Raw genomic sequence first — 72089 nt, 5'->3', positions numbered from 1 at the left:
GCATTGGCTACTAGTCAAGATTTAGAAATTGAACAACTGGATGTGAAGACTGCATTTCTCCATGGTGACTTGGAGGAAGAGATCTATATGGAACAACCTGAGGGTTTCAAAGTTAAAGGTAAAGAAGATCTTGTCTGCAGGTTGAGGAAAAGCTTGTATGGGCTCAAGCAAGCGCCTAGACAATGGTACAGGAAATTTGACTCCTTCATGGAAGCAAATGGGTACAGTAAGACTACTTCTGATCATTGTGTTTTCATCAAGAGATACGGTGTTGATGATTATGTTATTCTTCTGCTCTATGTTGATGATATGTTGATTGTTGGGCAAAATATTGCAAAAATTAAGAAGCTCAAAAGGGATTTGAACAAGTCTTTTGCGATGAAGGATTTGGGTTCAGTGAAGCAGATCTTAGGCATGGAAATCACAAGAGACAGAAAGAACAGAACACTTTGGCTATCACAGAAGAAGTACATTGAGAAGGTACTTGAGAGGTTTGCAATGAAAAATGCAAAACCGGTTTCAGTTCCACTTGCAGGTCATTTCAAGTTGAGTTCTAAACAATGTCCTACAAGTGAGAAAGAGAAAGATGAAATGAAGAATGTACCTTATGCCTCTGTAGTTGGTAGTCTTATGTATGCCATGGTATGTACAAGACCGGACATATCACACGCAGTTGGTGTTGTTAGTCGGTATTTCTTCAACCCGGGAGAAGAACATTGGTTGGTTGTTAAGTGGATTCTCAAATATCTTCGAGGCTCTTCGAAAGCACGTTTATGCTTCGGAAGTGATACTCCTATTTTGGAAGGCTTTACAGATTCTGATATGGCGGGTGATGTTGATTCAAGAAAATCTATATCAGGTTTTTTGGTTACCTTTGCAGGCGGTGTTGTTTCGTGGCAGTCAAGGTTACAAAAGTGTGTTGCTTTGTCTACTACAGAAGCTGAGTATATTGCAGTTACTGAGGCATGTAAAGAGGTGTTATGGATGAAGAAGTTCCTACAAAAGTTGGGCCAAAAGCAAGAGAAGTTCACTTTGTTTTGCGACAGTCAAAGTGTCATTCATCTCTCAAAGAATTCAGCTTTTCATTCGAGATCCAAACACATCGACGTGAGATATCATTGGATACGTGATGTGCTTGAGGCAAAAGAGCTGAACTTGGAGAAGATTCATACAAGTGAGAATGGTGCCGATATGTTTACAAAATCTTTGCCTAAGGACAAGTTTGAAGATTGTCGGGAGAGAGCGGGTTTATTGGAGTCCGCGAAGTTGCGCTGACGGGGGAGATTTGTTGGGTCAGCTCATTTGACAGTTGGGCCTAACAAATTAATAAAGCCCATTAGGGCATATTTAATTAAAGGGAAAAAAAACACATCAGTTTTAGAGTTGTTTTTCTTTCTCTCTCTTCCAACAGTTCTTCCTCCATTGAAACAGTTCTTCCTCCATTGAAGCAGCAGGTTCTTCTTCTGATTTCTTTTATCCCTTCTCCATTTGGTTAGCCATCTTTAGTGATGATGATAATGTATGTGAATGACAAGTTAGGATGAGGTCAATTGATAACTTTTGTTAGATTACCTCTAGGCTTGTATTGAACTACATTGTATACCCATTTGATATAGTGGATGATTTAAGTGGCCGAAGTGTCCCGTGGTTTTACCTAATTTGGGTTTTCCACGTAAAATCTTGGTGTCATGTTCTCTGTTTTTGATTGTTTGATGCTCAATTGTTTTGGCTGCCTATTTAATTACACAAAGGGGAAAAAGAATTGTTAGGCCTTGTTGTAGCTTGTTTATTTCTGAATTGCTAAACAGGTGCTATTATTCGATTTCTCCAACAGTTTATGGTTTCTTTCTTTTTAATTTATATATGTATATTCCATATGGACTTACAGGTCATAAATTATTCTTCTCCAACATGAGATATTGAAATCACTCATAATGGTTGAGATATTCTTCTCCAACATGCTGCATAGTGAATGATCATTGGAAGATAAATGGTGAAAAAGACACTTATAATGGTTGAGATATTGAAATCACCACTTGTTGTTCACTTAGACTTTTGTCAAATTTTCTAAAGGCAAGAACAAGAGTGTATTGATTCTATCAGATCTCGAGTATGTCTAAGTAAATACACTCACATAACTTCCTAAAGAGAAACGAGATCTAACATCATGGTACGTGGTTAAAAGATTAAGCTTAACGTGAATTTCATATATTGATGTTCAATCTTATAGGATCCTTCAAAGAAAATCGACGATATCGTTCGTACTAGAGTTTGAATTCATAATTGATAAACTCTGTGTCCAAGAAATGCACTTACGATTGGTTTCCTTTTGAATAGTCAAAGAGACAATGTACTGAAACGGTTCTTGGAAATGTTTTGATCCAACGTCAAAAAAAATGTGAGAACGTAGTGGCGCTAAAATACCTAAAAGATTAAGAAGGTGTACATTTCGTTTCTCAAAGTGTGGTTAGCTAATCCATTGATAAAAAATTAAGGAACCCTCTATAATAGGGGCATTTTTATTAAAATAAAAATGAAAAAGTATTTAGTTATTTAGCTTAAGTGGACAAGTTAAGTAATTTAAAGTTTCTTAGTTTAAATGAACAAGCTAGATATAGAATAATTTAGCTTAAGTGGACAAGCTAAAAGACATTTCTTAGTTTAAGTGGGCAAACCAAGTAATAGTCGAGTTAAAAGTATAAACACTTTAGGGTTATTAGTTTAAGTGGACAAACTAAGTCAAACACAATAGTTTCGTTTCTTAGCTTAAGTGGACAAGCTAAACAGAGAATAACTTAGCTTAAGTGGACAAGCTACAAAGATATTTCTTGGTTTAAGTGGACAAATTAAGTTATAACACATAGTTCATAGTTTAAGTGGACAAACTAAGTCAAAACGTAAGATTTTCGTTTTTTACTTAAAGTTGACAAGTTAAGTCAAACACCATAACATTTTTAATCCTTAGTTTAAGTGGACAAATTAAGCCCTGGTCGGGTCAAAACCAATCATTGTCAAGATGAACTAAATGGATAACCATTGCATTTCGAATTCTCCAACAAACATCACTGGTAAAAAAATGGTCAAAACCGAGAGTTAAAACTCTCGGTTTTGAGCCCATAACTTTCGGTATAGACTAAAATCCGAGAGTTAAGGTAACTGTCGCCATCCCTCGGTATTGACTCCGTCGTTAAAAATATATGTGTATTTACCGAAAGATGTCCTCTAGTTCTCGGGTTTTCTTCAATGAGAAAAACCGAGAGTTATTAGCTTAACCTTCGGTCTTTCCCTCGAAAGAAAAACCGAGAGTTATTAGCATAACCTTCGGGTTTTCCTCAGAAGAAAAACCGAGAGTTATTAGCATAACCTTCGGTTTTTCCTTTGAAAAAAAATCGAGAGTTATTAATATAACCTTCGGTTTTTCCTTTGAAGAAAAACCGAGAGTTATTAATATAACCTTCGGTTTTTCCTTTGAAAAAAAACCGAGAGTTATTAATATAACCTTCGGTTTTTCCTTTGAAGAAAAACCGAGAGTTATTAGCTTAACCTTCGGTTTTTCCTTTGAAGAAAAACCGAGAGTTATTAGCTTAACCTTCGGTTTTTCCCTTTAAAGAAAAACCGAGAGTTATTAGCTTAACCTTCGGTTTTTCCCTTTAAAGAAAAACCGAGAGTTATTAGTTTACCTTCGGTTTTTCCCTTCAAAGAAAAACCGAAAGCTTCCATTTAACTTTCGGGTTTTCTCTTAAAAATTTACAAAATAGCCGTACTGATTTGTGTTCAACCGAAACCGCATACCAAAACCTAAACATGTTCAGCCAGCCAAACCAATCAATTCATAAAACAAAATCATCATTCCAAAATTCTCCAATCAATCATCCCAACAACAAGTTTTACATTAAACCATTAAACATCAAGTCATATAGTCGAAACGTCTTAGAACTAGCTGGTGGGGGGAGGGGGTGGTTGATATTGCCGCATAAACATTTCAAAATTCTCTAATCTTGCATTCAATTCTAACCTTTCCTTCTCCTGTTTTGCACTTTCCCTATCCATTCTTGAAATCAATTCTACCTTTTCCGCTTGGATTTGATTAATCTTTTGTGTTTTTTCTTCATCCCTTTTCTTAAATTCCTCAAGTTCCATCGCCATTCTTTGATTCTCCTCAAACAATCGATCTGTGGCTCGTTGAGAATTGTTAGAACTCCGTCGATCTTGACGAAAGTGTGTGGGTCAAACGCCTGATCCCATACCGAATATTCCCCCATGTTTTTGGGGTCCGAATACTCTCTCCGTCAACTCAAAGTCTGATATTTCCGGTTCGTTACTTAGAACTTCCTCCATCTCAACCTGCAAATTTGAAATAATTTGTCAATTATATAATAATTTATAAACTAGTTATAAGTAATTTAATTAAATTCAATTCACTTACAATTTTCTCTTGAACGCGGTCGTCCGGGACGGGAGTTGAGTTTTCTTTTGTCGGTTTTGGGGTACGGGTCCTCTTGAACACTTCAACGACAGATGGAGCCCGTCCCATTTCAATCGCCTGTTGAAAAAAAAATTATATAACTCGTAACAATCTTTATATTGAGTTATTATATAACTCATAACAATCTTACCAACTCTTCTTCAATTTGAGCAAACGGTCTACTTCCCGTATGATGCGGGAATTTCAGCTGCTTTCTGTTAGCTATATTTGTGTTACTATTTTTCTGAAATTCAAATAAAAAAATTGAAGTTAGAATAACTAATATCATATTTTATTTGAATTATGAAACCGTACCTTAAATTTCTCCGTAAAGAAATGGTTGCGACACACAAACTCTCAATCATCTCGATCGTAGTCTGGTGGAGGATTGGCAAGTACCGCGGCCTCGTCTCCTTTATGGATGCGGATATATTCCTTGTGCAAATCTGAGCGCCATCTATCCCATATTTGTCTGACGTGTCCCATTGCGGTCTTTCGAAAAGAATCAATAGGACCATTAGTAGCCTCGAACGGATCCTGAAAATAAAAACATTCAAATGTTTTAAAATAATTATTGAATGATCAATGTATAATTAATTAATCTTTACCTTCGCAGCATTCCAAATGTAATCCAATTGGTCAGCACTTAATGCCTTCCACTTCAAAAGATGGTGCGAGACGGCTGAAGGATCCCGCACAACCGACCCCACATGTCTAGACCACCTTGTTCTTCCAACGTCAACACCTCCCGGCCTCCCATCTACCTCTCTAAAAGTGAGAGGAATCCTTGTCCCCACTGGTCTCTTAGATAACGCAATATTCTTGTTTTTCCCTCGTCTCTTGCGGGCACAAGATTCTTCAAAATAGATTAAATTCATAATCAGATATGTGAATCAATTCAAACTATAACTAATAGTAAACAAGTTACCTGTCGATGATGGGTCGGGAGTCGATCCATGCTCCTCCTCCTCTTCATCCACGTCCTGAGGGTCCTCGTGACCCTCGTCGTCAGCCTCATCGTCCTCATCCCCCACATTAGCAAACGTACTCTCTACAAACTCTTCTGCTTCAGCAGCCTCAACATCCTCGTCTGCTGGGGGAGCAGTAGCTATCGGGACTACAGCAATAGGTGGTGCATCTCTAGTAGACGATTCTCGGAGCCTCAAGTTTTCTGATTGTGCAATGAGGTTCTGGTACGGCTTTAAGAGTTTGCTGGGTGTTTTCCTCATACTCCACCAAGGTTCATTACTACCTTTAGACATTCTTAATGCATACACCATTAATAAATGAGCGACTAATTGAAATAAAGTAGTAATAAGAAATAATATATAGTAAAAAACAGATAATCTACCTAATTAATCTGATCTATATATTTGTAAACCGCGGTTTTATTTTTGTCACAATCTTCCAACCGGGTCGGGCTGACATATCAAGGGCGTAGAAGACTTGTTTTGCTTGACTCGCCAATATATACGGGTCTTGACTTTGAGTTTTTAAAAATCGGTTTACATTTATACTTACGAAGCCATATTTATCCACTTTCACTCCTAGTTCCCCCGAGTGTGTATCAAACCACTTACACTTGAATAAAACAACTCGTTTGTGAGAAAAGTATTGCACTTCGATTATATCTGTTAAAACTCCGTAGTATGACATAGTTTCAGAACCATTGAACCCTTCAACAACCACCCCACTATTTTGAGTTGTCAAACCTTCGTCGTGTTTTTCTGTACAGAATTTGTATCCGTTTACTTTACACCAAACATACATAGACGAGTACATACTTGGACCTTCTCCTAAGATCTTGAGGTCTCTTGATATGTCGTTAAATTCGGTTAATTGAGCAACTTATACATACATTTACCCGACTTGTAGTTGTTAAAATAAATATAAAGAGTTAGAATATATGGTTTATAATGAACTCACTCTATGTTTGAAATATGCGGCAAACGTTTCTCCACGAGACTCGTTGTTATTGCAATACTGCATGTAATCTCTGCAAATAGATCAAATATTAAATAGCATACTTTTTAATGCTAATTAATAACAGCAACATAGAATCTTACATGTAAAAAGGTTCAGCTTCGGGGCAATTTTTCAAAATGTATGAATGAGCTGTCACTCGATCGATATAATCCAAGTTGTATATTTTTCCGTTAGAAAGGTCTTCCAACGATGAAAATATAGAAATGCCCGAGATTTCAGTTTGTGCATTTTCTTGCTCTTCTTCCTCCATATACCTTGCACATAAACTAATACTCTCATTTACAAGATAGCTCTCGCTTATAGAGGCTTCTGGGTGGTTATTATTCCGCAAATATCTTTTCATTGTACCCATGTAATGTTCAAACGGATACATCCATCGATACTGAACAGGTCCCCCAAGCAAAGCCTCAAATGACAAGTGAACCGGGAGATGCATCATGATGTCGAAAATTGACGGCGGAAAAATCATTTCAAATTTGCAGAGTGTCAATGTAATATCCATGTACAATTGTTCGAGGTCCGCTTGAATCAACTCTTTGAAACACAACAACCGAAAGAACCGAGACAAATTTACTAACGCATCATACACATTATCTGGAAGTAATCCACGGGTTGCTAAATGAATAAGATATTCCAACAAAATGTGACAATCATGACTCTTTAATCCCGAAATCTTTTTCTCTTCTAAATTTACACAACCACTGATATTTGAGCAAAAACCATCAGGCAACTTGAGATCTTTCAAGAAATTCCAAAAACGTTTTTTATTATCGGATGTCAAAGTGAAAGGCGCTTCTGGATAATGAACCACTCCTTCATCATTTATAGGATGTAACCATGACTTTATGCCTAATAGTTGTAAGTCTTTACGCGCTTTAGGACCATCCTTCGTCTTCTTTTTCACATTCATTATTGTTCCCAACACGCTATCACAAATATTTTTCTCAATATGCATCACATCCAAATTATGTCTCAATAATAATGATTTCCAATAAGGCAAGCGGAAGAAAATGCTCAATTTGTTCCAATTGTCTCCCCGCGTTTCATGATATATCTTGGTTTTCTTGCTTAGATCCGTACTAAGAATTATGTCTTCTAGGTCTCGTGCTTGCTCGTAACTTTCTTGACCCGTTAACAATCTAGGGAGCTCTCCATAATCAGTTCGACCATCAAACGACTCTTTATCCCTTCTGTATTTGTGCTTCGGTGGAAGGAAGCGTCTATGACCCATGACCCATGTAACATTGTTTGGAACCATGAACCAATCGAATAGATACTGTGTCGTTGTTACAACAAGGACAAGCAAATTTACCTTTCGTACTTCAGCCCGATAAATTCGCGTATGCGGGAAAGTCGTTAATGGTCCACAACAATGCCGCTCGCATGTTAAAGTATTGCGAGGTGTGTGCATCAAACGTTCTCACACCAGTTTGCCACAGTTCAGTCAACTCGTCGATCAATGGCTGGAGAAATATGTCAATCGCATCTCCCGGACTCTTTGGACCCGGAATTAACATAGATAAAATAAAATTGCTAGAATCCATGCAAGTAGAGGGTGACACATTATAAGGAACGAGAATAACCGGCCAAACACTATATGACTTTTTTCCATTTGCAAATGGTTGAAACCCATCGCTTGATAAACCTAGTCTTACGTTTCGAGATTCAGACGCAAAATCTTTATAATTTTCATCGAACGTTTTCCAGGTTAAGGAATCAGCGGGATGTCTCAACGTATCACTATCAACTCTTCCTTCTTTATGCCATCTCATCATTGGAGCCGTTTTTGAGGACATGTATAGTCTTTGCAGTCTTGGTATTAGAGGGAAATATCTCAACACCTTCTTTGGAATGAATTTTCCATTTTGCTTCTCTCGAACTGTCCCACTTGTTTGGTCGACTTTCCATCTTGAAAGACCACAAACTCTACAAGAATCTTCATTTATGTCGTCTTTCCAAAATAGCATACAGTTGTTCCTACATGCGTCTATCTTGTCATACTTAAGCCCGATATCAGTAATGAATTTTTTACTTTCGTAGTAGGAGTTTGGCAATTGAGCGTCAATCGGTAATATGTAGTCTTTAAGTAGACGCAACAACATATCGAACGAAGAATTTGTCCATTGACTGACATTCTTTATGTGAAGTAGTTTCAACAGTGCCGATGATTTTGTTATTCGAGCACCTTCATACAATGGTCGTTTGGAATCATCAAGCAATTTATAAAATCTCTGCGCATCTTCGACTGGTTCATGGTTGTTCGGGACATCATTAACGTTGGAGAACATATCGTTTACGAAATAGTGCATATAACGTTCTTCATTGACCTCTTCGTTAACTGTATTATTCGTCTCCGTTCTCGGATCGTTGAATTCTGGTACGGCATCCTCTGACTGATCATCATCATCATCATCGTATTCATCGCCATCTTCATCGACATCTTCATTAACCACTTGAGTAGTACGTCTTTTTTCTCCATGACAATACCAGTACTCATAATGCACATTTATTCCATAAATGATGAGGTGAGTCTTCACTTCGTCTATTTCCATAAACGGCGTGTTCAAACATTTCACGCAAGGACATTTCACTTTTTGTCGGGATGTACTCCTAACAGCAAACTCGAGGAATTTGTCAACACCTTCCTCGTAATCTGGATGATCTCGACGTAAGGTCATCCAGCTTTTATCGGGTACTTCCATATTTCTAATAAAATGGAAAAAAACCCGCATTATTAATTACTTAAATTTGTCTAAATTAATTAGGCTCGCATAATGTTAACATAATTTCTAACTAATCTATCATTATCCAACCAAAATTCAATTTAATCTAATATTATAACCAAAATTCCACATAAACAAACAATAATAAAACCTAACATAAATCTAACTTAAATCTAACATACATATATTCTAACATTATTTCATTCATACACATTTCAAAACAATAAATTATAATTCAACAATATTTCATTCATACACATTTCAAACCTAATCTAACATAAATCAAACATAATACCTAATCTAACATACTTGAAATCAAACATAATACATAATCTAACATACTTCAAATCAAACATAAATCTCGACTTAAATCTAACATGAAAATCTAACATAAATCGAACATGAAACTAACCTAACCATATAATAAACCAACAAGAACTAACCTTGCACAAACAGAGCGACGAAGAAGAGCATCGGATGTAGATCGACGGGCGGGTTTCTAATCCAAACCTAATAACAATGACCAACATTAATATAACCAAATATTCAAACCAATAAATCTAACCAAATCATACTCCAATCAAACTTCAATCTAACCAAAATCAAAATTTTAACGTAAAATTCTAACCTAAACTTCAATCATAATTAACCTAAATCAAACATCAATTAAACAACTATCAAAACCAACAAACATTGAAGCAAACATATATCAAATCAATCCAAACCCTAAACTAACCAAAATCAAACATATTTTCAACCTAATCTAACATTATCTAACTAATTAATCCAAAAACAAAATCCAACAATTCATTCCAAAAACTAAATCCCAATCATACATATATCAAATTAAAAAACCTAAACTAACTCAAACCAACCATATTTTCAACCTAATCAAACAAATAACCTAATATCAAACAAAAGACCTAAAATCAAACTACAAAATCATGAATCAAACTAAAATCAAACTAATATCACCTAAACTAACCAAAATCAACCAAATTTTCAACCCAATCAAACAAATATAACCTAAAATCAAACAAATAACCTAAAATCAAACAAATAACCTAATATCAAACAAAAAACCTAAAATCAAACTACAAAATCATGAATCAAACTAAAATCAAACTAATATCACCTAAACTAACCAAAATCAACCAAATTTTCAACCCAATCAAACAAATATAACCTAAAATCAAACAAATAACCTAAAATCAAACAAATAACCTAAAATCAAACTACAAAATCATGAATCAAACTAAAATCAAACTAATATAACCTAAACTAACCAAAATCAAACTAATATAACCTAAATCTAACATGAAACTAACCTAAAATTAAACAAATATAACTTAAACCTAAAAAATAAACTAACCTTTGTTGTAGGGCGGCAGTAGGCAGCGGCAGCAGGCGGCGGCAGGACGCGGTAGGTGACAGCAGGAGGCGGCGGCAGTAGGCGGAAGCAGGAGGCGCCTGAACTTCAAAACCGAGACGGCGCGGCGGGACTTCAATCGGACCAAATCCAAGCGTCGGCGGCGGAACTTCAATCGGGCGTGGTTGGAAGACTATCCTGGCGGCGTCGGAGGAACTTCAATCGGAGGCGGCGTGGCTGGGAGTTCTCCTTCGTCTGGGCAGCGACGTCTTCGGAAAGTGAAGGAGGTAGAGAGAAATCGATCGAGAGGCGGAAGGAGAAACGGGGAAAGAAAGAGGAAAGGGAGAAAAGAAAGCGTTTTTTAATTTTAATAAAGGGTCATTACCGAAAGTTATATGATTAACTTTCGGTTTTGATCATTTAATCAATTCCGAGAGTTAATCATATAACTCTCGGATTTTATTATTCATATTTCCGAGAGATTTTGACATATCCCTCGGTTTTGATAAATTAAATTCCGAGAGATGTGTCTAAATCTCTCGGTTTTGAAATATTTACAATTTTATTTAATTAGCTAAACCGAAAGTTTTATATATAACTTTCGGTTTTAATAACTATTTCCGAAGGTTATAACAATAACCTTCGGAATTACCATTTCATAAATTGTTAAACTAATTAGTTTTTATTCATCTAATGACCGTCAATAACATTAATTTAACAAATTTGACATCCTTAAAATATTACACAAAAGTTATATGATCAAACATTACACACATTGATAGGATAATCAAACATTATAAACATTCATATACACTTTCTATATAATTAAACACAATCATAAACATTGTAACATTAAACACCATCTAAATTTTTTAAAACACAACACACTTGATCATATTAGTTATGAGTCTAGATTGTAAAGTAAAAGCACATGAATATTACAAATTATGAAATGGCAATTCCGAAGGTTAATGGTATAACCTTCGGTTTTGATAGCTATTTCCGAAAGTTATAGCATTAACCTTCGGAATTACAATTTCACAAAATTGTTGAATTAATGTGTTTTTAATCTTCTAATGACATTGAACAACATTAATTTAACACATTTGGTAATTTTAAAACATTACACAATTCATATTATCAAACTTTATACACATTCATGTGATCATCAAACACAAACATCTATACACATTTCTTTATATAATCAAACACAATCATAAACATTTTAACATTAAACATAATCTTAATTTTTTAAAAACAACACACACTTGATAATATTAGTTAAGAGTCTAGATTGGAAGGTAGAAAATCAATTAATTTTACAAATTATGATGTGGTAACACCGAAAGTTAATAGTATAACTTTCGGTTTTGAAAGGTATCACCGAAAGTTAATAGTATAACCTTCGGTTTTACCTTCCCTATACTAATTAGAAAAAATCAGATTTTTTAATGAGGGGTAAAAACCGAAGGTTTTCAAATAAACCCTCGGTTTTTACCCTTCCCATACTTAGAAAAAAATCAGATTTTTTTAATGAGGGGTCAAAACCGAAGGTTTTCAAATAAACCCTCGGTTTTTACCCTTCCCCATACTTAGAAAAAAAACAGATTTTTTTAATGAGGGGTAAAAACCGAAGGTTTTCAAATAAACCCTCGGTTTTTACCCTTCCCTATACTTAGAAAAAAATCAGATTTTTTTAATGAGGGGTAAAAACCGAAGGTTTTCAAATAAACCCTCGGTTTTTACCCTTCCCCAGAAAAAAATCAGATTTTTTTAAACAGGGGTCAAAACCGAAGGTTTTCAAATAAACCCTCGGTTTTTACCGTAAAAACCGAAGGTTTTCAAATAAACCCTCGGTTTTTACCCTTCCCCATACTTAGAAAAAAATCAGATTTTTTTAATGAGGGGTCAAAACCGAAGGTTTTCAAATAAACCCTCGGTTTTTACCCTTCCCCATACTTAGAAAAAAATCAGATTTTTTTAGTGAGGGGTAAAAACCGAAGGTTTTCAAATAAACTCTCGGTTTTTACCCTTCCCCATACTTAGAAAAAAATAAATTTTTTGTAATGAGGGGTCAAAACCGAAGGTTTTCAAATAAACCCTCGGTTTTTACCCTTCCCCATACTTAGAAAAAAATCAGATTTTTTTAGTGAGGGGTCAAAACCGAAGGTTTATTTGAAAACCTTCGGTTTTTACCTCAAGATTTTAAAAAAAAATGGGTCAAAACCGAAGGTTTTCAAATAAACCTTCGGTTTTGGCGATGCGGTTTTTTTTAAAAAAAAGGTGAAAAGTCAACAAAAACATAATTATTTAAAACATATTAAACCAAACAAACATAATAACAATAATTCATAAATATTAAAACATAACTGTCATAAACCCATAATAAATCCATAATAAATCTAGAAATTAATTATTAGATGGGGTGGAAGGAGGGGGTGGTTGATTCAGTCGACTCCTCAACAAGACAAGTTCCTGTTCGAGATTCTCTAATCTCTGAGACATTTCGGCCCGGTCCGCTTTGATTTCACTGAGCAAACGACCTCTTTCGGCATCCCTTAATCGGATTTGTTCCATTTCCAGCGTCATCTTTCTGACCTCTTCCTCACGTGCCGCAATTTCTGATTGTGTTATCAGATTCTGGTAACACGGATGCAGTTTCTCCGGTGTACGCCGAAGTCTTTTCCATGTCGAATCACCCATATCCTAAATGCATTTCAGATATATGTATATATATATATATTAATCAAACAAAATAACGTAAACTAACATAAATCTAGATCTATAATATATATATAAACTTAAGAAATCTAAATCTTACAATAAACAAAACAAAAAAAAAACAAATCAAACAAATTACCTGAAGAGGGGAGAAGAACCCGCGGCTTGGAGGAGGCAGGCGGCGGCAGCGGAAGAGAGAGAAAGGAGAGATGAGCGGAATGAAAAAGAGAAGGGTTAGGGTTTATATTTATAGAGGTTGAGGCCGAAGGTTTTCATAAACCTTTCGGTTTTGATATTAGTCAAAACCGAGGGTTTATTAAAAAACCTTCGGAAATACCAATTTCAAAATTTAGAATTTTTTATTTATGAGCAAACCCGAAGGTTCTTTGTAAAACTTTCGGAAATGAAATTTGCAAAAAAGGCAAACCCGAAGGGTCTTTGAATAACCTTCGCAATTAAAAAACCAAGGGATTTCAAAACCGAAGGTTTTTCCAAAAACCTTCGCAAATAACCCACATCCAACACTTAGAATTTTTTGGGGTTTTTTGGGAAGGTAAAAACCGAAAGTTCTACAAAGAACTTTCGGTAATAATGAAAAAACCCGAAGGTTTTACACCCCTCTCGGAATCTATTTTTAATAGCGAAAGATTTGTTCCTCTCGGGAGTATTTAGGAGAGTTTTATAAAACCTTCGGGAAAAACCGTCGGTAAAGGTCCTTTTTTTACCAGTGCATCATACGAGCATGATGTTGGAAATGTCGAGAACATGAGCATCATCAGGTTTTATCTCTCTATATTCTAAATGTTTTCAATAAATAAAGAGGAGTGATAGAGTAAGGGAATTTGGTGAGGGAATTTGGTGAGGGAATGACGTGTCATCACCTTCATTGGTTGGAAAATGTAAAAGTAAGAGGAAAGAGAGAAAAGAAGGAAATTATTTGATTTTTTCAGCGAATAAGATTATGCCACGTCATTCCCTCACCAAATTCCCTCACCAAATTCCCTCACCTAATCATTTCTCATAAATAAATCCAAGAAAAATAATAAATTTGGGAAATTCAAATGAAGTGTCTATTACTCAAGCTTGGACAAGCGTTTTACTAAAAACTAAAATTTTCATTCAAAATTTGTCCAAGAAGAGTATTTTGTAGACACTCATTTTTGTTTCTCCAGATTTATATTTTTGAGTCTATAAAAATAATTACAAATCTGAAATGCAAAAAAAATGAAAAATATTGGAATTTTTTTTGATAAATATATCCATCTCATTTTGTTAAAAAAACAAATATATATATATATATATATATATATATATATATATATATATTTGGAGAATAATATAAAGTTAATTAATGAGTTTAGTTTAAATAAATTAAACTCATTATTAATTTGGTATTATTTTGATACTTTTGGAATAGAATAATAATTAAGATAAATGCACAAATTGTTATTAATTATTGTTTAATTTAGGAAATAAATAAAATCTAAACAAATAATATATATATATATATTTTGATATTATTATCATGATTTTTTATTTTGCAGAAAAGAGATAAGCCCAAACAAGAAAGTCCAATCAGAGCAGGCCCAATCCAAAAAGGTTCTGACTAGATGAAATAACCCTAGCTTGAAGATAATTAAAAAAATGATTTTTTTATACCCTCATTTCCGCCCCTCACTTTCGCCTCGACCGACTTCTTCCGAAGAGAGAGCGAGGCTCTCGCTAAGATGAAGAGTCATTTTCCTTTCTCATTTGACCGATTCTTCTAAAAAACCTCATTCCCTCCGCTGACTTCTTCCAAAGAGAGAGAGGCTCTCGCGAAGATGAATGATCATTCCTGTTTATTTGACTGATTCTTTTAAAGAACTTCATCCCCATTGTCGACTTCTTCCAAAGAGAAACGGCGACTCCCTCAAGCCACGAAATCTTCGGTAGATCTAGTCTTCCGACTAAACATCGAAGAACGAATCATATTTGAAGCTATAAAAGGCCATCGAGTGCAACGAAGAACGGGGTAAAAGAAAACAAAAGAGAAAAGAAGAGAGGGCAGAAACATCAAGAAGTCATTATCCTTGGTATTCAAAAAGCTATTTTTTCAGAAAATTCTCTTTCCCTTTTCTTGAGTGATAGTGAGATTTGTTGAGTGTTTTTTAGCTGGTTGAATATTGATTCTGCTGTAACAATTAAATATATGTCTTTTCTGTAAGTGTTATTCTTTTCTATAATACGATATCAATCTGAAATTTGAAGTTTTTTTATGTAAGTGTTATTCAATTCATATATGTTCTTCATTTTGTTTGAAATTAGTGTTGGTTATTTAGAATTAAATTAGGAATAATTTGTGTTGAAAGAAAAATTAAATTTGGTACAACTTCTGTTTGTTAACATTTTTCATTCCACACTTAACTAACAAAAGCTATACCAAATTTAATTTTTCTTTTAACACAAATTATTCCTAATCTAATTCTAAACAACCTACACTAATTACAAAAGAAAAACAACTAATTACAAAAGAAAAACAACTAATTACAAAAGAAAAACAGAAAGTTTCAAACAAAATAAAGAACATATATAAATCAAATAACACTTATAGAAAATAAACTTCCAATTCTAGATTGATATCATATTACAGAGAAGAATAACACTTACAAAAAACAGATCTTTAATTGTTACAGCAGAATCAATATTCAACCAGCTAAAAAACACTCAACAAATCTCACTATCACTCAAGAAAAAGGGAAAGAAGATTTTCTGAAGAAAATAACTTTTTGAATACCGGGGATAATGACTTCTTGATGCCTTGGCCCTCTCTTCTTTTCTCTTTATTTTTTTTCTTTTCCCCCGTTCTTTGTTGCACTCGATGGCCTTTTATAGCTTCAAATAGGATTCGTTCTTCACTGTTTAGTCGGGAGACTAGATCTATCGAAGAATTCGTGGCTTAAGGGAGTCGCCGCATCTCTTGGAAGAAGTGAATGAGGGTTTTTAGAAGAATCGATCAAATGAGCAGGACTGACCTTCATCTTCGCGAGAGCCTCGCTCTCTCTTTAGAAGAAGTCGACATAGGCGAAAGTGTGGGGCAGAAGAAATGATGTATAAAAAAAATCTTTTTATAATTATCTTAAAACTAGGACTATTTCATCTGGTATGGACTTTTTTAGATTGGGCCTACTCTGTTTGAGCTTATCTCTTTCCTATCTGTAAAATAAAAAATCATGATAATAATATCAAATATATATATATATATATATATATATATATATATATTATTTGTTTGGATTTTATTTATTTCCTAAATTAAACCATAATTAATAAAAAAAAATTAGATGCATTTATTCATTATTTTTAATTATTATTCTATTTCAAAAGTATCTTAATAATACCAAATTAATAATGAGTTTAAACTCATTAATAAACTTTATATTATTCTCAAACATATATATTTTTTTAAACAAAATGACATGGATATATTTATCAAATTTCATTTTTCAATTTTTTTTCAACTTTTTGCATTTTAGATTTTTAATTATTTTTATAGGTTCAAAAATATAAACATGGAAGAATAAAAATGAGTGTCTACACTTTTCGGGTTCTTCGTGAGACGACAACAACATCAACTCTAGATTCCTTTAATTCGGAAATCGACAATATCACTCTCGATACTTGGCCAAATCGACTTCCGAAAAAATCCATGTACTCAGGGACGTAAAGAATCCATCAGCGCTATCATTTAATTTAATTAAAATTAGATGAGAGCAAATCAAATTTAATTTTAATTAATGAATAAGTGATCATTTATAGTCATTTTCGGAAATTGAGGCAGCTAGGGTTAACAATCGACCAAGAACCTATAGAGCATATTTGTTCAGATATACCAAACTAGACTTGCATTTTCCCGACTTTCATTTTATTCTTTAGAAAATCATAAAGCTTGTCTTCTTGATATATATATAGCTATATTGTTTTTCTTGCTTGTTGCAACTTAGAGATCACTTATACCATTTATTGGAATTTTTAAACTAGTTCTATAAATTCCATTAATGAATGGAAATTAGAATGTGGATAATAAAATTAAATTAAATTCACATGAAATTCAATCGTGAATTAAATGGTGAAATTTGATCCAAATGTATAATTTAAATCAATTAATTTAAATTAATTGATCTAAAATGCCTTGATGACCAATTAACAAAATGTTGTTAATTTGTAGTGTAACTTACATGAGTTTGTTATTATTATTATTTTTTATGATAATTAATATTATTATTAACAAATTGGAAAACCATGTAACGTTAGTATTGAATTGTAAATGCCTTAATTGTTTTGGCAAACAATTACCCTTCATTAAGAATAAATATTAAGGAAAATGAAGAGGCAATCAATGCCAACCATTGGATCAATTGATGATTTAATTAACCGTTTATTATTTGAGAAATTTAAATAGTCATTCTATCTCACACCATCCAATGGACAAAAAACCACATCATTTCATCCTTAATTTTTCTCACTCTAGAATTCCAAAAGCCCTCTTCTTATTTTGTGAGTGTTCTTCGATTTCTTCGCTCGATATTTTCCGTTGAAATCCGGTGACAGTGTTAGAATTTATATCTCCCAAATCCTGTCCAGCTTGAAAACAATCTGTAAAAACACAAGAAAGAACAACACAAGAATACACAGATTTATAGTGGTTCACTCAAATTGAGCTACATCCACTTCAGCCACCATCAGATTTACTATGAAGAAAAAGAAGGAATACAGAGTTTTTGCCTGATACTTTATCTCTCTAGAATTCTGTCTTCACAATGTAAACCCTTAATAATCACATATTTATAGGGTAAACATTCAGTTAATAAACCTAAATAACTTTGGTCAGGCCCAAGCCCAAAACCAAAACCAAAAAAAGAAAACTCAATAAACTCTAATTAACAATGTAGAGTTTATTATAAGTGTAGGCTCCATAACTCAACAATCTCACACTTGGAGACTAACTTCACATCTCTCGATCGGTAGTGGATTTCCATTCGGTGTCTTAACGAAGAAGACCAACTGAAGTTGCACATAACTTCAGTTTCTCATTTGTCACAGTTTTCATCAACATATCAGTTGGATTCTCACTCCCGGGAATCTTCTCAAGAGCTAATACTCCATCTTCTAAAGCTGACCGGATGAAATGATAACGAACCTGTATATGCTTCGTCCTGCCATGATAAACAGGATTCTTTGCCAAATGAATGGCATCGCAACACACTTCCCTCGTAGTCTTGACTCAATTCTCGTAAAAAGGGTTGTAACCACATCATTTCCTTAGCAGCTTATGTCACAGCAACATACTCTGCCTCACAACTAGAAAGAGCAACAATCTTCTGCAATTTTGAAACCCAACTGATTGCAGTACCTCCCAGAGTATAAATGTACCCTATTGTGCTCTTTCTACTATCAACATCACCACCTTTGTCAGCATCAACATATCCTTCCAAACCCATATTAGACTTTCGAAAACACAAAGAGAGACCTGTACTTCCTCTTAAGTATCGTAGTATCCACTTTACTGCTTCCCAATGTTGTCTACCCGGGTTGCTCATGAATCTGCTAACAACTCTCACTGCATGTGCTATGTCTGGTCTTGTGCAAACCATCGCATACATAATACAACCAATGGCAGAGGCATACGGAACAGTGGCCATGTAATTTTTCTCCTCCTCTATTGAAGGCGACTAATCTTTATATAGTCTGAAGTGACTAGCTAAGGGGGTAGTAACTGGTTTTGCATCATACAAGTTGAACATGCTAAGAACTTTCTTCACATATTCTTCTTGTGAAAGCTTGAGAACTTCTTCATCCCTGAAAATTTTCATCCCAAGGATTTGTTTAGCAGCACCCAAATCCTTCATTGCAAACTTTTCAGACAACACTTTCTTTAGCTTGTTAATCTCATACAAGCTTGCTCCAGCAATCAACATGTCATTAACATAGAGGAGCAGAATAATGTATGATTTATCAAACCTCTTAATATAGCAGCAATGATCAGTTTCACACCTTAGAAAATTGTTACTTTTCATGAAGTTATCGAACTTCTTGTACCATTGCCTTGGAGCCTGTTTCAAACTATACAGACTCTTCTGAAGCTTACACACAAACTCATCTTTTCCTTTGATTTCAAATCCTTCTGGTTCTCGCATATAAATTTCTTCATCTAAATCACCATGAAGAAAAACAGTTTTGACATCCATTTGTTGAAGATGAAGGTCTTCTTTCACAACCAAACTCAAAATAGTTCTGATTGTCATCAATTTAACTACTAGAGAGAAGATTTCATTGTAGTCAATACCTTCTTTCTGTTGAAATCCTTTCACAACCAACATTGCCTTGTACCTCATGGTTTTATCATGTTCTTCTTTAATCTTGAAGATCCATTTGTTGTGAAGTGTTTTCTTTCCCTTTGGTAGCTTAGTGAGATCCCAAGTCTGATTCAACATCAAAGAATCCATCTCATCTTTCATAGTAGACTCTCACTTAATCGATTCATCAGATTGTATTGCTTCCTCATAACATTCAGGTTCACCTCTATCTGTCAACAAGATATAGTTTAGAGATGGAGACCACCTCTCAACTGGTTTTCGATTCCTTGATGATCTTCTCAACTGTATAACCAGTGTTTGCTGATTTACCTCTGGGGCCACGTTCTCAACGATTTCATCTTCAACAACACATTGTTCTTCTTCGACAACCGGTATATATTCAGCTGAAAATTCTCTCAAATCGACTATACTAGTCTCTTCCAACTTGGAATCACCATCTGATGTCTTCCCAACACAATCTTTGTAGAGAACCTGTTCATTGAAGATAACATTTCTGCTACGAATGATCTTCTGATTTTAATTATCCCAGAAACGATAACCAAACTCGATATCACCATAACCAATGAAAAACATTTATTAGACTTTGGATCAAGCTTGCTCCTATCACATTCATTAATATGAACATATGATAAACAACCAAACACTTTCAAATAAGAAATGTTTACCTTTTTATTGATCCAAGCTTCTTCAGGAATTCTGAATTTAAGAGGAACAGAGGGTCCCCTGTTTATCAAATAGGCAGCAGTATTAATAGCTTCTGCCCATAAGGTTTTAGGAAGCCCTGCATGCAATCTCATGCTTCTAGCACGCTCGTTCAATGTTCGATTCATTCGTTCAGCTACTCCATTCTCTTGAGGTGTTCGGGGAACAATCTTCACCATACTGATCCCATTCACAGCACAATACTCTTTGAAATCTGAATTGATATATTCGCCTCCGTTGTCGGATCTCAAGCACTTAACTTTCTGATTTGTTTCATTTTCAACCAAAGTTTTCCATTTCTTGAAAATAGAAAATACTTCAGACTTGTGCTTCATAAAATATACCCATACCTTTCTTGTCGAATCATCTATAAATGTCACGTAGTATTGTGATCCGCCAATAGAAGAAACAGGTGCAGGTCCCCACACATCAGTGTGTACCAACTCTAGCCTTACTTTCTTGAGCTCCTTCCCAATTTTTAAGAAACTCACCCGTTTTTGTTTTCCAAGAATGCAGGTTTCACATAACTGATGTTCAACAGACTTCAGTTCTGGAATCTGTCCATTCTTCAAAAGAATTTTCATCCCCTTTTTCGCTCATATGGCCCAACCTGCAATGCCACAGCTCACTGTTCTTCGAGTCATCAACTACAGCAGCAACTGATTCTCTGCAAGTTGAAGTCGTGTATAACGTTCCAGTTTTGTGACCTCGAGCAACAACTATTGCTCCTTTAGTCACCTTCCACGCACCATTTCCACAACTGAAATTGTGACCTTCTTCATCAAGTTGTGTAATAGAGATCAAATTGCGCATTAAACCTGGAATGTGTCTCACCTTATTAATCTTCCAAACATAACCATTTGCGATTTTCAATTTGATGTCCCCCATGCCAACAATATCTAGTGGCTCACCATCTGCGAGATAAACTTTCCCACAGTTTCCAGCCACATAATTCTCCATTAATTCTTTGTGGGCAGTGGTGTGGAAAGACGCTCCTAAGTACAAAACCCATGAATCAATCGGGCTATCAACAGACAGAAGTAACGCATCAGTGACAGATTCTGTAACAACGTTGGCTGCATCATTTTTATCATCACCATTTTTCTTCGGTACTTTGCAGTTCCTCTTTAAATGACCATGTTTACCACAATTCCATCACTCAAATGTCCTCCCAGACTTGGACTGACTCCTCATTCTCCTTGACATAGATCTGCTCTTACCTCGGTTGAAATTTCTAACATTACCTCTTCCCCTATTTTTCACATTCAGAGCAGAACCTTTGAATGTTTCACCATAATCAATTTTCGAACCTCTTCAGCAAGAATACGATCTCTAACTTCAACAAATTTCAGTTTAGCATTTCCAACTGAATTACTAATTGCTGCCCTCATAGGTTCCAAACTATTTGGTAGAGATGCTAACAAAATCAGGGCACTAACTTCATCCCCAAAATCAATCTCAACAGATAGCAATTGATTCACAATTGTATTGAATTCATTCAAATGAGTAGTGACAGAAGTATCATCAACCATTCTTAAGTAAAAGAGTTTTTTCACCTTGTTGTTAGCAGATGGTTTCTCATACATATCAGAAAGAGCTTTCATCAGACTCATGGTGGTCTTCTCCTTTGCTACATTGTGAGCAACTGTCTTGGCTAGCGTCAATCGGACAACTCCCAAAACTTGTATATCAAGGAGTTTCTATTTAGCTTCATCTATCTTCTCTGGTTTCTCACTCAAAGGAACATGAAGCTTCTTTCCATAGAGATAATATTCAATCTGCATTCTCAAGAAGGCATAATCTGTCCCATCAAATCTTCCAATCCCATGTCCTATAATGTTCTCACTTACCATTGTTTCTAATGCTCAGATCTAGCCTAGCTGCTTTGATACCAGTTGTTAGGATTTGTATCTCCCAAATCCTGTCCAGCTTGAAAACAATCTGTAAAAACATAAGAAAGAACAACACAAGAACACACAGATTTATAGTGGTTCACTCAAATTGAGCTACATCCACTTCAGCCACCACCAGATTTACTATGAAGAAGAAAAGGAATACAGAGTTTTTGCTTCACACTTTATCTCTCTAGAATTATGTCTTCACAATGTAAACCCTTAATAATCACATATTTATAGGGTAAACATTCAGGTAATAAACCTAAATAACTTTGGTCAGGCCCAAGCCCAAAACCAAAAAAAGAAAACTCAATAAACTCTAATTAACAATGTAGAGTTTATTATAAGTGTAGGCTCCATAACTCAACAGATAGTTCAGGTACACTGATCAAGCTCGATGAGTAGTGATTTCAGTGCAGAATCACTACTGGATTCGTTGTACCCTATGAGACAGCCATCTACGATAAGCTCCAGCACAAACGGGAGACGATGAAACTGTTTTAAGGGAAATGTGTTTAACACATGCCTCGAATCAACATCTCAATCGGTGATTTCGTTCTTCATATATTTTATTTGTTTCATTTATTTGTATATCATTTTATATATATTTCAGTAATTTATTTCAAGACAACATTTCTAATAATCTTAAAACAGTTTCGTGTGCTAAGTTATTTAGTAGCTTTTGCTGTCGAAAATCTTTGTCTTTAATGTTTCAGAAATACGAGTCACGATGTTGCAAAGGAGAGAGGGGGAGAGGGGGGAGAAGGAGAGGGGGAGAGAGGAATAAATACACTTGAGGACTCTATGTTTTAGGAAATAAATAATTAAAAAATACTAAAAAAAATTATATAATTAAAAAATACTAAAAAAAATTATTTAGTTAAATTTATGGTGATTAGAGTTAACGTTAAGTCAACAGTAAAATGTTTTCTATTTTAAAAATAAATTTAGAAATGACTTTTTATTCACTGTTTACTTAAAATTGTCACATAAATGCATATTACCGAAAATTTGGTGAAATACACAATCCGTCTCAAATATTCATTTACTCTAACATATATCCAAATAATCACAGCTCTCGACCTGATAATTAAACATGTTGAAAATTAAGTATCATTATATATTATATATTATATAATATATATTATATATTATATATATTATATATATATATAATTATATATATATATATATTTTCAAACTAAAAGTAAAATTAAAACACTACAAACTAAAATTATGCAACCAAAAATAATTGACATATTTTAAGCTTTGCCATGTCATTTCATGAAGTTAACAATTTTGTTCTGAATTTTACACAATGTAATTGCACATTTTTTAATTTTTTTTCTAATTAATTTCTCATTTCTAAATTTGTAATCAAAACTCTTTATTTTATCTCTTTTCAAATTTCACACGCAAAGTTCGAAATAAATTAATATTTGCACAATTTTTATTTAAGTATTGTGATGGAAGATATTGAAATTATAATTCTAGCTAGTATTATTATGCAAGATAGATTCAGAAATTACGGTTATGCTGGGCTAAAAAAAATTAAAATAAATTTAATATTTTTTTTTTAAGGTTGAATAAAATAATGTGAAAATTATAAATATAATTAAGAATAAACATGGATTCAGCCTTTTTAGATTTATAAAAAAAAATAATGAATAAAAGTGAAAAAATAAATTAAAGACCCTTATCCTTTTTCTACTATAAAAAAATATTTATTTTATTTTGTTAAACCCTTCTCAGCCTAATCTAGATCCGAAAGAGAGTCGTTTATGTAAGAGAATATTAAAAAATATATGTTATCAAACCGAAAGAAAATTTTAAATTAATTTTATATATAATTAAATATAATAAAAATATTTTAAATTCAATTTTTAACATGTAAAATAATAATAATAAAAAAAAACTGTCTATGCTCTGAGTATGTATCAAATAATATATGTTATAAAATAAAATAAAATTTAATAAAATAAAATTTTAATTAAGTTTTAATATTTTAATTAAGAGGAGTGATAGAGAGAGGAAATTTGGTGAGGGAATGACTTGCATCACTCTTCATTAGTTGAAAAATGTAAAAGTGTGAGGAAAGAGAGAAAAGAGAGAAATTATTTGATTTTTTCAGCGAAAAATGTAAAAGTGGGAGTAAAGAGAGAAAAGAGAGAAATTATTTGATTTTTTCAGCGAATAATATTATGGCAAGTCATTCCCTCACCAAATTCCCTCACCAAATTCCCTCACCTAATCATTTCTCTTTAATCAAATAAGTGATATTCTAAGTAGATACCAACATTTTAAATATAATTATAGTAAGATATTTGTTAATAATATAAATGAATAAAATAATAATTGATTATCACAAAAATAATTAATTTTTATTAAATGAACTTTGTTAGATATGTTTTTTTTGAATATCGGGTTCATAATGTTATATTTGGGCGAACTTATAGAAAAATAAAAAAGTAATATTTGGAATATACTCAAAAAAATAAAAAATAAATAATAGGTAACTAAAAGGAATCCTAATTTAAGAGAAAAAAAAAAGTCAAATAAACTATTATGTAAATAATAATAATAATAGTATTTTTTTTAAAGATTGGAAAAATATAATTTGAATATAAAAAGATATAAAAAATAAAAATATTTATAAATTATAAAAATTCAAAAAATCATATCCAACCAATTTTAAAACATAATTAAAATCCAACCTATCATTCAAATCAATATATATATTAATTTATTTCGAAACTTTGCTTGTGAAATTTGAAAAGAGATAAAATAAAGAGTTTTGATTACAAATTTATAAATGAGGGATTAATTAGAAAGAAAATAAAAAAAATGTGCAATTACATTGAGTAAAATTCAGAACAAAATTGTGAACTTCATGAAATGAAGTGGCAAAGCTTAAAATATGTCAATTATTTTTTGTTGCATAATTTTAGTTTGTAGTGTTTTATTTTTACTTTTAGTTTGAAAATATATATATACTTAATTTTCAACATGTTCGAATTACCAGGTAGAGCTGTGATTATTTGGATATATATGTTAGAGTAAATAAATACTTGGGATATATGTTAGAGTAAATGAATACTTGGGACGGAAGGTGTATTTCACCAAATTTTCGGTAATCGACGTTTACGTGACAATTTTAAATAAGCAGTGAATAAAAAGTCGTTTTTAAATTTATTTTTAAAATAGAAAACATTTTACTATTACTTAAAGTTGTCACGTTAACTCTAATCACAATAAATTTAACTGAAAGGTAAACAATGTAATTTTTTTAGTATTTTTTAAATTATTTATTTCCTAAAACACAAGGTCCTCAAGGGGAAATTTGAGCAAATGACCCTAAAAAGGGGCCTAAATGCATATGGTGTGTGTCACTAATTTAAATAGCGCTGGTGACCCTATTTTTTTTTAATGACAATTGTACCCTTGCGTAACGCAACTCCAGTTGCGTGACGCAATCGAATTTTTTTTTTTTTTTTCAATTTTTTTTTTGGCTCGCGGGTGCGTAACGCATCGGGGGTTGCGTTGCGTCACGCAACTCGGGGTGCGTGACGCGATTGCGTAACGCAACTGGGGTTGCGTGACGCAACTGGGGTTGCGTGACGCAACTGGGGTTGCGTGACGCAACTAGGCATTTTTGTCAAAAAATTTCATAATTAAAATTTTTTGAAAAATAAAAAATTGCGTCACGCAACCTGATGATGCGTGACGCAGTAGGGGCATTTTCGTCAAAAAAAAAAAAAAAAAAAAGGGGGTCACCAACGCTATTAAATTTAGTGGCCCACACCATATGCATTTAGGCCCCTTTTTAGAGCCATTTGCTCAAATTCCCCTCCTCAAGTGTATTTATTCCAATATTAATTAATACTATTTAATTAAAGGCCAAAATAAAATAAATGATATGAAAAAATTTGTTTTTAAATTCTTTGTTTCAAAAACTAAAATTTCAGTTTAATTGATCTCTGAATTCATCCTCACTTTTTGGAGAAGAGAAACATAATTGGTATAAAAATAATCTGATTTTGAAATGATCAAATTTGTATTAAATATATTTGTTACGAATACTACTATTCCTAAAAATACAAAACAATGGATGAACACAATACAAAGACTAGAAAAATATGTTATGGGGTTAATTAAGATGAAAAATAGTTAAAAGTACAAAATTGTAACAGGGGGAGAAGTTATGAATATAATTGTAAAAATATCACACCTATATATAATCAGATGTAACCTAATTCCAAAAGTCAAAATAAAATCTCCCTATTTCTCTCCAAATCCTACCATCTTCAACTTTCTTTTACAGATCTGGCAACATCTGCAACAATTCATTCTACCATAAATCATATTGAATTCTAGAAAAGTCATATGTTTACGATTTTTTTTTTCTTTAGAATATGTATATCATAATGGTAACTTTACGTTTTCGATTCCTATTAAAAATATCTTAAATTAAAATGAGACCATGACTCTTATCGTACTAGTTTCTTAAATTTAAAAAACAATAAATAAATAAATATATATATATATATATATATATATATATATATATATATATATATATATATATATATATATATATATATATATATATATATATATATATATATATATATATATATATATATATAAATAAACCATAACTAACTATACTTGTTTCATAACCAATGATATTATTAAACCATTCAAATAATTAACTAAAATAACAAAATAAGTTTATTCTTAATATTTTTTATAATTTTTCATAAAATATAAAACTATATAAAAATGTCTTTTCTCCATAAATTCAAATGACATATTAGAAAAAGACACAAAACAAAAATCCAATTATCTATAAAAAATAAATATATAAATAAAATCAACCCCTGTTGTCGTCGATAGGGGTTGATTTTATTTAAATAATGAGAATCGAGTTTAACCCATCTTTCTTTCTTATTTGAGAGAAGAACATTGTTTTGAAACTTTGTGCACTCTTGGAGTCTCTAAGTGAAACACACTTTTCAATCATCAATGGAAATACCATTCTCTCAGTTTCTAATTATAGTTAAGATTACTAACAATTGAGAATTTTACCTTTTTGAAAAAAGACAGCAATATCCTTTCTTCTCAGTCAGCATGATCTCGGAACCGTATAATTCTGTTAATGAAGGACCTTTCACCACGATATCTAATATAAAAAAAAATGCAAGTATATTAGCAATTATTTTGAAGGTGACCAACAATACATTGCCATGTAACAATAAAAACAATAGATACTTACATTACAACTGAAGATATAAAAAAGCAAATCATCCCAACAGATAGATGAATGGGAAAAGTTGTCCAGAAAACTTCACGGTTCAAAAATATCTTCTCGGAAAAGAGCGTGGTTATTCCAGAAATAGTTAGAACCATCCAACCTGATGGTAAGCAGCTGCGGAAAGAAAATACACCATCATAGTCCTGTAGAATGGTGCACAAAACTAATCAGCAAAAACAAAAAACAAAAATTATAGGGTTCTCTGTACTAATAGAAACAATACCTGGAAGTAGTTCTTGATGAATACAGATGAGTAAATAATCCTAAGTATCATGTCTTTATGAAAGTTAAGAAACCCACTAACATAAGAGAAATAGAAAGGTATTTTATATACTAATCTTTGTATCAAATGCCAGAAAAAACAAAGAGACTTAAATTACTTAAATTTTAATAAGTAGAATTTATTATAAAGTGGGTTGGACCATTAATTATCTCTTACAAAGCCAGTTTACGACCTATTCCAAATGAATTACTTAGGCCTTGTTTGATCTGGGTTATTTGAATAACCATGGGGTTATTTTCAAATAGGCCCGTTTGATGGAGGGTATAAATAACTGGATTATTCCACCCATGGGAACTCAAGAGGGTAAGAGTATTGAACTTAGACACTGAGGTCTTAATTTTGACTCCCACTAAAACTATCATGATTGAAGTGGGGGATCATAGCCTCCTACATGAAAAAAACCCTAATCTCAGAAAAAGAAAAAGAAAACAAAGGGAAAAGACACTAGGGCATAAGGAATTGTTTGATGAAGGGTATAAATATAATTAATAAATGGAGTTTAAGAAACAATGGAGGGCATAGGTATGATTTGATTGATAATTTAAATGATGTGATGGTAGTTTGAATAGTGGGTTTTTTCAATAGAATTTGTGATTGTGAATATTTATTTCCAAATATGCTCCTAATATCTAATAGTTGAAAATTTGACCACAAATTAACATTCGAAAAAAATGAAAACTAGCAAGCAATTGAGGAGAAATCAATAAGATCTATGAAAGTGCTAATTCTTGAAAAATAGATTAAGTGAAAGAGAAGGATACTCAGCGAATTTGCTATAACCAGTCCCACTGCACCAACAGATCTTATCAATAGAACGTTGAGTATCAAGTAAATGATAGAGAACACAAGCAAATAATCATTTGATCGTTTGAGTTGGTTCTCTGTGGCAACAGCATGCAAAAATGCTTCAGAAGTTCCTGTTCAAGATAAGAAACCTTAGAAACTGAATTGACCTTATAATATGTATTAACGACTATAAATATATAAATCTAAATCTTGTATTTTATAGGTATTTTCATAATAGTAAGAAAATCAAACATATTTGTCTTACATGCTCTATGTTGCTAGGATGATAGAATTCGGATATACCAGCAAACAAATGAATATTTGTTTGAAATGTTTATAGATGATGTTAAACATTTCCAAGAAGGCCCAATAGATATCATTTAAAACAGGATATCATAAGGTACATAGTGGACATCATCATTTAAATATATCCTCATTTGTTATTTGTTTTCCGTTGGTATTCTTCAATTGATTCGGCTTGCCAAAAATCACAATAATCTAAAAGATAACTTGTATCGTGATTTAGAAAAAAATAAATTATACCAAATGAAACAAAAGTTACACAACAAGGAAAATCATGATCTCGAGAGTAATTTTAATACCAAATGAAAAAAGAAAAGTTACACTATAATCTGAGCCATGATGAGGAAAAAATCTTATACTAGAAAAAAAAAATACCACTTTGAATTTTAACTTTGAGATTGTGACAACATACCACTTTTCAAATAGACTTAGTATCATAATCAAATCCAATCACATATGTTTATCCTCAATCATATTATAATATATTATATGCTAACATCCCAAAGAGGCCCCTGAACTTTCAAAAGATATTCAAACTAGGTTAAATGTAGAAAGATATATATAGCTTACTTTCAATATCATAACAAATAATCATGAATCAATCTTTTAATAATCTGAAGTACCTCCTTAAAAACCAATAAAAACATGAACCTGCCTCATCAGTGTATATCCAGGAGATCCACATTTATGCTTCCTTTATCAAGTATTTTGCTCAACTTATGAACAGGTCATTGACAGAGACAAAAACAACTTCTTACCATTCATGGCCAGGGAAATGATGTAAAAGCAATAATATCGGAGGGCAGTGGATGCTTCTCCATCACTCCAGTTTTGGCCATACAATAACCTAATGAGTGAGTAAGAATAGCTTGGGCCAAATGCCATTACCACAAGACCTGCAATGTAGGCTTGTATTAACAGTAGTAATAACCCAATAATTTGAATGCACAAATTGATCATCCGCACAAAAAAAGAAGTTAAGTATCAAAATGAATAAAAATAAAGAATTTGTAGGACTTCAATGTTTGACCTAATTAAAACTTTTTACATTTCTCTGCCGCCATAAGTTAAACCGTAATTCATTTTCTTACTTTCTCCCTTTCGTAAACATCCATTTTATAGATATTATGAAAAATGAATATGAGTTTCTATTTTTATTTATTTCAATATTAAATTTATATAAATATTATATATATAATTTGTGTATCATAAACGTATCGTATCTTATATTTTCAAATTTTGTCGTATCCCTGCATCCGTATTGTATTCAATACGATACCCGTATCCGTGCAACATATACAACTAATATAAGGAAGGTTTCAAGGCTCAACTGCTCCAACAGATAGTAACTCCAACTATTCAATCCAGTAGTATTGATTGGTTTTTTTGTATTTGGAGTGGATTTTAAGGAAGAGAAGTGTGTAAACATTTTGACCCAAAATACCCCTCCAACCCCCCAAATGATTTGTGAGGAGTATAGAACTTGGGAGCAAGATATTCAAGAACTGGAGAGAGATGAGACAGTTTAGAGAAAAGATGGACTGCTAAGATTGATAATGGAGAGCTAGACATTCAGGTATTTAATGCATAACCTTAACTACTTGCTCTCTCTCTCTTTATATGACATGGCAAAACTGCTTCCAAGTGGTTACAACACCTATATGAGTCTTTACAACTATTATTCTAACTATATCAATGGACAGTTTAATTAACTTTAACTGCTGATGGTTTGGCTTCTATCCTCTACTAATTACCTTAATCTTCTTATGCTATGCCTTCGCAGCTTTACTCTTGACAAATTGGGATACTCATTTTACAATAATGGCTCCATTTGGAATGGAGGGAGTAAAACTTTTCAATGATACGACATGTAGCTACTTATAGCATCCTAGTGTAAGTCCACTTAATATCATTCAACAAAAAAAGTACACTTACAAAAAGAAAGATGAACATAAAATATGGAAAGTAATATATTTAAGTCAGACAAAGTGCTTTTTTCAACACATAATTTACCAATTCTAGTAACTTTATCTCCATAATGCTAAATATAATGGTCTTTACAAAATAAAACCAAGACAACTAAAAAAAACTAGACAAAAACATTTAAGTTATTTTTTCTGGGGGTGGGGGGGAATGACAAAAACATTTAAGTTAGACTACTGTGTTGTGTGTGTTATCTCATAATGAGGTAGATTGACAGATGAAGCCATGGAACAGGGAAACCACAATAGAAATATCTGCATCTAGATCCTACAAGTTAAGAATCATTCCATCGCGTATTAGGAACGTAGTGTTTCTGAAACTGGCACCAAGCTACCCAAATTAATTTTAAGATCTCACAGTTGATTAGACTAATACCTCTAGTGCATAATAGTGAAACAAGAAGATCTCAACGTTGAACCTTGACATCTGAGCAACATAAATAATAGTTCATATCAAGTATAGTAAGTACATACCTATTAACAAAACTAACTTTAAAGCATCACTTAGGCTTCTGCTTAACTTCCTGATCTTCAGGGCATCTGTACCTGCTGTGGAAGATGAAGTCCACTAAACATCAAAAGAGCAGTCTTTGCATGCATTGATGCAGATGATATCGACATTTCAAGCAAAAAATGCACAACTGTAATCACCACAAAATATGAAAGGATACCCATTTAGTTGCAATGAAGTAAAAGATAGAACAACAATTATCATGCATGTTACTGGGTTATATAAAAAGTGAGAAGAACCCTTATCTAGTCATTATACTTGCAACAAACTTCACTTTTATATATCATAAAGGTGAATACACCACTTCGGTATTAGTAGCTATTATCCAAAACATATTAAGAAAGAGAACTCAGGGGAAAAACTAAAGTGCTTAAGTGAAAAGGAGAAACTTGCCCGAACAGTTCAAAGATGTGAACCTCATTATTTAGACTGGCAGAAAAGTAATTTTCCTTTCATTGATTGACATTAGTGGGGGCTGACAAGATGAATTCAGAGTAAAAAAAGAAAGATTTCATTTTCGGTAGCTGAAAATGACATACTCCAAGCATGAAAAGTTCTTTGTATAAAACAAAGTCCTTCACGAAGCCAGAAAAACATGGTGTCCTTTCACTCTTCACCTGCTTTTTAACAGGTTGGATAAACCAAATGTATAGGTTACAAAGGACTAGAAATTTAGACAACCTCTCAAGGATTTTTAATTAAGTACAATACACATACATTAGCAGTATGAAGATATGGCTGATATATAATCTGAAACAGGGAAAGAGGGGAACAAAGCAAGTGAAATGAAGTGCAGAAACTAGAAAAAAAACAACTAATTACTGATTATCAAGATGACAAATAATGACCGGAGTATGTACATAGAGCGCGTGAGAAATGAACCTGAAGCAGACCTTGCAAATGTAGCATACGAACTTTCTTCAAATGGAAGGAAAACCAACCTCACCACTAAGCTCCCTAAAAGTAGAATTGGAGCATGTTCTAAGTAGCATAAACTAACAAAAGGTAGAAAAAGAAAAAACATAATTGCGATCATAATATCTCAACTAAACGAAATTCAATTAATTACAATCATCATTATCACACAGATTTTGCAATTGTTATGGAACTAATGCTAACCTAATTTATCCACGAGTCCATATACGGCTTGATTATATGGTGTATCCAGCCACACAAGTACCATCTTTTCTCCTTCTTGAAGAACAAGTTTGCGCATTGATTGGAGAGTAAACAACATACACATGCCTGAGAGTTGCCTATCAAAGTCCAACATGTGCCTTGAGCTGCAAGAGTAAACAGGACACATGCTTTATTTCATTAGTGGGGCAAGTAAATGGGGAGTAAAGTTGACATTAAACATTGACATGATATGAAAAAAATTGTCCATTCATACCCAACCAATCTACATGAAAGAAACAATACCTGAAAGGAAAAAGACTATAGCTTTTAAACTGACGTGAGATAAGAAAGAAGCCCCAATAACAAAAGCATATGGAAGCTCCGTAAGCAGCTTGTGACACTGCAAATATCAAACCTTTGTCCTGCCAATACATTCACCACTAAGGTCACAAAATATCATTCACTGGTCTAATTAAAACATATAGAAAGGGAAGATGTAGAACAAAAATATTAACTTCTTTGTAAAAGGGGCTTTAGCAAAAAAAACGAGCAGTGTGAACCATGAAAAGAGCCTCCATGTAAAACACAATTTTCTTTTTACCAAATGTCTCATTACGCTTGACTAGGATACCACTATAATAATTTTTTTGTAGACCCAGGGAAGGAGAAACAAATTGGACAGGATATAGAAAATACACACAATTTGTGAAATGGATATACCAAGAGAAATAACCTAGATCACCACATAAAGGGAACTCAAATGGAACCAATAATCAACAATTAAAGTCATGATAAGATTATTTACCCAATTGTGTTGGACAATAAGGACATATGTCATTAAACATCGAGAGAATGTGGCTGCAGTTTCAACTACCAACCGCAACCTGAGGAGCATCATATTCTGAGAAAGAATATACAATGGCTCAGCCAAAAGTTCCATGATACATGCAACTCCTGCAAAATGAAGAAAAAGAAAAACATATAGACTTAACAAGAACCAAATTAGTTCAATGAACAATCAAATATGATACTAGACTAGATGTCGTGCTAGGAACATTCCCCTCCACCTCATATCCCCTCCCTCATCTCTCTTGATATTTACTACTACTATCAATCAGCATCTGCAACTGCTCCTCCAAATGTGTGTCCATCAAGTGTTTGGAAAAGACCTCATTTTTACTAGATTCATATGTTTAAAATGGAAAATGAAGATATTACCATTAATCAAGATGGCTTGAGCATAAGGTTCAGAATAACTTAGTTCCTGCCACCAGAGAACAAGTGTGCATCCAGCAAGTGTAATGACTATTCCCAGTGGAACACTAAACCAGGCTACCTTCAAGATCCCTGATGCATGTTCATCTTTCGAGGTATCACTGTTATAGCCAAAAGTTCAGTGACTTTGTTAAGAGAAAAGTTCTGTTGATAAACATGTTTGAGAAAATAATGAAGAACAAGTTAAAAGAATAAACAAGTATGAATCATAAACAAACAAAACAGATAATGTTGCACTCCTAATGCATCACACGACACAAAATGATTGCAGAATATCTGTAGACTGGTTGTTTAGGGATAATTATAAGTGTTTTCTCAATAAAAAAAATATATGCTTCGTACATGTATTCACCTCAATCTGATAGTTGAAATCATCTTAGTATTTCAAAGCTTGTACAAAGGAACTATTGGAATCAGCCTATCATTTCAAAATTTGACTTTCAATAAAGACCCATGTTAAACATCCATCAGAAGGTCAAACATGGGGTGATCAATTATACTTAACATACACTACTTTGTTTGTTTTTTGGAATTAAAACAAATAGCAGAGAAAATGCTAAAGAATTGTAATATGGAGTCTCAAACAATTACTGAAAAAGAAGACATGTAGAAGTTTACTGAGCAAAAGTAGAAGAAAATTTTTAATATTTGGAAGAATGAGAACAATAAGCATGCGTTGAGAATTTGAATAGATCATGAATCGATTGGGTAACAATATTAGCTTGAGGATTTACCGGTTGAGCTTTGCTCTCATACATGCTCTGCGGAAGCCCTCGCGACTAAGGAACAACACACAAGTGACAAAGAGATGAAACTGAACGGCATATATCTGCATTTCAAAGAACAAAGCAGAGTACTATTGGAGCATGGATGGGTGAGAATCAAATTGAGATCAGACTCATTCCCTATTTCTCTTTACATAGTGTAATAAATCAAACACATCACTTGAAGATCTCAAGGGTGTTTGACGAGGTAAAGGAAAAAAATTCTCATCTAAACATAAGTCCCATAATTTTCCAATCCAAGAACAAATTGTCTCCTAATTAAAAGGGTCAGTCATCCTAAAATTTGAATTCATTTCTTGTCGCAAATATTCACTTGGGGGTTCGCTACTACTAAAAAGGGATAAAGTCTAAAGGACAAAGGCCTCCTATTCTTTGTACAAAAATCAAAAGAGTTAAAGAAACAAGTATCAACATTTCTAGCTGATATACCACAAACTGTTTAATGAATAAACAATAGCATAACCACATCTCACATTTAACTTCCACCAAGTTTTGTTTCATTTATAAAGGCAGCCAATAAATTCTTAAATAAAGGAGAAGCACAGTTCATGATTCAGAAGAATATAAGAAAATAGAAATACCGCATAATCCTTTACGGTTAGGTTCCTGACCATCCATGAGTTGAATATGAATGGAATCCCTCTTGACAAGAACTGTGTAGCTGTTCTCCCATAAACATTGCATATATGCAACAAAGGTTGACTTAGAGCAAGAATAAATGAGACATGGGATTAAGAAGATGATAAAAAAAAATGCATTTGACAGACCAAATAAATACTTGAAGGTATTGGAAAGACTCGGAGAGTGATCAACACTGTCAGCCATCAGCAACACTTCCCACTAAATTCCTACCAACTTCAACTAAATTTAGTCAGAAACCACTTTCAACTCCCTGTTCCCACTGTTCCCATCACCTAGATGCTTCAAAAACAAATAACGGTGAAACATACATTAGGGTGATTGTATAGTGGCATGTGATTTTATTAAAATCTCTAAACCAGCTGAGCAAGGAAAGTACAAACACGAAATCTCATTGATTGAAGCATTTTATCAAACATGTGAATGGAACAGAAAGTAACAACTAATCAAACTGATAGTCGACCAAATTGAAAGAAACATAAGCCAATCTCAACTTAAAACCAAAACGTTAAAGCTAGATCGAATTGTTCTTAAACAACCGTTACAATCGACCAACCAAATTTGCTTAAGATATGCTCATTATGTAACAAGAAAAGTACTTATTCACCATTAGAATGTGGGTACTGGGTAGTGATGCAACTGAAACGGAAGTTGCTACAGGAATGTATGGAAGACAAACAGGAAGCTACAGTTTCCGATGGAAGAGAATCTGCTACTTGGAAGAAAAGCAGAAATTAAACAACAGATTGGAATTCATCACAATAGCAAGATTATCTAGGACAGCAACTCTGGAGATGGAATCGATCTTCCTGCTATCGTGGTTAGGAGAACTTCTTGTTTGTTGCTCTCAGAAGATCAGAAGAACCTAGGAAGTCTCAATTGAAGATCTCATAGAGTAGGTGAGAATATATGAATTGCTTCTTAATTATCCAGTATCTGTCTGGATCAATTGGGTGTGTTTGTGGCTTACATCCTAAACACAATTTTATTCAGATCAAATTTTGAAGATAGATGTTGATGTGAACTAAAATAATAAAACACTTAATGTGTCAATGAACCCTCCAGAGGAGGAGAATTTTTAGGCTTGATGGTTGAGTTGTTCAATTAACAACGCGAAAGATAGAGCTAACCCAATAACTGAAATAAAAATTGCCCACAAAATCTTTTGATAAATTCATAGTCTAACTCTCCTTTTATTTTCATCTTGCATGTAATGTAAGAATGTACATTTCTTAATAATTCATCAATGGCAGATTTTTCTTTTCTATTGTAGGATATTCATAAGAGAAAGATGTGTAACACCAAATTAGAGATTCTTGTAAGGAGAAATATCCCATCATGAGAAGTTTTTTTGTGAGATTTTTATACACAATAAGTGCACTAGGCGCTCGTTTGATTCAATTCACTAATTCTAATCTTAATCAAGCTCATTTAGCCTATAAAAAGCCACATTGAAACCAAACAATTGGAATTCGTTACAAGAATTAGAATCCTTTAATAAGATTTCATATTGGTGTTACTCCCTTTGAGCAAATTATGCATCCGATTGTTTGTTTTCTTGCGAGGATATGAGTTAAAAATGGATTGATGAATCATCCATAAGCAGTATGCTAACATCAACAACCTCATTACATTAAGGGCTCGTTTGAAGAATGGGGTTTTTCTGGGTTTTTAATAAAAACCCTTGTTTGTTTGATAAAAATTAGGAAAAAAATTGATTTTTAAATTTTGAAGACCAAATTACCCTGGACCGTTGTCGTTTTTCTTCCTCTTCCTCCGATGTCACGCTATCTGCATTTGCAATCAGATCCTTCTTGCTAGCGTTCCCTCTGTAATTTGCGGCGCTCGCGGCTGTTCCGTAGTAGATCTGGGAGCAGCGGGGTATTGAAGATGCGGCGCCGGCGAGGAGGACAGTAGAAAATGATGGCCGGTGGTGGGCGTGTTTTATTTATTTAATTTATATATATATTAAATTTAATTAGAAGATAATTTTATATTTTAAATTGATTAATTAGATTATTCATAATATGATTAGGGAAATTTGACGAAATGACCCTAAAAAGTATTTTAAATGCTTTGTGACCGGCGCATAAAATTATTTGCGCGGATAACCACTTTAAAATATTTTAACGAAATTATCCCATCACGTAACGCGAAGGCATGATCGTCTCGTAATGAAAAAATTTGTGAAAATGGGGAAGAAGACAAAACAATGAGGATAGAGAGAGAAAAGGGGGAAGAAGACAAAGCAGTGAGGAGAGGAGAGAGACGCTAAGGGGCAAGATTGTCTCGCGACGACATTGAAGTAATGCAATTATAGACAGGGTAATTTTGTCAAAATATTTTGAAGTGGTCAGCAGCGTAATTAAGGACATTTTTAGGGACAAAGCAGTGAGGAGAGGAGAGAGACGTTAAGGGGTAAGATCGTCTCGCGACGGCACCATTGAAGTAATGCAATTATAGACGGGGTAATTTCGTCAGAATATTTTGAAGTGATCAACAGCGTAATTAAGGACATTTTTAGGGTTATTTCGTCAAATTTCCCTAATTTTGATATTTTAAATTGATTGATTAAATTATTAATAAGATGTCTCGTTTAGGGATAAAAACTATAGATCAAAAGAGGCCTTCAAAAAAAATAATCCAAGAAAAGCTTTAAATTTATAATCGCTCTGCTCTCCATAGTTGATGTAGTAGTCCTCAACCAACGACAATACAAACCCTCAATATTTTTGTGGACATTAGAGATGTATTAAGTTATTTTGTTTATAGTTTGAATATATATATATATATATAAAAATAATAAATAGTTTACATGAGCAAAAGAAACAGTTAATCGAGGATATATTTTATTTTAATAATTAATAATAAATAAATAAACAAGTAAGCAAAGACTTGGACTTTAATAGCAACAACCTTTTCTATATTCATACTTGTTCATTACATAAATTATAATTATTATTTTTTGCAAACTTTTGAATAACATTGTGGAATACCCATCCCAAAAGGGAGAGGGTTAGTGAAAATAAATGCAATAGGATGTTAATCCAATGCAAATAGTGACGTAGGTTTCTCTAATCGACGATGTAGGGTTGTTGTGAGATCCTACTGGTTCAATTTGAAAAAATTGATTCACAAAAGAAAAGTAAACAATGTGCATAATAATAAGTATAGAAACTAATGATTTTTTTTTTTCTTGAATTGAAACTAAGCCATTGTGGTAAAGGGTTTTGGAGGAGAAAGAATAATGGATTTCATATAATAACATTTCATAATATATTATAATATTGTTTCATCAAAAGCTACCTAGTTACATATTATCATGCAATGACATCCCTCTACTCCTTTCAATGGAAATATGGAATCCCAATTATATATCTGTCTAACCTTAATGCAAAAGTCCTAGTTGTGACGGCATGTGAAAATTGTGGGTTCTTCAAATTCAAGCTCATTAACCATGGAGTTTCATTAGAGACCGTGATCAGATTGAAAACCAAAGTCATGAGCTTTTTCATGAGCTTCTAAAACAGGAGAAAGATATGGTAATTTTATGCCCTAATATTTGGATATGACTAATTATATGTACATACCTTTATGCTCAAAAATGACTTGTACCAATTTTAGTTGAGAGTGAAAAATATTGACATGTTGGAACAACATGGCACAAATTTTGACCTAAACAAACCCATGAGTGGAAAATTACAAGCCAACTATAGCACATTTAGGCCGATTTAGAAACACTTTTTTGGTCTGGATTCATGATAATATTAGAAGTACCATTTTGGTCTTTCATCCACTTCCTTCTCCGTCAAATCCCTGTACTCGTACCATTCTGCTCCTGCCTTGCTAACCGGCAATGGAGGTCGAACGAATATCTCAACAGGCTTAGGTACATGGACCATTAACTGCAACTCTTCCTCTTCTTCTAAGAAGAATCTCTTTGCGGATGATTCCTCCATATTCTTACTACCATATGGTTCAACAGCAATCCATCCCAGGCCAGATATAGCTACATCACAAGCAGGCCTGCCATTAACCATGTAACTGTTTATCAATAAGCATAAAAACCAGGGAATTCCACCTCAATTTTATCTTTACGAGATAGAAAGATCACGATTCTCTTAAGAAAAACATGACCTTTTGAAATGGCAAAGCTGAATGTAAAAACGACCCCATTTGGAAACACTTTTATGGTCAAATATCTCATATTTGAAAACATTTTTTATCTGAATCCTAAGTTACATGCAAATTTAAGTGTGCTTTCACCTGGGAGCGTCTTCTAACTTTATTTTCAGCAACCGTTGTGCCTCAAGTCCTGTCCAGTTGACTCCTCTCTCTTTACTGGTTGGAGGAGTCAACAGAATTCCAAGTTGTTTCTGCAATCAGAAAAAAGTTTACATTATTATTCAATATATAAGGCTTATTTATCCGTGTAGCGTTTCATGAAAAATAATAAAATATCCATAGTATTTAACACTTTAAAATATTATAAGAATAAAGCAAGGTCTTGTGGACTCCATGACTCCAGGGATCAATGAAAAAGTGTCTTCATTTATTGAAAAAATAAGAATAAAGTAAGAAAATTTTGATATTTAGTTAATGATTTGACCGAAAAAAGTGATTGATAATGTATTGGTGATTTATTTTGATTAAAATCAAATAATCAAACAAGGCCTTATATAAACACAAATAAAGAGTTTTATATTATGTATTTCTACATAAGATCCAAATTTTATATTTACCTTAAAATTTTCAATAACAAGTGCTTAAAAAATTATGAGCATATTTTATCTCATATATTATTAGAAAGAAAAAGAACATAATAAATATATTTTAAATTTCAAGAAGAATGTCAATACCCAAAGTATTGTTCTTGATTACAATGATAAAACTGTAGACAATGTATAGATGGTCCATATCAGCCTAGAGATCTAGAATTTGTAGAAGAAAGGAAGAATGACCAAAACGTTTAGAGAAGATAAACTATGTTCATACTATTTCATTCATTACTCCAAATATTACGAACTCTACTATTTATAAGCTAGTAGTAACCTGCTAATTACCAAACCACCCTTATACTACTACAAATTGCAATACTATCACACTAATATATCCTCTCTATTTATTTTTCCTTTTTTTACCAGGATTTATTCCGAGGAAGCTAACACAACATCCCCGCCATGACTGCACTCTTCAAGTAAATCGAACATCAGACCTCACTCTGAAGTTCAAGACTCTTTTAACTTGAGCTACCATGGGTGGGTTATTTATTAATATATCATACTATTACCATTACAGTAGGATATCAATATACCATGTGAAAACAAACAAATGTATGACTGAATTACTAATCCGCTAGCTCTTATCAGAGGACAAGTTATTAACCTTTATCTAATAACTAATCCAATCCGACAAACAAACATCACCATAGGAAATTTATGTATGCATTAGTTACCGTCGATTCTTAAAAATGGAATTCAATTCAATCTACCTCGTAAAACTCATCAGCTTTAGCTGTAGGCACCATATGAATTTGCAATGCCTTAGGTCCATAGAATGTCAAAGTAGTCTGAGGAAGGGCCTGAAACAGCAATTTTAAGCCACAGAAAAAAAGAGATTTAAGAAATATATCAAATCCTGATTTTTTTATGAAATCATCTAATGGAAGAAGTCTGAAATAAGAACACACTTTAATGATGTCAATTCTGACGAGACCTCCCCAAAATATTGAAAACCCATTTAGTCCATTGGATACGACATCTGCATCTTTCACTTCATCCAGTGCTACACGGGGATTCTATTTTTTACACAGTAAATATGTAAGTTATTTGAGAAATACAGACCAGTTATGATGAAAATGGCTGATGTTGGAGAGAAGACATACTGGAAATGACTGACCCCTAAGCCGGCTCTGTGGCGCAAGGGTGGGTAGATCTTCCGAATGGACAACAGCAGCTTGTCTATGATGAAGATGAACACCTGGTGTGTCGTATAGTTTCTACAATTTTATAATGACAAGAAAGGTTAAATACTAGCTGAAGAAGAAGAAATTCCTTTATTTCTAAAGGAATAAAACTTTTATTTTAAACAGTTGGATTTCCATTAAAAAAATGATGATATGAAGGTCATATGCATCCAGATGTACAATAATAAACAAAACATGAAGAAAGAACCAAAGGAAAACATAAAGATCGATATAAATTTTTTGAACCGATGCTTGAAGTTTGATGGCGTTTTTATGCGGGTCCAGACTACCCAACGTTCAACACTAATACATGATTTGAATATTCCTTGTCCACATCAACCAAACCCAAAATGCAAAACAGGTTGTTCTCAATATTCGCTCATTTCGAGAATTACCAATGGCAACCTATCATAGGAAATTCCTAATATCGGCAAAATCCAAAGAAACTAGTGAATTCTCTGCTGCTCAGTTCCAGATTTGGATCGAAAAATCACACTTGAAAAAGAGGTGTTCAATTTTTTTCTTCATAGTTTAATTTCTAAAAGAATAAGATATAATACAGTCTCTATTTATACAATTTACATCTTGAGCTTGTTTGATCTGGGTTATTTGAGGGGTTTTAATGGGATTTTACAAAAATAAAAACTTGTTTGATGAAAACTAGATTATTTGAGTTTTTTATTGGTTGCATTACTAAAATGTTCGTTTGTATTTAAAATGAAGTAAGGGTATTTTAGTATTTTGGTTGGTGAATAAATGATTTGATTTGATGGTTGAAAAGAAAGATGATGGGATATAAGGGTTTTGGATACAATCCCCAAATAACCTATATGAAATAGTTACAGTTACAAGAAATAGTATCTAGCCAAATATGTTACTCAAGTATTCCTACTTTGATCTGCAATATTCTTTGACAGATTTTCCCTATATATTTAGGCCGTGTTTGTTGAAGGGTTATTTGGATTTAATCCAAATAACCGCTTATTTTATCACCAATCCCATCATCATTCAAATCATGAACTAAAATACCCTTTATTTTAAATAACATTTTAAAATATTACATTGATACAAAAGATATTTTAATCATTTAACCCAAATAATCCCCTTTTAAATCAAACAAAATTATTTTCAAATAACCCAAATTATTCTTAAGTAGCCGTACATCAAACAAGCTCCTCTTAACTGTAGTATCAAAGGAAACAGACATGGGATCAAGGACAAGAAATAGATGCATCAATTGGGGTTCTTTAAACAAAAAGAAAGCAGGAAAGGAACCATAAATAAGATCTGACATATTGAAACTTTAGACCCTAAATTCGGAAGAAAAATAGTCATACCCCTCCACCGAAGAAAGCATCGATTTGGATAGGACCTAATGTAGTCCCAGGTACAGCAGATTGAATTGGTTTGTATCTCCTCGCTGCAGCAGCAACTGGATCCTTATATGACATAATCTCTAGTTTTTCAAATCACCATAAATATGCTCAATCAGATAACCAATTAGCTTTACAACATCAAACAAGATTCAAAGTTATGCTAACGAGAACTACAGGTGAGAAAGGGACTACACCGCTTTGTTCGTTAATCAATGGAACTGTTCTTTTACAAACATAAACATAAAAAATAAACATTTCACTTACTTAGTGCTGCATTAATGAAAGCAGATTTTCCCACATTGGCTGAACCCTGCTCCATAACAATGTTTGGAATACGAAGAAATGTCAAAAGAAGAATCATGGTAAATCTGATGTTTAAACAATAAATATAATTAATTAATACTGCATAGCAAAGAAATTCATATTTCAAATCAGGCTTACGAACCAGAATGTACACATCTCGACCCTGCAAACAGAATGACATATCATGAGATTGTGTTAAAGAAAGAAAATACAAAAAATATTAACAGGGAAAATGTTAAAAACATCTTAGGGGGAAAGTACTTAGTGATACTTAGCAAGAAAATCAAGGCCCCCGAAGGTGTATTAAGAGAGAAAACGCAACTACACAAATTCATATTGTAAGGAAAACTCGTGTGTGCGCGTTTGACCGGAAAAAATAAATAGTCCATGTTCAATATTGAACTTCAAGTGTTGAATTAGTTAAGTGTCCAAAAAATAAATGTTGAATAAAGCAAATGAAAATATCTGAATTTTAAGTAGTTTACATGTAAGTTGATTTGATAAAATATGGAACTAATGTACGGAAAATACTTTAAAGACTATTTTACCCTTTAGTGACATAATTTTATTAATTTTCAGTGTTAAAAGTTGTGTTTTGTACGCACTTACAATATTACCGAATTTAGTCATTCATAAATTACCGAATGAAGCTAGAACATTTTAGCAGTTCACGTGAATTTAAATAATGAAGTGATTTTAAATATCAGTTATGAAATGAACTTAAATTCAAATAAGCACTTAGTTATTTAGATTAGGTGATTTTAAATATCAGTTAACAAATGAACTTAAATTCAAATAAGCACTTACTTATTTAGATTAAGTGATAAGTTGTGTTATCACACACTGCCTTAAACTTTAAGTTAGAATTTAACATCGCAATGAGAAGTCGCCTACTTATGTTTTCAACCTATAAAATGTAGCAATATAAGGAAATCCATGAACAAAATGGAAGATACCTTTTTCTCCCTTTGAATTTCAGAAATAACACCAGAAATACCAACAAGAGATTTTGAACTTGTTAGATGCACACTCAAAACACTGCAAAAGATATCATATCATCACAGACTAAATGTAAGAGAAGTAAACAATAATAGATAATGCCACTTTTCTCATAAAAAAATAAAAGAAGAAGATAATGCAGTTTTTACTTGAGCTTTTTCTTCACGGTAGCATCCACAACCCAGTCACCAACACAATTAAAGTCAGTACCTTTTGGAAGGAGATCAACCTTGATAAATTCAAAGAAGAACATATAGCTTAAAGATACTACAAGAAAAAATACCTACAAAAGAATCTAGAAAACAGAGAATGCAAGTTTATCACCTTTGTAACAACTAGTATTATCGGATTTGCACCAGCAAGATCACGCACACGAGCCAAAAAACTTCCGTTGAAGTCTACTATGTCTACCTACATATTGAAAAAAGCCATCAGAAAGAGAGACACAGTAAGATTTTAGAAGAACTGAAATAAACAAGAACTCTACCAATTTAACAATTAGAGCTTTCTCGTGACGCAAATGGGATAGTTTCTCTCGTAATTCATCTGCAGTAATGAACTGTTTTCCTCCAGAATAACCTCCATTTCCACCTACAGCGGTAATCATGTGTCCATGAGAAAGTAACTGGCACCTTCCACATAAAACCGTCCTTAGTTGCCTATGTTTCTTTTTCTACATCAGAATACAAACATGACTTCACATTACTTACACCAAACAACAAGATGAATGTGATACGATGGGAAAAAATATTAGGGCAAGTGACAATTATTGATAGAGTAGTATAAATAGAATATTTGTTGTTAAGAATAGTTATGAAACAAAAATGAGTTGAATTCTCTTGTTAGAGATTCCCATTGTATTCACACTAGCGTTAAGGTTCTATCTCCCTCCATTAATTCTTCCCTTCTCATCTTAATATAATTCTTCGCTTCTCGTATCAATTATACTTTTCTCTATTCAACATTTATACATAATTCGAACAATCACAAACACTTTTGTGATTATGGATCTACAACTGTAAATTCAATGCGTAATCTCAGCATTAACCATTTCAGGTTACCGAGTTCAATGAATGAGCCTATCTACATATTCAATTTTGCAATTAACAACAAATTTACTCATACCAGTTCAAATGTAACTAGGTCTACATAACCAGGAGCGTCATTTTCCTCAGTCTGTAAAGGAGCTCCACATCCATAACAGCTAGAAATAGCTATGGAAGCTTTAAAAGGCTTACTAAGCTGTTTCTCACTCTTCTGCTGCTGTTTCTTCTTCTTCTTGGTCGTTGACAGAACAGCAGATGAAGCTGCGAGAACTTGTTGATAATCAAGGAAGATATCTCCTCTGGTTGGAGTAGCGGCGCCGGTTCCTTCTGAATTATGTATAGATAACGGTTGACGAGGTTCAGGGTTTCTATTACTGAATGATTCTGATATGGATGATTTACAAATGATGAGAGTGGATTTGGAAGGATGGAGTTTGAGGAAGGTTCGATTGAGGCTTGTTAGATGATGAGATAGTGTGAATGGAGTGAGAGAAGATAGAGAGAGAGAGCAGTTACTCTTCGATGGCATTTCGGCGTTCGACTGGAATTGGAGCCGGAGAGGCTGCCTGCAACTCTTTTGGAAATTGGGAATGAAGAAGATTTATTGGTGAATATATTAAGCATATGATAATAATTTTTTTTTGTTATTTTAAAATTTTATTATTATTTTAAATAAAACATTATCTCATACAAAATTAATTTATAAATTTGTAAAAAATTGTTTTTGTTAGAGAGACTTCAAAAATCTAAAACGACAAGGAATGAAGTAAAGTGGTCGAACAACCAATCATACTATATTTCTATTAAATATGTTAAGTGACATATAAATTATTATTCACATAGTGTCAGTAAATAACGAGCTCGAATAAAAAAATTCATATACAAACATGATATTAAAAAGAAAACTTGTGAAAATATACTTATAAGGTCTCCAATTTAAAAAATCAATTTTAATGTTAAACCCTAAACCCTAAATTCGATAACTTAATCTCATTTAAGGAGAGAACGAACGTGAACTCAAGAAATGATTATTAATACAAACATAAGGTATGAACAATAAACGACTTACCAATACTTAAAATATTATTGAAACTAAAAATTGGAGAATACAAATTTTATTTGTCTATAAACAAAATACTACTCAAAACAAAAACACAATACTGACTCATATTTAATTTGTAAAAATAAATAAGAATCACATTTTAAACATTTTAAATCGATGCTAAAAGTTTATTAATTAGTGTTTATTGATAAATGGATCAATTATTATTTGGGGGCCCCGGTTTTGGAATACTGTCGAAGTTTCACTCAGTTTATATTAATTTTTTAATTAATAAAATATAACAAGTTAAAAGTCCATTGACAAAGTAACAAAAAGTGCCAAATTCAAATCCAACCGGTTGAACGCAATTTGATTCAACCGCGTATTTTAAACCTTAGTTGTAACATGATATCGTGAAACGTTTTAATTGATTTAGAATCTGACTTTGATACTTAACCTTTCAAACCGGTTAAAATCCAGTCCAACCGAACTTTTCGTCTAGAAATATGACCTGAAAAATTCTTTACATGACTCTTTTCTCTCTTTCCGGCCCTGAGAAGTAGGAAGCAAGTTTTTTTCGAGATAGGTTTCTCTTTTGCAAATATTCTTTCGGGTGCTATTAATATGCAGATATAACGAGTCCAATTTATCACACTTTTCGCAAGGAAGTCTTGTTGGCCGTCACTTGTGTGCAGATTTTTCGAAATTGTCTCTCTTTTTGTATACACATATTGCTTTCAATCTAGTTTCAGTGAATTTGTCCATGATTGAACTTGCCTACAAATTATTGGATTAATATTTTGATTGCACATAATATATTTTATGTGATGAATATAGTTACCGAGAAATGCGATTCATTTATCTATTTTCGTGTGTATAATCAGTTTACATCCTTTGGCATTTATGTGTGTATGCAACTGTTTTCTTCTTTTTCTTCATATTCTCTTTTAACATTTTTTAGTAAGGATAGCAGAAATGTAATCTAAAGTTGAATTTAGTATTCGTGGTCAACATAAATGCTTATTTATATGACTAATATCTGTATTGTGAAAAACTAACAACTATTAGTTTTATGAAGTTGTTCTTGTGAAACAATGAAAATATATTTTAAACAAGTTAATGATCTCAAGTTGAAAATATGTTTAATTAAAACATTTTAAAATTATTTTACATGTTATTGCTCGACAAATATTTAAAATTTGAATAGCATCACATTGGGTTGTATGTAAAAAAAATTCACCTATGGTTACAAATGTTGCTTCTTCAGCTTTACAATGAATGCCTATTGAGAAGAAAATTAAAATGTTTGTGACTAAAAATGTCCAATGTGTCCTGTCACAGAAAGCTTGATGTGACTAAATAATTAGTCACATCAAGCTTTCCTGTGAGAGGGCACATAAATCCCATGAAAAAGAACCTATCATGATTATCTTAATAGTTACATGGTTGAGATTTGAGATCGAACAATTTTAATATCCTTATAGTTCAATCTCAAATAATAAAGAAAATACTAAGTTGGTTTGAGTTGAGTTTTATTTGAGCTAATGTGACTGTGGTTCCGTTTGTATAGCATTAGAAATTAAGTTAAATATTTTATGTTACTATGGAAATTTTGTTGCATTTACAACCAATTGGATTTTACATTATGAAGTTCATATGTTTATTATAAATCATAATTCTATTTTTCAGTTATATTTGTTGGTCTTTCAATAAAACAGTTTTCATTAGTATTTATTTTTCAACAATGCTTTATGTTGGTGGAATGGAGTGATATAATGAAGAATGACTAGTTTGAATACTTGAATATTGTGGTGGTTAGTTTTTATATTTGGAATGAAAATTTCAATGGTGACCAATGTTGTTATTATTGACTTATATTTAAGGATATTCGGTGTTATAGTTGGTTTGATATTTAAATGTGGGATGTTAAATTAATTGACTGAATTTAAGTGAGATTTTTGTTATACAATTTATGTACTAAATTAAAAAACTAAAATTTGGTCTGAGCGATTGAACCGGTTGGGACCGGAATTTGTCCAAAAAATCGAGTTGATTATTGGAACGGTTTTTAAAATTTGGATACAAACGAATAAATTAATTGAATTATGAGATTTTATTTTTGTATGTAATATTTGTTTTATAAGAGACTAAACGAATCTCATTTAAAACAATTTGAGCTCAACATTTAAACAAAAATAAGTGACATTTCTAAAAAAAAATTATATGATACTTGAAATTTAATTAAAAAGATTAAAAAGTTTATAACCAAATTTTCTTATAAAAAATGGAACACCAACACAAACTCAAAGTATTTTTTTTTTTTTTGCGATAAACTTTAAATTTAATTATTTTCTCTGGTTAATTATTGTGATATTTTTTATTGGTAAAAGAAAAAATAAATTTTAAGAGGATTGAAAATAGAGATTTAAAAATTCAAACAAAACTTAAAAAACAGTTTTTTTTTAAAACATCAACAAAGTATTTTCGGCTATGGTATTTTCAACACCTTAGCAGTTTATACCAGACCCTTTTTTTTTTTTATTAATGTAGTCTTGAAAACAATTGAGATTTGAACATTTTATTTAAATAAAGAACATTATTTTGAGAATTAAAATCCATTAATTGAAGTGTTTGTTAAATGATAGTATAATGAACCTTTTTATTTAGCCATTCATATTGATCCAAAAAACAAAAACAATACAACCATAACTGCATTTCTAAACTTTCAAAGTAATTTTGTTTTTGAACAACAATGTGTATATTATATATATAATTACAAATTTACAATAACAATAAGAATACAAACATAAAACTAATAAGAAAAAAAACAAATCAAAGCTCAATTTCATCTCCATCTGGTGCAGTAGCCATTTGAACAGGAAACACAACATTATCATACAATATTCCAGCAAGAGCCGCACCAATCAATGGTCCAATCCAATAAACCGCCTGATTCTTAAAACTCCCCCCAACAATCCCCGCCCCAAACGAAAGCGCCGGATTCATCGACCCCCCAGTAAACGCAGCCGACGCCAACATATTCGCACCCACAACCAACCCAATCATCAAAGGTCCAATCGACCCTAATAAACCCCTTCTAGTATCCCCACCCGCATAAACCATGTACACCAATATAAACGTCATCACCCCTTCCAATATCGACGCCCCAAACCCCGTCATATCCTCGGGTAAATTCCCATGAACCGGCATATTCTATTTAATTCAAAACATTTCAGAATTACAATATAATTTAATTCATCATAATAATAACATTCACAAATTTATCAAACCTGTGTAACGGTACAGAGTTTAAGCAGGAGACATGCCGTGACAGATCCTAACAATTGCGATATCCAATAGAAAATTGACATTGGTACGCTAATGTGTCCTCCAACCGCCATTCCGAATGTGACGGCCGGATTAACATGTCCGCCCGAGGCCATTCCCGACACGTAAACTGCCGCGGCTAGAGAAAAAGCCGAGGCTAACGCGACGGAAGTGAGACACGGTGGCGGACCGGTTTGGGAATAGGGTTGTGACATTGCGGATCCGACGGTGGCGAAGACGAAGATGAAAGTGGAGATGAATTCGGCTAGATATGCTCTTAGGGCGTCACGTTTAATTGAGTGTTCTAAACGGGACATGAAAATTGATGTCATTTTTGTGTGTTTGTTTAAGAAGAAGAAATAATATCGGTTTGATAAGTAGAATATGTGGGGGTTTTATAGTGGAAGGGAAGTTATTATTTGATTAACTAACTTTAATTTTTATTCAAATTATAACGGCTGAATTCAAATTATTTTTAACTGATTTTGTGGATAAGGTTGCGGCTATGAACTAACCGTCTTTTTATTTATATAAAAGATTTTAAATGATGTTAATATAATTATAATCTGAATCATTATTTTAAAAATAATATTTATGCTAAATGAAGTTAAAAATTATAATAAGTAATAATTTTATACCAATTAAAGCTAAAAATCATGATTCACTCATAATATTGTTGATTAAAAAAAAAATTAATAGTTCTCAAATTAATATTATATAAAAGGGAAGTTGTAAATTAGTTATGATTTTTGAATTACTTGCTTAACCAGCTTTCTTCTTTATACAATTGGCTAAATTCAAATTATTTCTAACAGACACAATTCATGAAATAAAGAAATTTCTATTAAAAATATTTTATGTTTGTTGGGTTTGGACAAATTTTTTTTTATAATTTACTTAATATATTTTTATAATTGTATATATTATTTAATTTGATAATATTAATTTTAAATTATATCGTTGTTCCACACAAACCTAAATATGAATTGAAAAATGGTCTATTTAAAAAAATCTGACAAATATTATTAATTTTTTTAATATAAACATAATTAAAATATATTCTACAATATTATTTTATCTAAATTAATATTTCAATATTAATTATATTATTATTTTTTTTTCAAATCAAATCAATCTTATGTTTTCAAAAAATTGGGCCAAATTGAAACTAATTAGAAGTCATACTATAATCTATATTTTCTTTCTTACAAATAATTTTGAGGCAATTGAAATAAAAAAAAAATCATGTGTAATAATTCAAATTTATTAAAAATTAAAGAAAAAATAACATATATATATATATATATATATATATATATATATATATATATATATATTATGGTTGATTTAGAAAGAAAATAAATGGTTATTTTACTCTAAAATATTATTTAGGGTTACACTTTGTTCATATAATTCTAGGCAACTCAGTGAGTCGGTAGAGTGAAACTCAGTGAGTCAGTAGAGTGCAACTCAGTGAGTCAGAAGAGTGCAACTCAGTTCTCGAAAGAAGAATGACGATGGTGACGACGACATTGGATCTGTCATCTTCAGCCAGAGAGAGAGAGAGAGAGAAGATCCGGAATCCAAATTTCATTGCAGCTCTGTTGCGGATACCAAATCTACAGGAGACAACGGATACGACTATAATCACATTTCGAAAGGCGTAAAAAATCCAATCGGCGCTTGGCAAAACAAGGTAAATCTGTCTTCCGAGTCTATTTAGAAGGAAAATTCGTTGTTTCATTCCTATTTATGCTTAATTCCATGTAGATTTGACATGAACATGCTTACAGTTACTAGCGCTGACAGGAAATTTCTCCGTTGTTAGAAATTCTTTTTGAAATGTTCCCTAATTTCATAGCTAAGATGATTTCTCAATGGCGTCGAATAGTTACTGGATTACCTAGGACTTACATTGCGAAACAGTCTCATATATGATTCTAAGTATGAACAATGAAATAGACTGATTCCAACTTGATTTTAATATAATTCATTATCAAAATTGTTGCCAGATATAGAAGGTTGTTATTTCATTTGCTCAAAAGATGAGCAATGATGCAGAAAACCCTAAAAATGGAGAAGCAGTTTCAGTCACAGCTAAACTAACATTGTTCGAAATCCTTTTAAAGCAAGCATCAGTTTACGGCATAGCTGCAGGATACTGCTTATCAGCTTCACTTCTTTCGATTATCAACAAATGGGCTGTCATGAAATTTCCATACCCAGGAGCATTGACAGCTTTACAGTACTTCACGAGCACATTGGGTGTCCTCATCTGCGGTTGGTTGAAGCTACTTGAGCACGACAAACTTGATCTCTTAACAATGTGGAGATTCCTTCCAGCTGCTATCATATTCTATCTGTCTCTTTTCACCAACAGCGAACTTCTCCTTCACGCAAATGTTGACACATTTATTGTCTTCCGCTCGGCTGTCCCAATATTTGTTGCTATTGGAGAAGCCCTATTCCTTCACCAGCCATGGCCTATGGTGAAAACGTGGATTTCACTTCTAACCATTTTTGGAGGTAGTGTGCTTTATGTTATAACTGATTACCAATTTAGCATCATGGCTTATAGCTGGGCTGCAGCTTATTTAGTTAGCATGTCGATAGATTTTGTGTACATCAAGCATGTTGTTATGACCATCGGTTTGAACACATGGGGGCTTGTTTTGTATAACAATCTCGAGGCTTTGCTACTTTTCCCAATCGAGCTGTTTGTCATGGGGGAGTTGAAGAAGATAAAGCATGAAATTTCAGATGAGTCGGATTGGTACTCTTTCGAGGTGGTTTTGCCTGTAGGGTTGTCCTGTTTATTTGGGTTAGCCATTTCTTTCTTTGGGTTTTCTTGCCGGAGGGCAATTTCTGCAACTGGTTTCACTGTTCTTGGGATTGTGAATAAGTTGTTGACTGTTGTGATCAATTTGGTTATCTGGGATAAACATTCAACTTTAATTGGCACAATTGGTCTATTGATTTGCATGAGTGGTGGTATTATGTATCAACAATCAACAAGCAAGCCCAAGGCTGTTGCTGAAACAAAGACTCTTGAAAGCGAAGAAGAGAACCAGAAGTTACTCGAAATGAAAAGCATGGGAGAAGAACCGGCCAATGATGACAAACAAGTAAGTTTACAATCGGGTAATTAAGCAGTAGATATATATTTATGGCAAAATTCCATTCAACTGTTTTGGATAGTTATATTTCATAGAAATTTTGCAAACTGTATTACTATTGTTATTATTAGCATATACATTTGTTCAAATTTGTTAGATGAAGCTATTAGTTTCTTATAATAACATTTCTCATTCTTGTTCAATTAAAGTGCTTTTAGTATGACTTGAGATAGAAATCTTGAGAATCTTAGGTAGCTGTCTAACATACTTAACATTACCACTTAAGAACGAGAGAGTTTTGTTTTACTTTTTTTTTATCGGGGTCTTTTCTAAGGAGGATGCTTTCACTAAGAATATGACTTTTGATTTCAACCTCAGGGTGGGTAGATAGATAGATATCTGGTGAAGCTGTTATAACATTACCAATTTACCACTTAAGAAGAAGATATATTGTTGCTATTCCCACTTCAATCAATGAGAATTAGACTTAAGACATCAACCTCTTAAGTTTAAGACTCTTATCACTTGAGAGTTATCTCGAGAATTTGATGATGCAGCTGTCATAATATCAGCACTTAAGAACATGACATTTTCATTTGTTTTTGTTGTTGTTGGAAAATTCCAAACATTTTGTGCATGCAATGAATGAATTCAAGAGGGCCAGTTCCTGTACCAGCCAGCCCATGCAGAGACTAGCCCGCTAATCCCAAGCGTAATCGTGTGGTTACAGAAGGGATTGGGCTCGATATCGGCCAAAGCGATGAACAAGTCGGCTAAGTTAGCCGAAATAGCCATGAGCCTCATCACTCTATCTCCCCTGATCTTACTAACTTTATCTCCCACATCATCATCTTCCTCCTTCGAATCCATGACGAGCTTTCTCTCTAGTGTCAACCCGTCTCTGATTAGTATAAGGTCGGTTATGATAAAGAAAACATACCCGAAGGATTCACCGAAAGCAGAGACAAAGCTCATCCTCCTAGCCAAAGATGCATCGAGCAGACCGATCCTGGCGAACCAGAGAAAATGGTCAAAGAAGAAGTAGACCATTTCTCCTGCGTTTGAGAGGACAGATAGAACCCTGAAAGTGGAGGTGGGACCTGGGTTCCTCCTAAGTGCATTGAAGCCGGTGAGGAACCTTCCTGATCGGAAAGCTTTGCGACTAAGGCCGGAAGCAACCTCCCATAGCTTGGCTCGATTGGCGAGGTCGGGGTGAGTTGTCTCGAGCCGCCAATGGACTAGCTTGGAAACGTATTGGAAGGTCTTGACGAGCTTGTCTATGCCGTCGCGTTTGGCTAAGAAGATGACTAACTTGTCTACTGTGTCGTTCATGATGATGGCTGGAAATGAAAGAGAGTGAGTGTTTTGGTTGGTTGGTTTAATGAGAGAGCATTATGAAAGGAGAACCACAAAGTGTAGAGGTGGTTTGGATAACATGCATTGGTTTTGTTTGTTTATATGGTTGGACAATGTTTATCTCTTATTCTCCACCGTCAGTATTCACTATTCAGTAATAATAGTCTCACCTATTGTTTTGGTCTGGTCTGGTCTCTATATTTTATATTATTAATTCTAAAAATGTTCAAAATAATATTGTTTTCTCGCCCAGTATGAGAGAATACGCAAGAAGCAAGAAACTCACTAGAAGAGTTCAAGTGGTGAACGCAAGTTGTTCTAAATCATGAACAAAATTTCATTAAAGAAACTATATTATAAAGAAGAAAGCACTAACATATTACTTACAAATTTTCACCCATAAAATAATGCGGTCAATTTGAAGGAATAAAATCCCCAAAATAACAGGATTTTTTTCTCAATTGAGACATCAAATAAGTGTTGAACTCTGCCTTTCTTTTTATTTTTTTATTTTTTTTTTTATCAACTTAAGAGCCTCTTTCCAGTCCTAATGAGCCTAAAAAACGATAAAAACCAACTTATTTGAGATCCCATTACAAGTTCGTTCTATCCATAGATGTTCTGATTAATCCAGAAGGAAAACTCTCATCTTAGATTCCAAGTAAGAGAATTCTCTCAATTATTGAGCTAGGCTAAATAGGAAAAACGATAGCACTCAGACAAGTTAGCGTTTAACATTAATACTAACAAAATAAATGAACACATACATTATTTTTTCAGACTTTTTGGTGTCTTTTCTGGTAATTTTTCAGAATTTGTTATACATCCAAACAAGATTCTATCCAGTCAAATCATTATAAAATTTGTTAATTTCATAATCATAGATGTTGAACCTTCTGCCAATCAATCAAACTTCCTCTCCATTTTCTCCAAATGCATGTAAAGTCTATGTAATATTTTCTCCTCAAAGATAAAATCATAATCATCCTTTGATTTTGAAGAAATATGTCAGTATCTTCTTTCTTCACAAAAAAACATATATTTGTCTCCCATTTTTTGAATCTTTTTCTCTTTGCCCTCTGTGCTGTAATTGAATATTTTCTGATTGATAAGGGGAATAGGTCTGATGATTTTCCCACATTGGAAGATTGAAAGTATAAACATAAGGATAAAATAAGAAACTAGAGACTTTACTATCACCGGGCTTAGTAGCGTTAGCCTATAACCCAAGTGGGGGTATTGATGTGATTGGACTTGGGCTCAATTGAAAGGGTGAGGCTGTGTTGTTGCCTATAAATGGCTTGCCCGTTCCAAGTGGGGAGTTGGGTCTAGCGGCTTAAGCGAAGGCTTAGTCTGATGGGCCTTTAGAGTGGAGGGTAATGCGCAAGGCTGGTTTAACAGAGCAGCGAATACCTCCCGCTCCCTACAGTGGAAGGATAACAAGCTGCTGGCTGCTTCAGCGGCCTCGTTCAGCCCAATTGGTTGGGCCCTTTGAACAATCACACCTTTTTTTTTTTTATTATTTTATATATTGAGTGATTTTAAGATATAAAAATTAATTTTAAATCTTGAGAAAAGGGCATGTTATTTTTTCTCCTTATATTTTCAAATATATATATTTTAAACAATCATTTTAAAGTAAATTCACTAGTAATATTAATATTGAATTGAATTTCTTCTCATGTGGGGGACCTAAGAATATTTGAGAAGATTTAACACCTCAAGTTTTGATCTCCTAATTAAAGCTATTTAAAACCATCGAATCCAAAATTGATTTTTTTTTTTTTAGAAAATGACTGCTTAGTATTTGAAATATCACAAGATTATAAATATATAATTCCAAGCTGTTTTGATTTATAAAGCAGAACATATATATGGTAGACATTGCTTTAAATCTTAATTATTTTATTTTATTTTGAAAGGATGAGATTTTTATTAATGCAAAATTCCGGTCAGAAAGCAACATTGTCAAACAACTATTGTGAGTAACAAATTTCCATTTAGAAACACTTTTTAATTATGAATCTAGTCTAAATTTAGATTAAGAAAACCATTATTTATTTGACAATTAAAGTGATCTTTTAAGCTAAGGATGTATATATTTTGGTTTGGATCGGTTATTCGGATGAGATATGTGCTAAAAAAAATAATTTTTCCAACAAATTTTCTTTTTTGGAGTTATATGAGAACTAGTACGACATCCCACAATTATGACCCCGCAAAAATTCAATACGCTTTCAGATGGAATCGACCCGTGATTACATATTTGTGTTAATCAATTAGTTATGAAATATTCATATATATTTTGTAACAAAATTATCAAAATGAATGGTGTTAGTTATGCCATGAGACCTTGACACAACCTTTCAACTTTAATTGAGTGCCAGCTAAAAATCTCTACTATTTTGTTTGATATATCTTAGACCTGTGATTATAAAAAATTGAAGCCTTATAAATTGAGGCACCAAATATGAATACAAACCTCTATATATAAACACCTTTCAAACCCTCAAATCTAAACAACAATTTCAATCCCTAGTTTGTTTTTTATTCTATTTCTAAATGGCTTCTAAGGCATTTGCAACAAGTTCCATGTTCCTATTTCTCAACCTTCTATTCTTGATCAATTTGGTCAGCTCCGAATATGTCGCATGCCCGCCTCCACCAAAACCGGTTTCTTGCCCTCCACCGCCTCCTCCAAAGCCGGTTTCTTGCCCTCCACCACCTTTTATGAAGCCAAAACCTACTACTCCTTCTGGAAAAAATAAGTGTCCAAATGATACCCTAAAGTTTGGGATATGTGAGGATGCATTGAAGGGATTGTTGCATCTTAAAGTGGGAATCCCACCAAAGACTCCTTGTTGTAGCCTCATTGAAGGGTTAGATGACTTTGAGGCTGCTGTATGTCTTTGTACTGCCATTAAGGCTAATGTGTTGGGCAATAATCTCAATGTTCCTGTTTCATTGACCCTTCTTTTGAATTATTGTGGTAAAGGTGTCCCTTCTGGTTTTCAGTGTTCTTAATCTATGTCTATTGTCATTTTGAATTAATGTAGAAAGGTTTCTTCTGGCTTTCCATTGATGCAATAAAGTGTTGTTTGGTGGTGTTGGAGGATAAAAACAGAGGAAATGTTTGCATTTTAAATGAGGAAAATGTAATATTGGAATTGAATTATCTTCCTTTGTCTTTCTTTTCTGCCTAATTAAATGCTATTAAGACATTGACAAATTAGCAATCTTCTTCTAACCAATCTTAATTAGTAAATAATGTTATGATTATATATATGGTAACTAACAATGTATTCAACTAGTTCTCGGGTAACAATCTATTCAAATTACCTACCTTATGGCCGACCCATTGGTCCTTCGTGTCAAGTTTGAGATTTGTTCACTAACCGAATCAAAATATCAAATTTATAAATCGCACGAGATTATGATTTTTATTTTATAAATAATGTCACAAAAAATATACATGATAGTTCAAACCTAAAAGTTATTGTCTAGTTTGTACCCAATTGTTGCTAATTTTATGGTAAAATTTATTTAGTTATAAGTTTTGTGCTCACATGTATATTTTTGAATTAAATTGTTATTATTATTAATAAACAATATTTTATGAAAATCAGAGTAATATGTTAACAATTTGTCAAATATATATATAATGGTAGACCCATTTTGTGAGATAAAAAGGTTGAGTTATAGGATATAGAAGATGTAATGTATGGATGAAAGTTATATTATATATAAAATATTTACATAGTTTGAAATTGGATCAATCAACAAAAAGAAATATTGGAATTAATTTTTTCAAAGAACAAATAAAAACAAATAATTTGCCTACACTACTTTTAATTTTATATCTTAATTATTAAATCCAAAAGTAAACAAGAGTTTTGTTTCTTACAAGAAAATAATGTTAAGTTAGTGTGTTATGAGTACACCCTATACATCCAATTATGCTACAAATTTACACCTTATACATCTAATTATGTTACAAATTTAAGATGTCCAAAATATAAAATTCAAAAGTTATAAATTTACAATGTCTAAAATATAAGATTCAAAGTGCTATAAACATTATCTTGTGAAAACATAAAACATTTTAGAAGACAAATACAAAGTGAAACGAGCATGTCCATGTTCAACTCGAAACCTTTTCAAGTAGTACCTGATCCAATATAGACAATATGATTAGTTTGAAAATGTTGGTTTAATAAAGTATATAAGAATGTTAACATGTATCTATCAGTTTTGTTATCTATTACACTGAAATACAAAATTTGACATTAGTTACTATGTATTAATTACCTCATGAAATTGAATATTCTTTTATGATTTTTTCTGTATTCCATCCATCATTGTCGCAAACCATTTAGGTCTTCCCGTATAAAATGAAAGACAGCCAGCTGCTAACCCAATTATCATTCCAAATGTGTACCCCATCAAACCACCTTGCCAAAATGAATCATCTTCAGAATCATCATGTGGTGGTGGACCTGGTGGTGGTGTTTCCATTTCATGCCACTCACATTTTGTTGACAAAGGGGATCCACATAATGCCATGTTCTCCAAGTAAGAATCATTTGAAAATGTGTTGAATTGCTTACCCTGAGGTATGTGTCCTTCAAGTCTATTGCAAGAAAGATTCAGAACTTCAAGGAATGTTAGACTTGTAAGTTCTTGAGGTATTTCTCCAATAAGTTGGTTTGAAGATAGGTCCAATGATTCAAGCTGGACTAAATTTCCCAAGTTGACAGGTATATGTCCGGTCAGATGATTGTTGGACATATTTAATATTGTGAGTCCAACCAAATTGCCAACAACAATTGGATTAATGGCTCCCTCAAACTTATTGCTTGACAAATCAATAATTGTCCGTGATTCCAAGATAAATCCTTCAATATGAGCATCATGTCCTTTCATTGTTATTGTAACAGAAACTTGATAAAACATATTGGACGAATATATTGAACTTATGCTTTTCTGATTCAACGTCTTCATATCATTGAAGTTGCTAAAATAATATGATGGCAAGAGACCAGTGAACTCGTTATGTGATACATCAAATATGCGCAATTTAGGAAAAGGAGATGTAGTTTTCGAAATGTCAATCAAGCCATGCAATTTATTAAACCTCAATATAAGAACCTGTAACTCTGGAAGTGCATCTACCCAACTGGGAAATGTCCCATTTATCATATTGTTTCCAAAGTCTAACACTTGTAAGTGATTACAGAGTGAAAGTGATTTTGGTATTGATCCTTGTAAATGATTCCCATTCAAAGCAAGTATTATAAGCATGTTGTCCTTTGAATAAGTTGTTGGAATGCCACCTTCTAAATTATTATTTCGAAGGTCTAGTACTGAAAGTGTCATGCTGAAATTTCCAAAACATGGAGGAATTGGACCATCAAGCTCATTATAGGACAACTTAAGTTGCAATAGAAAGCTCATGTTACATATAGAAGAAGGGATCTCTCCTTTTATCTTATTATTGGATGCACGAAAAAGTCTCATGCTGCTCATTTCTCCAATCCATTCAGGTATTTGGCCATTAACCCCTGTTTTCGAAAGGTCAAGAAATTGGAGGTTTTTTGAAGTTGTCAAAAACTTAACAGGAAAGTTTTGTAATTGACATGAAGACAAATCCAGTGAAGTAATGGTAGAGAAATTTCCATACGCGTCTACCACTGATAAGTTTTCATTATTTTCTAAATAAACCATGGCTAGTCTTGTTGTGTTTGAAAATGTATCAAGGTACAATGTGCCATCAAAATTATTGAAAGAAAGATCGAATTGATAAAGCTCTCTCAAATTTGAAATGGACTGCGGTATTGGGCCAGATAGATTGTTTTTTGAAATGGTGAAATATGTCAACTTTGAATGGTTTTTAAAGAAGATAGATGGCAGTGCACCTGAAAGCATGTTGTTGTCCAGACTTATGCTAAATAAATTTGGAAACTCAAACAGACCAACAGGAATTGAGCCTTGTAACAAATTATTCCTCAAATCAAGAGTGTATAGTTTCTGAAGACTAGTCATGTTGGTTGGGATTTGTCCTTCAAATTCATTATAGGATAGATAAAGATATTTGAGTTCATTAAGATTTGAAAGAGAATGAGGGATAAGACCAGTAAAATTGTTGGAACGCAATGACAACCCAATAAGTTGGGAGAGGTTTCCAATAGAATCAGGAAATGGTCCTAAAAGATTGCAATTGTTTATTGCCAAGTAGTTTAATGAGCGAAGATAACCAATTGAATCGGGTAAACCACCAGATAAACTTATGGAAGTAAGTTCTAGATCCTTAAGAGGATTAGTCCCACTTATATTCCAGTTCACATTGTGAAAACTTCCATTGAGCTCATAGTAATTCCATATGAAGAGATATTGTAAGGCTGGTAAGTTGAAAACACCATCAGGAACTTCTCCATACAACCCAATATTGTATATCAAATAAAGAGATGTTAAGGAAGTTAGATTCACTATGGAATCTGGAATAATGCAAGAAGACATGTTTATATAGTTCAGATATAGGATTTCCAATTGTGTCAGGTTACTAATGATGTACTGAAAGTCATGTTTTTCAAGTCTTAATCTTGTATAATTACTTTGATCAGGACTAAACACACCTCCAGAAAGATCAAGGAGAACTAATTTAGAGAGGTGGGCGATCTCTGATGGGATTGGGCCAGCAAAAGAAGAAGTTGAAAGGTTAAGATGTGTGATGGTGGGTGCTAATATGCCAATAGAAGATGGTATAGGAGAACTATGAAAGTTGTTGAAAGCAAGGTTTAGATTTGTTAAGCTTGGAAGGTTGAAGAGAGTGGTGTTTGGATGGAAAGTTCCAGAAAGTTGGCTACAACTGAGGTCAATACCAATGACCTCACCAGTAAGATCATTGCATGTTACACCATTCCATGAACAGCAATTTGGGTTACTCTCATTCCAAGATATTGTTTTTGGGTAAGATGGTTCATAACCACAAAAGCTTTCATTAGGAGATTTATGATCAATTGGAAACATATGCTTGAATTGGAGCAGAATTTGAAGTTGTTCATTAGGACATGACAAATTACTAGGTATAGAAGCAAGAGAATTAGATGATGATAGAACCTGATGAGATTGCATGGACATGCATTGTAAAGTGATGATCAGAAGCAGCCTGCACATTACAAGGTATGTCTTCATTGTTGATCAATTGTTGGAAAGCCACTTACAGAAGTTATGAGATATGGTATTTGATTTGGGAGGAGGAGAATGAATTTATTTACAAATTTAATGGGATTTTATAGAGATAACTTAGCTTATGATATATGGTTTTGGAGAATGAAAGCATGACAGTGTAGAAAAGTCAATAAGACAAGGACCTTTTTCAAGAAAAGTCACTTATTTGGTATTAACAAAATTCATTTTTCTAAATTTTTTATTTTTATCCACTCAATTTTAGTTCTCAATTTCTAAAATTTATCAAAAAAAAAAAATCATTTTTTCCATCTACTTTTTATAATAAAAGGTTTCATTTAATTTAATCCAAAAGTGATTACAAGAGCTAATATATATGAGAAAAATATCAAATATACTTTTATAGAGATTTTTTTCTATTTATCTAATATTTTTTTAATAGTATGATTATTTTATTATAAAATAAAATGTAATAAAATATGTTAAAAATGAATTAATTTTAAATTTTTTGAATAAAAATAATAATTTTAAGTTGTATAATTATTTTTAATAAGATTAAATTTTTTAATTTATATATAAATATATTTATAATATATTTTATTTTAAATAATTATTTAAATATTTAACAAATGAATATTAATCAAATCACTTAAATAATAATAATTTAGAATAAAATATTTTAAGATAATGATTTTATTTTGAAATCTTTTAAAAAATATTAATAATTCTAAATACATATATATATATATATATATATATTTATATAATATATTAGTAAAATATATAATTTCTTTTTAATATTATGAACTTATTCTAATAAATTAAAAATATTATAAATTTTAAAAATTAATTTTATAAATTTTAAAAAAACAATAAAACGTTTAGTAATATATTAAAAATAGAAATATATAAAAAAAAATCATTTCAATTTTTTAATAAGATTTAACAATTTTAATTTATATATATATAATTTTATTTATAATATATTTATTTAAAATATATATAATTCTTTTAAATAAATATATATTTATATAATCTAATTACTATTTTATTCAAAAATTAAAACAATTAATTATTTTAAAAATATTTTATTACATTTTATTTTAAATTAAATAATTAAGTTAAAATATGAATAAATAGGGATGTAATGACGTTAAGGCTAAACTTTGCTCTTGAGTTTGAATCCTTTAGTCTCTTTCTACAAATATAAAATTAGATGGAGTCAAAGTTATTATTTTGTATTAGCCATTAATCTTTTTTAATATTGAATTGGTCTCATTTTTTTTATCATTTAGGTTTGAATTCAGAATTTCTGTGTGGTGCAATATCTTTTTTATTAGCCTAGTTATATTTTTTACATGAAGTTTTATTCACTTGTTGTTCACACGTTTCAATTGTCTTGATCATCATTTCTCAAGTTCATGTTAGTCCCATATTAAATAATAAAATAGATGAAATTACTATATTTGAAGTTATTTTTTTAAACAAAATCGTTAAAACTATTTTTCTTTTAGTTTGAGAGCCCATATGTAAAATGTTGGTTATCACTCTACATAACTTTTTCGACGTTGCTTACTAATTCTTGGTCAAAAATAATTTTCAATGTTACTTAGAATCTTTTGTAGAGACTAACTCTTGGTCAAAAATAATTTTCAAGATTTCTCTGACACCGTTTTATTAGTTTGTTTGATTGATTCTATTTCTTCACTTATCGTTACAAATATTTGAAGTCACTCCGAACAAATTCTATTGTTGTTTTTTTTAATTAAAATTTTAATTTTTACAAATTTGTCATAATTTTATTTAACAATTAGATGTTAATTTAATTATTTTACAGTTTTACTGATGTTATTTTATAAATTAATATATTTATTTTTGTATGTATCTTGAATTAATACTAGCTAGCTAAATTTTAAAAACCATTTTAAAAACAAATAAAAATAATATTATGTGTTCAAACCTAACATCATGTGAACTTCTTAATTTTGACAACATGATTTTCTTTTCTTTTTTAGCATATTTGATTTTAAAAAATAGGATTTTGTTTGATATATGTACGGAATTATTAATTTTTTTATGCAACAACTTAATATATAAAATTAATATTTGTGTGCTTTCACGGCAATAATAAATTGATTATTAAGAAAAAAACAGCCTCACAAAATTATCAATTTGAAAAAATTCAAGATAAAATGTCACAATATTTCAATGAAGTAGTATAGATCAGTTTATGGTAGCTAATTAGTCTTGCAAAAAATGACAAGTTTTCGTGACTTGGTACACAACTAAAGCAACTCTGGATTATCTCGCTTTCTAAAGTTTATTTATTCGATTTTTTATATTAATGTTGTTGTTGAAAAATTCATAACTAGGAGTGCTCAATATTTGGTCTGAACCGAATATCCGACCGAATTTGAATTCACCGAATTCGAATAAACCGAATTCGAATTTCATTTTCGGTTTTCGAATCGAATTTCAAACCAATTCGAATTCAAATACGGTTTTCGAATTGGTTTTCGAGTTTGGGTTTCAACTCGAAAACCAAACCGAAAACCGAATTCATTTTTTATTAATTATTTTTCCAAACTTAGCTTAAGAAAAAGTTCAATATAATCAAATTATAATAAAAGAAAAAGAAAACAAAAGCATTAGTGATTTAGTGGTAGAATAATACCCTGCCACAGTATAAAGCCAGGTTCGATTCATGACTGGTTTAATTTATTTTGAGTTATACTAGTTCCAAAAATTAAAAAAAAAAACGAATTCGGTTTGAATTCGAAATTCGAACCAAATATTGAATTCGGTTCGGTTTAATTAAAATTTATTCGAATTCGGTTCGGTTTTCGAATTGACTAAAAGAAATAAAAATTCGAATAAACCGAACCGAGAAACTCGAATAACTCGAAAACCGAACCGATGAACTCCCCTATTCATAACCATTCTTAAAAAATATCTAATTTAAGAATGTCCTAAAAGTTTTATGTTTAAGTCCCCGAAACATGGTGGTCCATATTATTCTCAGAACAATTTCAGCTCAACAAAATGTCAACTTTTCTTTCTTTCTTTCAATTAAAGCAAAAATAGATTAACAAATCGGGATGTACAAACATCAAAACACAAAATCCAGAATACAAATAAATATATGGGTCATATTGAAACTTATATATTGGCCCGTAAACCTTGTCCTTTTAATGGATATATTATTTAAAAAAAGTATTTTAATATAGAATATCATCAAGCACTATCTTACAGTCACTTATTAATTTAAAATTAAGGTGGTGCAAGTAAAAATTGAATGCGTGATATTTGATCTCTTAATTATTACTTAAGTTAATTAGTGAGTTTCCAATTTTGAATATTTTATTTTATTGATATTTGTATTAAGGAGTTATTTGTTAACATAAGTGTTTATTTTCAAAAGTTTTTTGGTGGTGATACAAAAAGAGTTTACAAATTTTAACAAAGGCTCATTAGTATTAAACTTTGGGGTGTTTTGTATTTAAAGGGTCACTTAGACTTAGTCTTATGGGTTATTTAATTGTCCACAAAAATGAATTTGGATTCGGAAGGGATTCTTCATTCTTGGTAGGAAAGGATGATTTGCTGTGTATCTATCTAATGGGTTCTTGGACCCAATGAATTTCTTAGATTCACAAAATTGATTTTTTAGTCATGAGTTACTTTCTTTCAAATGAGATTTTTTAGTTTTAAGGAAAGTTGACAATAGATATTTAAAAATTTGATTACCCATAAATATTTTTTGTACGAGTGGGAGTGGGAATGCGTAGTTCAAATTGAGAATAAAGAGTAAAATTGAAATATCCGTCAAGTTCGGGTATAAGTAGTAGTTGATAACCGGCTCCAAAATTTATACCTAATTCATACACACACAAAAAAATAGTTCTTATAACATTAGCATTATCTCTCTAATCTTAAGTTTAGCTTAAAGAACAATCCTCCTCGGATATACTTAAAAGAACAACTTTCCTTTGTTTATGACAGCATAAACAAAAATTATAATTATAACCAATCTAAGGTAGCTTAAAGAATAATCGTCTTACTTTAAAAAATTTTATATTCCATTTTTGTTAAGAACCCTTTTATCTACAAGCGGGATAATGACTATGTAAGTTCACATAAATAAATAAAAAAGAGAGTATACTACTAAACTTATTTAAGATTTACATATTTAACTAGATAAGTATATGTGTGATTCATTTAAAAATAAAGATATATATGTATGATTAAATAATATTTCTGTAATGGAAGTGTAAGTAGAAAGATACAACTATAATGAAAATGAGTAAATATAAACAATGAATCTCTTTTTAGTTTAAATGTATATATTCTTAAACAATTATTTGTATTATCATTTAATATACTCCTAATAAACAAACAATTTATCCTAACACTTTTTTAGAACAAAGTAATTTTAAAAATTAATGCATATATTTTGTTTGTCACATTAACATTATGTTCTTTTATAAAACATTTTCATTAAGATTGAGATGTACATATTTTCTTAAGAAAATATTGTCTAGATATATAATTTTAATTAAACATGAGACGAGAATTAATTTAAAAATTATTTAATTCTTAATCAATAAAATAATATATATATATATATATTAAATTTTATGAAACTAAAAAGGAGTCCATTAAGTTAAAATTAAGACTATAAAAGGTCAAGTTATAAATTAAAAAATAATTTAAAGAGATTTATTTATCAAAATATAAAAAAAAAAAAAAATCTAGACATACGAAAACAATTTTTTTTATTTATAATTCATGATAATGAAAATTAATCACAATTTTATAAAATACATTGTTACTTTTTTTTTATAATTATTCCAAGATAAATTTGATTGTCATTGTCAATACAAGTGTATTGGGTGAGTGAATTTGAAGATCATCAGATATATTTTGATTTATCTATATAAACTAAATAACTTGTTATATAATTTTATTTAATATAAACATAGTTAAAATTATTATAAAAAGTCAATTATATATTTTAAAATAAAATAAAGTTTTTATATGTAAAATAAATATTTAATAAAGAAAGTTAACATTAACAACCATACTATATTATAAATTAAATTTAAAGTACATTTTTTAAGCACATATAAATTTATGATTTATGTTTTATATAAAATAATCAATATTTAATCTCTAAAAATATTATGATTTAAAAAGTAATAAACATGATGACATTTTTATTGAATGAAATATTAAATAATAATAATACTTCAATAATGACTAAAATAATATTCTTATATTAAAAATTAAAAATTATTTCAATAATAAAATCTTGATAAATTATAACAATTTTAAAATAAATTATATAGACAAGATGACAATAAACTCAAAATCAAATAAACTCAGATAAAAAAAATAGAGAAATGTGATTGAGTTGGGCCAACAGACCCTACTTAGGTGGTAGGTGTTTCCGAATCAAATCATTAATGATGCTTTAAATGTAAAACCATGTGAGTTACACGTTTCCAAACAAGTTTATTAATTTTATATTTTTTTCTTTCAAAAATATTAATTTTATATTTTTGTGAAAATGCATATGGTCAACTCTTTAATGACTAATTTATAATATCTCATTTATTGTATTTTGTTTCGAACCTATTATATTTACCTGGATAAGATTTGTCTGAAAAGTATTTTGAATAATACTCTTCGATTTGATTGGGTTGTCTGATATTTATAACCTCTAATCGTGTTAATGATAATTTTTCGAATTCGTGTCAGTCTTTTTTTTTCATCAAAGAAGATGTTATTGTCGGATCTGAAGTTATTTTTTATTTTTCTAATAAAGAATTTTTGAAATTTATCTTTTATCTAAATATTTTTTTTATAGGTATCATTCAATGATATATCTAGTTTTTCTCATTATTTTAATCAAAATATTTGTAGATTGTTCTTTTTTCGGTATTGTTTATCAACACTCAGACAAAGAAAAAAATCATTGACGATTAAAATTTTTTGAGTAGAAATTTTTGCAATACCTTTTTTTTATTTGTTTGAATTTCTTTACTTCATCCTTCATTGATATAAAACTTAAATGAATTTGTCTTTTAAGTCATTAAGAAGAAGTTACATTATTGTTTAATGATTTCCATTAGATATTTTAATTTTTATAAATTTGTACTATTTAACTTTTAAAATTTTATTTAGTTTAAATTTGATTTGTTTTTAGATGTTATTTTGTGGACGGTTTTATTGATTTCTTTGAATTTTTTTTACAACTCAAAAAATGAATTTATCTTTAAAGGATGGAGAAATTACTTGTTTAATGATTTTCGTTATAATTTTAATCTTTGTAAGTTTGTATTATATATCGTTTAGATTTTTATTTAATTTATTTGATTTTTTAGGTATTGTTTTTTATTATTTACAAATTAATTATTTAATTGGTAACTCCTTATTTAATTGAACTAGTATTTAGCCCGTGCATTTGCACGATTAATAATATAAAAAACCGTGAAAAAAATTACGGATAACATTTTTAATTTTATTTTTAATCGTTTTAAATTTATGGGTGGGTCAACCCACAATCCGACCCAAGTATCTATTACTCAACATCATTATATATTTGGTTTTAAAACGTCCCGCGTTCATCAAATTTGGTGTTGAATTTTAAATATAAAGTCTTAGTAGCATAGTTGGTAAAAGGTTGTACTTGTTTTTGTTAGGTTGCAAGTTCGAAACATACCTCTAGCATTTTTATTTTATATTTAACCATTTTAAATTTAAGGCGGGTCAACCCACAATCCGACCCAAATATCCAAATTAACAGCTCTCGACCCGGCAATCCGGACACTTTAAAAATTAAGCATCATTATATATATAGATTAATTAGTTAAAAAGTTGAACTTATATTAATATTAAAACGTCCCGCGTTTATCAAATTTGGTGTTGAATTTATAATATAAAGTCTTTGTAGCCCAGTTGGTTAAAGAGTTGTATTTATTTTGTTAGGTTGCAAGTTCAAAACATACCTTTAGCATTTTTAATTTTATTTTTAACCGTTTTAAATTTAAAGGCGGGTCAACCCACAATCCGACCCAAGTATCCAAATTAACCACAGCTCTCGACCCGGCAATCCGGACACTTTAAAAATTAAGCATCATTATATATATAGATTAGTTAGTTAAAAAGTTGAACTTATATTAATATTAAAACGTCCCGCGTTTATCAAATTTGGTGTTGAATTTATAATATAAAGTCTTTGTAGCCCAGTTGGTTAAAGAGTTGTATTTATTTTGTTAGGTTGCAAGTTCAAAACATACCTTTAGCATTTTTAATTTTATTTTTAACCGTTTTAAATTTAAAGGCGGGTCAACCCACAATCCGACCCAAGTATCCAAATTAACCACAGCTCTCGACCCGGCAATCCGGACACTTTAAAAATTAAGCATAATGCTCCTTAATTTTTAAAGTGTCCGGATTGCCGGGTCGAGAGCTGTGGTTAATTTGGATATATGTGAGAGTAAATTGATACTTGGGTCGGATTGTGGGTTGACCCACCCATAAACTTAAAACGGTTAAAAATAAAATTAAAAATGCTATAGGTATAGTTCAAACTTACAACCTAACAAAACAAGTACAACCTTTTAACCAACTAGGCTAATAACACTTTATATTTTAAATTCAACTCAAAATTTGATAAACGCGAGACATTTTAACAATATAAGTTCAACTGTTTAACTAACTAATCTATATATATATAATGATACTTAATTTTTAAAGTGTCTGGATTACCGGGTCGAGAGCTGTGGTTAATTTGGATATATGTGAGAGTAAATTGATACTTGGGTCGGATTGTGGGTTAACCCACCCATAAACTTAAAACGGTTAAAAATAAAATTAAAAATGCTATAGGTATAGTTCAAACTTACAACCTAACAAAACAAGTACAACCTTTTAACCAACTAGGCTAATAACACTTTATATTTTAAATTCAACTCAAAATTTGATAAACGCGAGACATTTTAACAATATAAGTTCAACTGTTTAACTAACTAATCTATATATATATAATGATACTTAATTTTTAAAGTGTCCGGATTGCCGGGTCGAGAGCTGTGGTTAATTTGAATATATGTGAGAGTAAATTGATACTTGGGTCGGATTGTGGGTTAACCCACCCATAAACTTAAAACGGTTAAAAATAAAATTAAAAATGCTATAGGTATAGTTCAAACTTACAACCTAACAAAACAAGTACAACCTTTTAACCAACTAGGCTAATAACACTTTATATTTTAAATTCAACTCAAAATTTGATAAACGCGAGACATTTTAACAATATAAGTTCAACTTTTTAACTAACTAATCTATCTATATATATATATATAATGATGCTTAATTTTTAAAGTGTCCGGATTGCCGGGTCGAGAGCTGTGGTTAATTTGGATATATGTGAGAATAAATGGATACTTGGATCGGATTGTGGGTTGACTCTTCCATAAAAATTTTACCGTAATATTTTTTTCACAGTTTTTATATTATTACTCGTGCAAATGCACGAGATACATACTAGTAACACATAAAAACTTCTATAGAAATTATTATTTATAAAAAAAAAATTACAAGCAATTATTTTTATAATCTAATGGGATTGAAAGAGTTATTAAATAAAAAATTATACTTTTAGGCAAAATAGATCTGACCTGAATTATTCATCCTCTTTTTCAAATATCACGTTTTATTATTTAATTACTCTTTCTCTTTCTCTTTCTCTTTCTCTTTCTCTTTCTCTTTCTCTTTCGAAACTATACCAATTTCTATTATCCAATTTAATCTATACAATTACTTTTATATTATAAATTATGACAAATTTTTAATTTTCAAACTATTCCGATCATTAACTTTTGGTCCGACAACTATTTTGATCATTAACTTTTAACACTTGAATTATTAATTTGTTTACACTAATAGCTTAAAATTAGTAAGATGTTCACAGTAACTCTTTAATATTTTGTTATGGATAATATGTAATATATTTTACAAATATAATATATAATTTATATTATTTTATGGTTAAATTTACAAATAATTTGTTTTATTGTAATTTATTAATATTATTTAATTTATAGAGTAATATGGAATAAGACGAAAAAATGACAAAATGTCAATGATGATCATTTCTACAAGTTTGAGAGTCATCTGTGAGTATTTCTAAAAGTTTGAGGGTAATTTATTTTAAAAAATAATTTAAAGATTAAAGATAAGTTATCAGAGTTTAAAGGGTTACCTAAATAATGTTATTTGACATTACTAAAGCAAAATAAATAAATATTAATAGAGCAATCTATCTATAAAATAAAATAATATATATATTATATATTCTATTTGTAAAATAAATTACATATCTTTTCTAACAAAATATAAAAAAAAGACACAAGTGATGATTTGATAATTTTTGGGTGATTAGCGTAAGTAAATAATTTAAGAGTTAAAAATTAACGATTAAAATAATTAAAGAGTTAAAAATCAACGATTAAAATAATTAAAGAGTCAAAAGTGAACGATTGATATAGTTGGAGGATAGTAAGTTAAAGGACAATTATGTTTAATGGAAAAAATTAAAGGACAATTTATTTTAAAATATAATTTGAGTGCTTAGGATAAACTATCAAAATAATTAAAAAGACACCCAATTAATTTGTCCTATAAATTATCATTTTTATTAAATTAATTAAAATATTAACTAAAATATTATATTATTCTTACTAAAAAATTTAAATGAATAAATATAAAAAATAATTTAATAATTTAACACAAATAATATATTCACTTCTATCATAAAACTAATTTTTTTTATATATAATTATTTTCTAAATCAAACAAAAAGAGTTCATAAAAATCCATGAAAAACCCACTTAGAAACAAGAATGTATCATATATGGTAATATTTCAATAATATTTAATTGAAAAATAACTCTCAAATGAGATAATGGATGATAAATCCCATAATTGCTTTTTAGTTTATGTCAAATGTTTATAGTAATCTTTTCAAAATCAAACAGGGCCTTAATTTGAGTATAGAGTCAAAAATCACATGCTCTGCACTGTATTCCGCAACTCAATCTCAACAAAGATTCCCCAAATTTCAACCAATTAATTATTGTAAATAAACACATTGATTGCAAATATATTATTATTTTTTAATATTATAAAATATAAAGTACAGATAATTTAATACTTTAATAATAAATGAGATCATTTAAATCGATAATATATATTGTTTAAAAATGTTGAAGCGGATTTGAATTATTTGAGATTAATATTATATCATTTTAGTTTAAAATTCATATCTATTTTCTTATTACATATTTATCTTTAATCGATATTATATACTGTTTTAAAAAAGTATGAATGGATTTGAATTATTTGAGATTAATATTAAATAATTTTAGTTTAAAAATTATATCTATTTTTTATTATATATTTATTTTTAATATAATTTTATTTAAATTATTTAAATTATTTAAATAAATATATATATATATATGATGTTTAATTTTCAAAGTGTCTAGATTTTTGGATCGAGAGCTGTGGTTAATTTAGATATAATGTGAGAGTAAATTGATATTTGGGTCGGATTTTGGGTTGACCCGCTCATAAATTTAAAACGATTAAAAATAATATTAAAAATGTTATATGTATGTTTCGAGCTCGCAACTTAACCAAATAAGTACCACCCTTTTACCAATTAGGCTAATAAAACTTTATATTTTAATTTCAACATCAATTTGATTAACGCGTAACGTTTTAACAATATAAGTTCAACTTTTTAACTAACTAATATATATATATATAATGATGCTATCTGGATTGTCGGGTCAAAATTGTGGTTAATTTGAATATTATGTAAGAGTAAATTAAAAATTTTATCACATTTTCACTACAATTTTTTTCTCGGTTTTTATAACCACTCTTTGCAAATACACATGCTACCTACTAGTTTTAATAACTTCATTCAATCAAATTATTTAAAATAACATATTCATATTGGATATTTGGAGACATTCTTCTCCCTTCAAATTTACTCTTTTAATTAAAGTAAAAATATTCATATATTAATATTATTTATATTATTGGTTTGATTACAGTTATTTGAAGAATTTTAATAGTCTTTTTTAA

General features: G+C 31.3%; 7 protein-coding genes across 10 annotated transcripts; 2 read left to right on the top strand and 5 right to left on the bottom strand.

The window, feature by feature from the left end:
- Window positions 1-26346: 26346 nt before the first annotated feature.
- Window positions 26347-37132, bottom strand: LOC124919840 (protein RFT1 homolog). Of its 4 annotated transcripts, none has more exons than XM_047460186.1 (16): window positions 36959-37132; window positions 35343-35496; window positions 35157-35236; window positions 34525-34619; window positions 33734-33891; window positions 33321-33469; window positions 32819-32937; window positions 32516-32679; window positions 32279-32353; window positions 31360-31434; window positions 29662-29799; window positions 28576-28731; window positions 27755-27807; window positions 27493-27674; window positions 27306-27399; window positions 26347-26550 (listed from the first exon to the last, which is right to left on the bottom strand). In XM_047460186.1, the coding sequence occupies exons 2-15, from the start codon at window positions 35398-35400 to the stop codon at window positions 27339-27341; spliced, it is 1563 nt and encodes a 520-aa protein (XP_047316142.1). In that variant the 5' UTR covers window positions 35401-35496; window positions 36959-37132; the 3' UTR covers window positions 26347-26550; window positions 27306-27338. The 4 variants fall into 4 exon arrangements, with proteins under 4 accessions (XP_047316142.1, XP_047316146.1, XP_047316145.1 ...); XM_047460190.1 differs by having other exon boundaries at window positions 31360-31431; XM_047460189.1 differs by having other exon boundaries at window positions 35343-35489.
- Window positions 37133-38682: 1550 nt separating this feature from the next.
- LOC124919839 (putative nitric oxide synthase) lies at window positions 38683-45500 on the bottom strand. Its single transcript, XM_047460185.1, has 13 exons — window positions 44983-45500; window positions 44345-44530; window positions 44182-44268; window positions 44007-44086; window positions 43815-43896; window positions 43001-43021; window positions 42820-42865; window positions 42517-42635; window positions 41099-41212; window positions 40904-41011; window positions 40706-40795; window positions 39481-39590; window positions 38683-39240 (listed from the first exon to the last, which is right to left on the bottom strand). The coding sequence occupies exons 1-13, from the start codon at window positions 45430-45432 to the stop codon at window positions 38982-38984; spliced, it is 1752 nt and encodes a 583-aa protein (XP_047316141.1). The 5' UTR covers window positions 45433-45500; the 3' UTR covers window positions 38683-38981.
- A 3225-nt stretch (window positions 45501-48725) lies between these two features.
- On the bottom strand, window positions 48726-49599 carry LOC124937054 (probable aquaporin TIP5-1). Its single transcript, XM_047477566.1, has 2 exons — window positions 49236-49599; window positions 48726-49158 (listed from the first exon to the last, which is right to left on the bottom strand). The coding sequence occupies exons 1-2, from the start codon at window positions 49587-49589 to the stop codon at window positions 48778-48780; spliced, it is 735 nt and encodes a 244-aa protein (XP_047333522.1). The 5' UTR covers window positions 49590-49599; the 3' UTR covers window positions 48726-48777.
- A 1219-nt stretch (window positions 49600-50818) lies between these two features.
- LOC124919836 (GDP-mannose transporter GONST3-like) lies at window positions 50819-53928 on the top strand. The gene is made up of 2 exons (XM_047460183.1): window positions 50819-50968; window positions 51285-53928. Exon 2 carries the CDS (start codon window positions 51318-51320, stop codon window positions 52419-52421), a length of 1104 nt encoding a protein of 367 aa, XP_047316139.1. The 5' UTR covers window positions 50819-50968; window positions 51285-51317; the 3' UTR covers window positions 52422-53928.
- On the bottom strand, window positions 52959-53720 carry LOC124919838 (peroxisomal membrane protein 11B). The gene has a single exon (XM_047460184.1). It carries the CDS (start codon window positions 53718-53720, stop codon window positions 53040-53042), a length of 681 nt encoding a protein of 226 aa, XP_047316140.1. The 3' UTR covers window positions 52959-53039.
- A 2334-nt stretch (window positions 53929-56262) lies between the features above and the next one.
- On the top strand, window positions 56263-56933 carry LOC124937013 (14 kDa proline-rich protein DC2.15-like). The gene has a single exon (XM_047477533.1). It carries the CDS (start codon window positions 56307-56309, stop codon window positions 56766-56768), a length of 462 nt encoding a protein of 153 aa, XP_047333489.1. The 5' UTR covers window positions 56263-56306; the 3' UTR covers window positions 56769-56933.
- Window positions 56934-57779: 846 nt separating this feature from the next.
- On the bottom strand, window positions 57780-60969 carry LOC124936990 (receptor-like protein 9DC3). The gene is made up of 2 exons (XM_047477520.1): window positions 58053-60969; window positions 57780-57912 (listed from the first exon to the last, which is right to left on the bottom strand). Exon 1 carries the CDS (start codon window positions 60933-60935, stop codon window positions 58074-58076), a length of 2862 nt encoding a protein of 953 aa, XP_047333476.1. The 5' UTR covers window positions 60936-60969; the 3' UTR covers window positions 57780-57912; window positions 58053-58073.
- Window positions 60970-72089: the final 11120 nt, after the last annotated feature.

This window comes from Impatiens glandulifera, chromosome 1 (assembly GCF_907164915.1).
Source record: "Impatiens glandulifera chromosome 1, dImpGla2.1, whole genome shotgun sequence".
NCBI classification, from domain to species: domain Eukaryota; kingdom Viridiplantae; phylum Streptophyta; class Magnoliopsida; order Ericales; family Balsaminaceae; genus Impatiens; species Impatiens glandulifera.
This window is presented reverse-complemented; position numbering and strand designations above follow the sequence as displayed.

Excerpts from the sequence above, each read along its gene's own strand:
- LOC124919840 (XM_047460186.1), bottom strand. The coding sequence starts at position 35,400 with ATGGCTGACAGTGTTGATCACTCTCCGAGTCTTTCCAATACCTTCAAG. Across the intron at positions 35,237-35,342 it reads TACCTTCAAGTATTTATTTG|CTACACAGTTCTTGTCAAGA; the intron begins GTCTGTCAAATG and ends ATGGGAGAACAG. Across the intron at positions 33,470-33,733 it reads TCAAGCCATCTTGATTAATG|GAGTTGCATGTATCATGGAA; the intron begins GTAATATCTTCA and ends TTCATTTTGCAG.
- LOC124919839 (XM_047460185.1), bottom strand. The coding sequence starts at position 45,432 with ATGCCATCGAAGAGTAACTGCTCTCTCTCTCTATCTTCTCTCACTCCA. Across the intron at positions 44,269-44,344 it reads AAGCTCTAATTGTTAAATTG|GTAGACATAGTAGACTTCAA; the intron begins GTAGAGTTCTTG and ends TTCAATATGTAG. Across the intron at positions 39,241-39,480 it reads AAGTTAGAAGACGCTCCCAG|GCCTGCTTGTGATGTAGCTA; the intron begins GTGAAAGCACAC and ends GGTTAATGGCAG.
- LOC124937054 (XM_047477566.1), bottom strand. The coding sequence starts at position 49,589 with ATGTCCCGTTTAGAACACTCAATTAAACGTGACGCCCTAAGAGCATAT. Across the intron at positions 49,159-49,235 it reads AACTCTGTACCGTTACACAG|AATATGCCGGTTCATGGGAA; the intron begins GTTTGATAAATT and ends TGAATTAAATAG.
- LOC124919836 (XM_047460183.1), top strand. The coding sequence starts at position 51,318 with ATGAGCAATGATGCAGAAAACCCTAAAAATGGAGAAGCAGTTTCAGTC.
- LOC124919838 (XM_047460184.1), bottom strand. The coding sequence starts at position 53,720 with ATGAACGACACAGTAGACAAGTTAGTCATCTTCTTAGCCAAACGCGAC.
- LOC124937013 (XM_047477533.1), top strand. The coding sequence starts at position 56,307 with ATGGCTTCTAAGGCATTTGCAACAAGTTCCATGTTCCTATTTCTCAAC.
- LOC124936990 (XM_047477520.1), bottom strand. The coding sequence starts at position 60,935 with ATGAAGACATACCTTGTAATGTGCAGGCTGCTTCTGATCATCACTTTA.